This window comes from Pelodiscus sinensis, chromosome 20, assembly GCF_049634645.1.
Source record: "Pelodiscus sinensis isolate JC-2024 chromosome 20, ASM4963464v1, whole genome shotgun sequence".
Lineage (NCBI taxonomy): Eukaryota > Metazoa > Chordata > Testudines > Trionychidae > Pelodiscus > Pelodiscus sinensis.
This window is the reverse complement of record NC_134730.1, coordinates 29,434,741-29,500,561: the sequence shown is the minus strand read 5'-3', so window position 1 is coordinate 29,500,561 and position 65,821 is coordinate 29,434,741. Positions and strand designations below refer to the sequence as shown.

Sequence of the window (65,821 nt, the reverse complement as noted above, 5' to 3'; positions counted from 1 at the left end):
GCAGGGTGCCGGGAGGGCAGAGGGCAGGGTTCTGCGGCGGGGGCAGGGTGAGGGAGCAGGGTGCTGGGAGGGCAGAGGAAAGGGTTCTGCGGCGGGGGGCAGGGTGAGGGAGCAGGGTGCCGGGAGGGCAGAGGGCAGGGTTCTGCAGCGGGGGCAGGGTGAGGGAGCAGGGTGCCGGGAGGGCAGAGGGCAGGGTTCTGCGGCGGGGGCAGGGTGAGGGAGCAGGGTGCTGGGAGGGCAGAGGACGGTTCTGCAGCGGGGGCAGGGTGAGGGAGCAGGGTGCTGGGAGGGCAGAGGACGGTTCTGCAGTGGGGGCAGGATGAGGGAGCAGGGTGCTGGGAGGGCAGAGGGCAGGGTTCTGCGGCGGGGGGCAGGGTGAGGGAGCAGGGTGCTGGGAAGGCAGAGGGCAGGGTTCTGCAGCGGGGGCAGGGTGAGGGAGCAGGGTGCTGGGAGGGCAGAGGGCAGGGTTCTGCAGTGGGGGCAGGGTGAGGGAGCAGGGTGCTGGGAGGGCAGAGGGCAGGGTTCTGCAGTGGGGGCAGGGTGAGGGAGCAGGGTGCTGGGAGGGCAGAGGGCAGGGTTCTGCAGTGGGGGCAGGGTGAGGGAGCAGGGTGCCGGGAGGGCAGAGGGCAGGGTTCTGCGGCGGGGGCAGGGTGAGGGAGCAGGGTGCTGGGAGGGCAGAGGGCAGGGTTCTGCGGCGGGGGGCAGGGTGAGGGAGCAGGGTGCTGGGAGGGCAGAGGGCAGGGTTCTGCGGCGGGGGGCAGGGTGAGGGAGCAGGGTGCTGGGAGGGCAGAGGGCAGGGTTCTGCAGTGGGGGCAGGGTGAGGGAGCAGGGTGCTGGGAGGGCAGAGGGCAGGGTTCTGCGGCGGGGGGCAGGGTGAGGGAGCAGGGTGCTGGGAGGGCAGAGGACGGTTCTGCAGCTGGGGACTGGGTGCCAGTGGGGACAGAGTTCGGGGATTGGGAACGGGAATGAGGTCAGAGTTCTGTAGCTGGGGAGTGGGGGGGCTGGGGAGGCAGAGTCCCCTGCATCTGCCTCCTCCCAGGATTCCCCCCCAGAGGGAAACCAGCACATGCCTGCCCCGGGGCCAACCCCCCCCCATGCACGCCTCCCCCGGGGCTGACTCACCCCTCCTGTGCAGTGCAGGGAGCCGATGCTCCCTCCCGCAGTACACCCGGCAGAGCAGCTAGCGCACTTCCGGAATCGCTGGCTGTGGCGCTAAGCTGCGGGACTTCTGCCCATCCCCGGGAAGCCGACACTACCTCCATTTTCACTTGAGGTAGGTAGCGGGGCTTCTCGGGGGTGGGAGGGAAATGGGGGCGGGGCGAACAGGACGCCTCGCGATCGACCAGTTGGTCGAGGCCTCACGATCGACCTGTTGGTGACCATGGATCTAGATCATCCCTGACAGGTGTGTGTCCAACCTGCTCCTACATATCTCCAGAGATGGAGATTCCACAACCTCCCCAGGCAACTTATCCTAAGTGTTGAACCCCCCTGGCAGGCAGGAAGTTTTTCCTAATGTCCAACCCAAACCTCCCTTGCTGCTCGTCCTGTCCTCAAAAACCAAGGAGAATAATTTTTCTCCCTGCTCCTTGTAACTCCCTTTTAAGTGTCTGAAAGTCGCTATCCTGTCCCCTCTCAGTCTTTTCTTTTCCAAACTAAACAAACCTGATTCTTTCCCAGTCTTCTAGATTTTTAATAATTTTTGTTGCTCTTCTCTGGACCTTCTCCAGTTTCTCCAAACCGTTCCTGAAATGCGGTGCCCAGAACTGGACACAATACTCCATCTGAGGCCTAATCAGCACAGAGCAGAGCAAAATAATGACTTCTTGTGTCTTGCTCACCACACTGCTGTGAATGCAGCCCACAATCATGTTGGCTTGTTTTGCAACAGCGTCACACTGCTGACTCATATTTAGCGTGTGGTCCACTGTGTCCCCTGGATCCCTTTCTGCAGGGCGCCTTCCTAGACAGTCATTTCCCATTTTGCGTGTGTGAAAAATGTTTGTTCCTCCCTAAGTGGAGCACTTTGCATTTGCTCGTATTGAATTTCACCCTGTTTTCCTCAGCCCATTTCTCCAGTTTGTCCAGATCATTTTGAATTATGAACTCGCCCTCCAAAGCACTTGCAACTTGGTTGGCTAGATATCTATCGGGGTGCTCTAGATATCTATTGGGGTGATCTAGATATCTATTGGGGTGCTCTAGATATCTATCGGGGTGCTCTAGATATCTATCGGGGTGCTCTAGAACAGGGCTACTCAACTTTGGAAGCTCTGGGGACCACACTGATACTCACAGGACATACCGAAGGCCGCAACTGAAGTGTGGTTGCATAGATACAAACAGCTTCCTTCACACTGATGGGCATGAATACAAAGATTAAGGCCAGACGACACAATACGCAGGCCCCATTGAAGTCAGTTCTGCTGATGTTAATAAAATGCGACTGTGACGTAGTGGGGGTATTGGGCTGCTTCCTATGCTGGCTCTGGGGTAACCCCACTGGCTGCTGCCGGTACCACAGCCCAGAAGGACAGGGATGGGTCATTATGCAAAGAGGGTCTCTCAACCTGTCTGACCAGCTACCCCCCATGGAGAGGAACAAAGGAAGGTGGATGCTGCCCTGGCTGGGGGGCAGGGCTGGAGGAGAGTGTCAGTTTTCTTTCTGGGAGCATGGAGGAAGCAGCCTCAGCAACAGGCTGGGGGGTTTAGAAGCCGAGACCCCCTCCCATATCAAGGGGGGCTGAGGCATCCTAGGCCTGCCCTGTAACCAGATGACATCTGTGCTGGGCTGTATCCTGGAGAGGCAATAAATTCCCTCTGTTCCACCGGCTGGTGCAGTCTGTTTGTGCCATTCCGGGGGGGCAGGAGACGGGGGACCCCAACGCGCCATCACACTGGTGTCAGGGGTGGGATGCACTGCACCCCGTGGATGGAGCTTCCAGCGGTGAGCGACAAGGGGCAGTAGAAGCAAGAGCCGTGGAGCCAGGCGTGCTGGAGACAGAGTGAAGCGGTTCCTGGGAATCGTGGGGCGCTGCAGCACTAGACTGGTGAGTCTGCACCGAGGGGACCAGCGGGCAGATGGCCTACGCCCGACTCTTGAAGGCAGAGCTAGTGAAGCTGTGCAGAGAGAGGGGCTTGCCTGTGCAGAAAGCAACCAAGGCCCAGCTGATTGCCCAGCTGGAAGAGAATGACCAGCCACAGGGCCAGGAATCTGTCCCCAGGGGAAGCAGCCAGACCCCCCCTGAGAGTGTGTCAGGCTCTGAGAGGAGGCAGAGCACTGGAGCCTGCCGGAGAGATGGGACAGCTTCCCCTGGGAGGCCTGCAAGCCATAGGCCGTCTAGGGCAGGAGCCAGCCCAGCAGAGCTGTGGTGGCTAGAGATCCAGCTGCGGATGAAGGAATTGGAAGTAGAGGACCGAGAGAGGCAGCGACAGCATGAGCTGGCCATGGCAGAGCGGAGAACCGGCGGGGCACCGGCTGCGCCAAGTGCGGATGGGCCCCAGGGTCCCAGGACTGCCAGACGCTTGGAGAGGCTCGTGGTGGCTCAATTGAAGGACATGGGCAACATAGACGGGTTCCTCAGCTCCTTTGAGAGGGCCTGTGGACTGCAACGGGTCCCCCCAGCTGACTGGCTGCAGGAGCTCGTCCCCGCACTGAGCCAGGAGGCGGCCGGAGTGCTCAGTCAGCTGGAGGACCTACAGCCAGGGGATTACAGCCGAGTCAAGGAGGCCCTGCTGCACAAGTTCGGGCTGACCCCCGAGATGTACAGGAAGAAGTTCCGGGGGGTACAGAAAGGGCCACGGGAGACCTATGTGGACCTGGCCTCCCGCCTGGCGCAATACTGCCGCAAGTGGGTGTCTGGAGTCGGAGCCCAGACCGCAGAGGAGCTGCTCAAGCTGGTCATGATGGAGCAGTTCTATGAAGCGTGCCCACCCAAACTGAGGCTGTGGCTCAAGGACCGGAGACCAGAGAACCCCCAGGAGGCCGGAAGGCTGGCGGATGAGTTCACAGAGAGCCGGTCCGGGTGTGAACGGGAGTCCCGGAGAGAAAGGGAACCGCGCAGAGACCGGATCTCGGCTGAGCGACGGAGGGAGTCAGCTATGAGGCGAGACCAAGGAACAGGTCGTCTGTGCCCCAGAGAACCAGCCAGGGCCTGGACAGAGACAGCCCAAAGCCTAACTTGCCATCGCTGTGGGCAAAAAGGCCACAAGAGGGCTCAGTGCACCAGGTCCCCTGACCTGGGACTTTCCGGGGTTAACTGGCTGGGGCGGGAGGAAGGGCAGGCTGCCCCAGAGGCAGGGGCTGGCAGGCAACCCTCAGGTCAGAGAGGGGAAGGATACTCAGTGCACCTCCCCTGGGAGACCTGACCCTCGGGAGGCGGATTTCTCCATGTACCGGGTGGAGGCAGGGTGGCCCCTGTGGAGCGAGTGTCTCATACCCCTGGAGGTGGATGGTAGGAAGGTGACATAAGAACATAAGAACGGCCATACTGGGTCAGACCAAAGGTCCATCTAGCCCAGTATCCTGTCTGCCGATAGTGGCCAGCACCAGGTGCCCCAGAGAGGGTGGACCGAAGACAATGACAGTGACGGGCTTCTGGGACACGGGGGCGGAGGTGACTCTGGCCCGATCCGATATAGTGGCCCCAGAGCAGATAGTACCCCACACGCAGCTGACCCTGAAGGGCATAGATGGGTCCCCGTTTAAGGTGCCTGTAGCCCGGGTGCATCTGAAATGGGGGGCCAAGGAAGGTCTCAAGGAAGTGGGGGTGCACCCGCACTTGCCCACCGAGGTGCTGATGGGGAATGACCTAGAGGAGTGGCCCCATGAATCCCAGCGGGCTCTAGTCACCACCCGGAGCCAGAGCCAACGAGGGGCTGGCAACCTGGATCTAGGGGAGGCCTCCCGACAGGGTCCTCAAGGTACCATCCCAGTGGACACGGGGTCCAGCCAGGCTGGGACTCCGGACCTAGGCTAAGGTGGGGAACAGGTCCTGATCCCTGCCTCAGCAGCTGAATTCCAGGCTGAGGTGCAGGCAAAACCCTCCTTGCAGAGGCTGAGGGACCAGGCTGGCCTCCGGGCGGCTCAGCCCCTGGGGGAGGTGGCCAGGAGAGATTCCTGCGGGAGCGTGGACTTCTGTTCCGTGAATGGTGTGACGTAGTGGGGGTACTTGCTGGGCTGTGGTGACCCCTGCTGTCTGGAGCAAGACCAAGCAGGGAAAACCTCACTAGGCCAAGGTAATGCCAAACTTGTTGAACCAGTGGCCAGACACCCCCCATGGAGAGGAACAAAGGAAGGTGGAATGCGGCCCTGACTGGGGGGCAGGGCTGGAAGAGGGTTAGTTAGTTCCTGGCTGGAAGGCAGGGAATAAGGAGCTGGGGAGGGGGCTGGGACTCCCCTATCTCAAGGGGGGCACTGAGGCCTCTTAGCCCCAGTTCCTGTAACCAGATTACATCTGTGCTGCGCTGTGCTGGAGGAGCAATAAATCACCCTCAACTCCACTGGCTGGTGCAGTCTGTTTGTGCCATTTCGGGGTGCAGGAGACAGGGAACCCCCAATGCGCCGTCACAAATGGCTTCCCCCCAGGAAGGTGGGGGCATGGAGGGTCCAGCAGTAGCTGGTCGTCCCCCAAAAGCATTGCCTCAAGCTGCTGTATTTGGTCCACGACGTCCCCGTTGGGGGCCACCGGGGGATCCGGAGCACCCGGCTGAGGCTGCTCCAACACGTCTACTGGCCGGGGATGTTTGCAGCCGTGCAGCGGTACTGCCGGTCCTGTGACTCCTGCCAGAGGGGTGGGAAGGCCCAAGATAGGAGGAAAGCTGCTAGGGGGTCTCTACCCCAGATAGAGGACCCTCTGGGCTCGCTGAGAGAGTTATGGGAGGGGAAGACCCCCCTGGATGGAGTGTCGGGTGTGGAAGCTGCCCTGGCTGTCCAGAGAAGGCTCGCTGGGCTCATGGCCCCGGCCCGAGAGACCCTGGCCAGAGATCAAGGCCAGCGGAAGGGTGGGTGTGACCCCCGAGGACAGGCCTGTGCCAGTCGCCCTGGAGCGGTGCGGCGAGTGGACAGAGGGAAGCCAATTCACGTGCCGGCCCGAGTCAAGGGGAGCACCCATGTCCCCAGGGCGGGTTCCCACGCAGAGGACCCGAACTTCCCTAGGTCACGAGCGGAGTGACCCTGCTCAGTTCGCTCTCGGAGGGGGGAGAACTGTGACGTAGTGGGGGTACCTGGCTGGTTTCTATGCTGCTGGCTCTGGGGTAACCCCACTGGCTGCTGCCGGTACCACGACCCAGAAAGACAGGGGATTATGTCATTATGCAAAGGGTCTCTCAACCTGTCTGACCAGCCACCCCCCATGGAGAGGGGCAAAGGAAGGTGGATGCTGCCCTGGCTGGGGGGCAGGGCTGGAAGGGAGTGTCAGTTTTCTGTCTGGGAGGATGGAGGAAGCAGCCTCAGCAACAGGCTGGGGGGTTTAGAAGCCGAGACCCCCTCCCCCATCTCAAGGGGGGCTGAGGCATCCTAGGCCTGCCCTGGAACCAGATGACATCTGTGCTGGGCTGTATAAACCACCTCTGTTCTACCGGCTGGTGGAGTCTGTTCATGCCATTTCGGGGTGCAGGAGGTGGGGGACCCCAACGCGCCGTCACAGCGACATTTCCCCGATTTCCACCTGTAGCACGGACCTTTCAATGAGCAATGGCAGGCCAGGAATGGAACTACTAAAACGCATCGCGCCAGCAGACCATTCTACTGAACACCTTTTGTTTTGACTCCTATCCACGGGCCGCGTGTTGAGCCCCACGTAAACCCAAATTGCACAGCGGGCTGCAAACAAACAGGCCACGGGCCGCATGCCACCCAAGGGCCACATGCTGAATAGCCTTGATCTAGAAGATGGTTCTTGGTCCTGCCACAAGAGCAGGGGACTGGACTTGATGACCTCCCGAGGTCCCTGCCAGTGCTAGTGTCTGTGATTATGTTTTTTAACCCCCCCCAGCTTGGTGTCACCCATAAACTTTGTGTTCTCTCTATGCCGATATCTAAATTGCTGATGAAGATACTGAACAGAACCGGTCCCAAAACAGACCCCTGCGAAACCCCCCTTGTTCTGCCCTTCCAGCATGACTGTGAACCACTGACAACGACTCTCTGAGAACGGCTCTGTGACGGCACGTTGGGGGTTCCCCGTCTCCTGCACCCCGAAATGGCACAAACAGACTGCACCAGCCAGTGGAATAGAGGGAGTTTATTGCCTCTCCAGGATACAGCACAGCACAGATGGAATCTGGTCACAGAGCTGGGCTAGGATGCCTCAGGCCCCCTTGAGACGGGGGAGACTGGGCCCCTAAACTCCAGCTCCTCTCCCTAGGCTGTCTCCTCCATGCTCACAGACAGCCAGCAACCAACTAACTAACTTCCAGCCCTGCCCCCCAGCCAGGGCAGCATTCCACCTTCCTTTGTTCCTCTCCATGGGGGGTGGCTGGCCACTGGTTTGCATAGTGACTCATCCTGTTTTGCTGGGACGTGGTCCCCACGGCAGCCAGTGGCGGTTACCCCAGAGCCAGCAGCATAGAAACCAGCCAGGTACCCCCACTACGTCACAGGCTCTCCAGCCAGTTATGCACCCACCTTGTAATAGCCCCATCTACATTGTATTTCCCTGGTTTATTGATATGGGCCATGCTAGACTGAGGGTACGTCTAGACTACATGCTCTGTCGCCAGAGGCATGGAGATTAGGCTACCAGGCATAGGAAAATGAAGCAGCGATTTAAATAATCGCCGCTTCATTTAAATTTACATGACTGCCGCGCTGAGCCAACACACAGCTGATCAGCTGTGTGTCGGCTCAGCGCGGCAGCCATGTAAATTTATATGAAGCAGCGATTATTTAAATCGCTGCTTCATTTTCCTATGTCTGGTAGCCTAATCTCCATGCCTCTGGCGCCAGAGCATGTAGTCTAGACGTACCCCAGATCAAACGCCTTTCTAAAGCCTAGGTATACCCCATCCACCGCTTTCCCCTTATCCACAAGGCTCGTTACGCTATCAAAGAAAGCTATCCGATTGGTCAGAGTGATCTGTCCTTTACAAAGCCATGCTGGCTGTTCCCTGTCACCTTATTATCTTCCAGATATTTGCAGATGATTGCCTTAATTACTTGCTCCATTATCTTCCCTGGCACAGAAGTTAAACTGGCTGGTCTGTACTTTCCTGGGTTGCTCTTATTTCCCTTTTTATAGATGGGCACTAGATTTGCCCTTTTCCAGTCTTCTGGAATCTCCCCTGTCTCCCATGATTTTCCAAAGATGATAGCTAGAGGCTCAGATACCTCCTCTGTCAGCTCCCTGAGTATTCTAGGTGCATTTCATCAGGCCCTGGTGACTTGAAGGCATCTAACTCTTCTAAGTAATTTTTAACTTGTTCTTTTCCTGTTTTTACCTCTCAATCTACCTCCTTCCCACCAGCATTTGCTATTGCAGGCATGCCGTCATCACCAACCTCCTTGCTGAAAACCGAAACAAAGAAGTCATTAACCACCTCTGCCACTTCGACATTTTCTGCTATTGTCTTCCTCTCTTCATTGAGCAATGCGCCTATCCCAGCCTTGGTCTTCCTCTTGCTTCTAATATATTTGCAGAACGTTTTGTCATTAACCTGTACGTCTCTAGCTAGACTGAGCTCCTTTTGTGCCTTCGCCTTTCTCATTTTACCCACGGACTTGTTTTGTTTACATCCATATTCATCCTTTGCACTTTGACCTAGGTTCTACTTTTTACAGGACTCCTTTTGATTTTTAGATCATCCAAGATCTCCTGGTTAAGCCAGGGCGGTGTCTTGCCAGACTTGCTGTCTCTCCTGCCAGTGGAAGGGTGTTCTCTTGTGCCTTTAATAACGTCCCTTTGAAAATCTGCCAGTTGTCTTCAATGGCTTTTCCTCTTAGTTTTGCTTCCCACGAGTTTGCTAATGTCTGTCTGATGAGCGTGAGGGAGGGTGGGCAGGAGAGGGAGGCCAGGCCTCAGAGGAGGGGAGGGACGGAGGCGGGACAAGGGGATTTATATTGGGCAGAGCTTGGATTTCACCTCCATTCAAAGCGACCTCGTGCTCGGAAAGGTCGGAGACCCCTGAGCTAGTCTCCTGCTTCCTGGCTTGTCACCGCTCACCGCTCAGCAGCGGGCCCTGCCTCTTCTCCCGCGGCGGCTTCCTTCGCTTCAGGGCCTCCGGGGAGGGGCCCGGCAAGGGCTTTCAGGAAGCCCAGGGGGCGATCCAGGCGCAGTCCCGCAGCAGCCTGAGCTTGGCGGCACGTCCCACCGAGGCGCGGGCTGCGGCCGGGAAAGCTGAGGGTGCTGGGACCGCTTGGTCCCTAGGGAGCCGCGGGCCTGCTCCTTGTCTGTAAGGCCCCGTCGGGGCGCTGCTCGCCCCTCGCTCGCCCCGCTCTACCGAGGGCCGAGACGCGGCCCGTTCCGCGGGTGCCCGTGCCACGGGCTCTACACTGCAGCCCCGGTGCAGAGAGGCGCCCCGGCCCGGCCGCGCTGGGCTCCCGCGGACCCCCGCGTCCAGCCCCTCGGCCACGCACGGGGGCGCTGGCGAGCCCGGGAAGCCCTGAGCGCCCCAGGCCGCGGGAGGCGGGATCTGCCCGGGCAGGGCGGCCCCGGACGCGGAGCCAGCCCAGGCGCGGGCCCCTCCCCCGGGGCGGGGCGCGGGGCTCAAGCGGGCGGGGCGCGCAGGCTGGGCGGCTGCAGCATGGAGAGCGGCGGGGCCTACGGAGCGGCCAGGGCCGGCGGCACCTTCGACCTGCTGCGCTTCCTGCAGCGGCCGCAGGTCCTGACGCGGCTGCTGAGCGCGGTGAGCGGCGCGGGGCGCGGGGGGGCTCCCGGGGCGCGGGCCCCTGGGGCGGGGCGCGAGGCTTCCTGCTGCGCGTCGGCCCGCTGGCCCCGCTCCAGCCCGAGCTCGGGCGCTGCCGGGTGCGGGAGGAGCCGCCCGTGTCCGCCCCCTCGGGGCGCGGCAGCAGCCCATCAGCTGACTGCTCCGGCCGCCGGGTGCCAGGCACGTGAGCGCGGGGCCTGCCGGGCGTCTCGCCAGCGCTGCCTGGACCGGGGCGCCCCCGCGTTCAGCTGCTGCGGGACCCTCCGGGGCCAGGCGGCTGCTGGGGAGTTTCTGGCTGGTGCCGCCTTGCACTGCTGCGGGGGGCAGTGCCAAGCCGTGTCCCCCCCTTACCCAGGGGTGCAGTTCAGTCCCCTGCTCCCGTTAATATGCAAATCCGGAGTCGCAGCCCGGCCCCTAATGACAGTGCCCACCCCGTGCACTGCCCCAGTGCAGCCTTTTCCCTGCTTCCTGGGCATCCTCCCCACCCAGAGGTGGGTGGGTGGCCCTGGGGCCAGCCTGGCCAAAGTGCCCCTTAGCCCTCTCTGCACGGCACGAACACCCGCCTGGCGTGGCAGCCAGGTGCAGCTGGACATGCGGGGTCCTCCGAGTGGCTCCGCTTCTGCCCGCTGACGCCAGGCTGCCCCCAGGTGTTCGCCCTCATCGTGTTCTCCTGCATCTTCGGTGAGGGCTACATCAACCCGCACGACTCGGCTCAGCTCCACTGCATCTTCAACCACAACGAGGACGCCTGCCGCTACGGCATCGCCATCGGCGTCCTGGCCTTCCTGGCCTGCATCTTCTTCTTCTGCATCGACATCTACTTCCCTCAGCTCAGCAGCGCTGCGGACCGCAAGTACCTGGTCCTGGCCGACTTGGGCTTTTCAGGTAAGGGCCGCTGGGGCAGCGGGGGCCGGGCCTGGCTGATTCGGAGGCTTCCTGAGACGGGGCCGTGATGATCCTTGTGTGACATGAGCCAGAGCACTGCCCAGAGCAGTGAGAAACGCCCCCCACCTTAGGGCTTCTGCACTAGTGGCTGCCCTTGTCCATCTCCTTGGCTGGCTGGTTCTTTCAGCGCCATGCCCAGCTGAGCTCGGTTCTGCTTCTGCCTGGCAGAAAGTGCCTCAGCCGCGTGCCCAGTGGTGACCCTTCCTGCCCCCTTGCCAGAGCATGGGGCCAGGGGGCTCCGCACCTAGCCCAGGAGGCTGCCAGCCAAGTGCTGGGTGATGCTCGGGGAGTGGAAGCCCACAGGGCTGCTTAGGCCCTGCCCGCCCCATGGGCGCTGGGTGACCTTAAGCCCTCCATGTGGGGTAGGGGATGGGCTTGCCCCCTGGCAAGGCTGCAGGACCCATCCATTGTGCTCTCTCTCCCCCTCCCCCCAAGCTCTCTGGACCTTCCTGTGGTTCATCGGCTTTTGCTTCCTGACCAGCCAGTGGTCTGTGACGCAGCTGGACAATGTGAGTGTGGGGGCCGACTCGGCCCGAGCGGCCATTGCCTTCAGCTTCTTCTCCATCTTCTCCTGGGTGAGTGGCGCTTTCCTCGCCCACAGGGCTCGGGCCTCGGTCCCGTGGGGAGGAGGCTGGAGCACCCCATCAGCCTGGATCGGGCAGCGTCGCTGTGACCTGCCCTGCATCCCCGGGGTGAACAGGCCCTGGAACCTGCAGGGCTTGGCTTTGCTGACAGCTGCTCTCTTTCTAGGGGCTCCTGATCACCTTTGCTCTCCAGAGGTACAGGATGGGCGTGGAGGATTTTACCAACAGCTACGTCGACCCCAGCCCAGCCCCCTCCACCCCCTACTCCGTGTACCCTGATGTCAGTCATGACAACTACCAGCAGCCGCCCTTCACCCAGACCGGAGAGACCACGGAGGGCTACCAGCCCCCACCCACCTACTGAGCCCTGGGCCACCAGGGAGCACTGCACAAGTGCAGTTCTTGTGGGGCAGGGGGTACCTTGACTAGGGGTGGGGGCAGGTGAGTGGTGGCTGCTTAACAGGGCGTTGGTGTGAGAAGGCCCAAGGAGAGGCTGGAAGCTCCCTGGCTGAGCCCTGGGGCGCGCAGGGGGAGGAGGCAGGACGTGCGACTTGCCCCTTCCGCACGGAGAGCCGCTGGCTGTGCCTGCAGGAGGCAGGTATCTGCATGGGGGTGGGGCTTCCCTCAGCTCAGGTGGCTGAGGGCTGTGCAGGGGCCTGCATCCAGGCAGGCCACCTCTTCCTGTTTGGACAGGGCTGGCCGCTGCAGCCTGGCCCCCTCCCAGCTGTGCCAACACTGGGATTTTCACTCATTTTCTCTTGTTCCACACACGGGTGAACTTTACACCCCCACTCCTGTCCTGGCTGCCGCTGCACCAGCCCTTGCAGGTTGGCCTCCCTAAGTGCCACCTTGCCTGCGGGATGTCTGGATCCCCAGCTGCTACCTTGCTCTGCCGGTCTGTGCCTGGCCCAGCAGTTCCCGACTGGCTCCTCCCCTCCACTGCTGGGTGAGCTTGGTGCCGCAGGGCAGGACTAACCCTCTTGCAAACCCTGATCTGTATATAGAGCTTTTTGAGTTTTGCTGCCTCGTTAGGGGCTGTGCCTTACCTCGCCCCCAGCAACGGGGGCTGCTCTGTGGGTCCCACATGGGGTGAGATGCCCCAGGCAGAGGGCACCTGCTGCAGCCTTCCTGCACTGATGGGGGCCTGTGCACAGGGGTGGGGTGCTGAGCTGCACTGTTTTCTCCTGCTCTCCCTGAGCAGGTTGGGTAGCTTTGGGCTGAGGGAGACGCTCCTCTGTGTTCAGAGCACAACTCTGCCTCCTCCAACCCCAGCAACTGCTCCTCGCAGGGGCCTGGGGCGTCACCCGTCTCCTGCCTCTGAAGCAGCAAAGCAGGGACAAGGACAGCTGTTCTGCCTTGTGTACTCTCCCTGCTCAGTTTTCCTGGTGGGTAAAGTCTCAGGTTGCTACTTCCCAAGTGCCCCTGTTCTGGGAAGCAATGTGGGAGCCGTAAGCCTAAGCTGACTGGTTTCAATACTTGTTTCCCTGTGGGGAGCTGGAATAAAGCCTTTTTCCACTTGTGGCTGCTGCCTGTCTGGGGCTGGGGCGCTCTGAGGGCAGGGGGGATGTGGACTTTCCCTCCCTCGGTGCGGCCGAATGCCTGTTTAGCCCTCTGCACTATTTCTGCTTAGGAAAGGGTGGGCTTCCTGCCTTGAGGGTAGGTTAGGAAATGCAGCATTCTGCCTAGAGCAAGCTGATCTGAGCCAAGCACTGTGTAATCATTGCACATGCCTATTTTTAGCACAGCACCACTGACCCCATGGCTGCAAGGGCGGTGGAGTTGGAGAGCCTGCAGGCAGCTCCCCTAACTAAGCTGTATGACATGACACTTCCAGCACAGGCCCTGGGTCAGTACAGGACCAGGACCAGGAGCACCACCCCGGCCTCAGCAAGAACACCGTGCCCATGGGCATTGATGCATGGCACACTGAGTTTCATTACATTTCATTTCATTGTAAAGGTTCCCCCTGCAGTTAGACCCAGCACTAAGCAATGAACCCCCTCTGCTAATGGTGCAGCCTGGAGCACGGTAAGCCTCCCTGAGTCAGGGCTCAGTCCCTCCCAAAGCAGCAAGCCGGGCATGGTGAGCGTAAGCCCAGGTGACAAGGCAGGGTGGTGCCAGTTGCTTTCTCCAGGGAAGGGAAGGTCTGTGCTCATGGCCAGGGACTACAAAATGCTTGCTACTTAGTGGCCAGGGGCTTCAGCCAGCCAGCTGCCATGGGCATGAGGCACCAGTGGGAGAGACCAAGCCCTAGAGAGAAAGGGGAGAGAGCTTTGCTAAGGACACCGGAAGAAATGCAGATAAGAGTGGAAGCAGACAGGCGCGCTCAGGTCCATGTTGGAGGGAGGCCCTCACTTACGCAGCCAGTTCTTGGGACAGCAGCGCCATAGGGCAAGTCATAGATTCACTCGACAAGGGTGGGACATGCAATGCTCCTCAGAGCCCCGCCTGCACGCCCTTCTGGTGAGGCCCCAGGGCCTTGGACAGCTGTCTGCCCCAAGGAGAGTTTGCAGGGAGCAGCTGTGCATAGTGACAGATCTGGGCTCCACTGACGCAGCTACTGCCCTTTAACAGCAGCCCCAGCTGCACCTCACCTCAGGCGAGCCTCTTAAAAGCTTGATCACCCTCCAGTCACGGTGGCGTCCATTCTGTTCCCTCATGGGGGGTGCTCAGGGAGGAGCAGAGCCTCACAGCTGTAGCACAAACTAAAAACAGAACCTCCACCTCACCCTCAAAACGCAACACACCAAGGCCCCCTTCACTGCTGGGAACAGGGGGGGCAGAAGGGGACCCTTGGAATAGGAAAGCCTTGATTTAGGCCAACTCTGCATTGTCACTGAGCAAATTTAAATGAGAGAAAAGGCCTCAAATTGGGCAGTCACTGAAGTGGAACGGGCAAGGGAAATTCATGAGCTGCATAAGTATCGTGGGGGAAAATGGGGACTCAGGAGGGAGGCTAAGGGCTGGCATGCACTGATAGGAGGACTAAGGCCCTTCACCTTACATGGAGTACAAGGCAGTAAAATGAAGAGGCTAAAGCAATTGGGTCCTCTGGACCCACAGGCACCTAGAGACGGGGCATCCAGATCCATAAGCTCGTTAGGAACAGGGTCTATAACATTGCAAGTCTGGCTGCCTCCAGTTTCTTGCCCAGGTTCCTTGGCAAAGGACTTGCCCGATTCCTGTTTGTCATTGTTCTCCCCTCATCCCTTTTCCAGGGAGGCTTGCCTGGTTCTTTGTAGCTCAGCGTGCACAAGCAAAGCCCCGAGACAGCTCTGGGCTGAACACAGGGGAAGCGAGCCCTAAGGAAGGGCCACAGCTGCAGTCTCTAGCTGCCCCTGCTCAGTTTGTGGAGCTAAACTGCATCTGTAAAGAAGCCAGGACCTTCCGGGAGGCTCTGACATCCAGCTGTTTGGGCCCCACAGGCAGGTTCTCCTTCGTGTCCAGTCCAGCCTGCTGAGGTCGCTTCCTGAAGTAGCAGACGCGACAGACAGAGTGATACTTGTCTGACCCTCCAATGACTTCAACCTGGCAGGAGAGAGAAGGGTAGAAGGGGATGCTCCTTCCTCCTGAGCGTACATACGATGGGCAGATCATTTTGCCTAGATTCTTACCTCCCTCTCAGCTCCCAGCCTCTTGGTGTATGAAGCTTCCCGGTAACACTCCATGCACACAGCGTTCAGCTTCACCACGCTCTCCGCCAAGGGGACCAGGTTGAGGATGCTCCCAAACGCCTGCAGCAAAAAGACAGGCAGCTTGGTACAGCAACAGAGCACTAAGGAGGAGCCAGTTATTCTGTTACGAGAAGTTACCTTCCTCTGGAAGGTCCCATCAAGGGCAGCAACGATTACGGTTTTCCCTGCATTGGCCATCGCTTCGCAAAACTCCACAATGTCTGGGAACTAGACCAGCACAAAAAGGAGTTTCAGGACACAGAGCACAGCTCAGAAGAAGTGCTGCCGGCAGCCTTGAATTCAGAAGCTCCCCCACCACAGCAGGACAGGGCCCCAGCTAGCAAGCAACATTACCTGAGCAAAGGGGAGTCTTCCCAATTCAGACCAGGGGTGCAGTGGGAGGTAACCCTGAGTGGGCCATGGCCCACTTACGTGGCATCTAGGCTCACCTCTCTGCCCTGCCAGACACTCTAGTCAGGGCTTAACCCCCACCCCCATCATTGCCCAGCAACCTGGGGTCGGGGCCCACCCAAGTGGGCCCTTCTGGCTACACCATGGGTTCAGACTAAGCATGGCCCCATAGCAAGTGCTGTAAGGGATGACACTAGGTCACACAGATATGGTGGGACGACAAGAGCTCCACACAAGACTATTTGACCCCTTAACATGTAGCGTCTAAGATTTTTCTTTGCATTTCCCATCCTATGAGCATCAACCCCTCCAAGGTTATTGAACAGGAAACAATAGCAGACAGGGATATGGAGAACTTACAAACTGCCCCTCATCAATACCAATTACAGCTGACCCAAGCGCCTCCTGGTGCACATCTTTGAGGCAGCAGGCTGACAGAGCCTCCATGGTATTCCTGCAAAGAGGAATGGGCAGCTGGCAAGAGTGGTTCTACATAGGAAGGAGCTATGAAAAAACAAGGGTGTGACGGCGCGATGGGGTTCCCCTGTCTCCTGCACCCCGAAATGGCACAAACAGACTGCACCAGCCGGTGGAATAGAGGAAGTTTATTGCCTCTCCAGGATACAGCACAGCACAGATGGAATCTGGTCACAGAGCTGGGCTAGGATGCCTCAGGCCCCCTTGAGATGGGGGAGACTGGGCCCCTAAACTCCAGCCCCTTTCCCTAGGCTGTCTCCTCCATGCTTCCAGCCAACAACTCACTAACCCTCTTCCAGCCCTGCCCCCCAGCCAGGGCAGCATCCCCCTTCCTTTGTTCCTCTCCATGGGGGGGGGTGGTTCAACAAGTTTGGCATTACCTTTGCAGAGTGAGGCTTTCCCTGCTGGGTCTTGCTCCAGACAGCAGGGGTCACCACAGCCCAGCAAGTACCCCCACTACGTCACAGAGGGTTCAAGCTGTTCTGAGGGGCCTAACCCTGTGCCACTTACACTTGCTGCGGCTGCGGGTCAGCTAGCTGTAAAGAACACCCCTCCTGAAAGCAGCATGTGGAGGGCCGAAGGGCTGCCAAGTGCCTAGACAAGCACCACTGAAGGCAGGCCTGGTGAACTGTAAGCAGAGTTCTCTATAGTTACCCGCCCCGATACTGGGATGAGCTCACCTGTCGTGTGTGGAGACCCCATTGGTGCCGTAGCGCGTGTCCTTGGCATACTTTATCAAAAGGCATTTGTACTGTGCAATCTGGAATCTGCGGACCCGGCGCAGGAGCTCCGTGCTACAAGACAATCAGCCCCAGCATGAGGCTAGCACAGGGGCAGGAATGGCTATTACCGCCAAGGATTCCCCCAATGCAAAGCAGCATCCCAGCAGGAGGCAGCGCAGCGGGGGCAGGCCTACCAAGGACACAGAGGCCAGCTGGCAGCCCTGTGATGGGAGCAGGGACCTGGGGAGGCAGGTGGGCAGCACGAAGGGCCCTTTGTGGCTCCGCTAGCAGCTGATCTAGGCACGGACGCCCAGCAAAGCAGCTTAAGCGCCAGCCCCTGCCCCGGGGCCCCAGCCCAGCCTCGGGCAGCGCGACCCACCCCCGGAGACTCGACGAGGGACCCCCCAGCGAGAACCCCGCAGCCCCTACCTCTTCCCGGAGAACATGGGCCCGAAAATCACCTGGGGAGACAGGAAACGACCTGAGACCGGGGCTGAGTGAGCCCCCCCCGAACCCCAGCATCCGAACGCCACCCCCGGGCCTGCGCCCCCCCGAACCCCGGCATCCCGAACCCCCCCCGGGCCTGCGCCCCCCCGAACCCCGGCATCCCGAACCCCCCCGGGCCTGCGCCCCCCCGAACCCCGGCATCCCGAACCCCCCCCCGGGCCTTCACCCCCCCCGAACCCCGGCATCCCGAACCCCCCCGGACCTGCGCCCCCCCGAACCCCGGCATCCGAACGCCACCCCCGGGCCTGCGCCCCCCCGAACCCCGGCATCCCGAACCCCCCCCGGGCCTGCGCCCCCCCGAACCCCGGCATCCCGAACCCCCCCGGGCCTGCGCCCCCCCGAACCCCGGCATCCCGAACCCCCCCCGGGCCTTCACCCCCCCCGAACCCCGGCATCCCGAACCCCCCCGGGCCTGCGCCCCCCCGAACCGCGGCATCCGAACGCCACCCCCGGGCCTGCGCCCCCCCGAACCCCGGCATCCCGAACCCCCCCCGGGCCTGCGCCCCCCCGAACCCCCCCCGGGCCTGCGCCCCCCCGAACCCCGGCATCCCGAACCCCCCCCCGGGCCTGCGCCCCCCCGAACCCCGGCATCCCGAACCCCCCCGGGCCCGCCCCCCCCGAACCCGGCATCCCGAACCCCCCCCCCGGGCCTGCCCCCGCCCCCCGAACCCCGGCATCCCGAACCCCCCCGGGCCCGCCCCCCCCGAACCCCGGCATCCCGAACCCCCCCTGGCCTGCGCCCCCCCAAACCCCGGCATCCCGAACCCCCCCGGGCCTGCGCCCCCCCGAACCCCGGCATCCAGAACCCCCCCCGGGCTTGCGCCCCCCCCGAACCCCGGCATCCCGAACCCCCCCCCGGGCCTGCATCCCCCCCGAACCCTGGCATCCCGAACCCCCCCGGGCCTGCGCCCCCCCGAACCCCGGCATCCCGAACCCCCCCGGGCCTGCACCCCCCCCGAACCCCGGCATCCCGAACCCCCCCGGGCCCGCCCCCCGAACCCCGGCATCCAGAACCCCCCCCGGGCCTGCGCCCCCCCGAACCCCGGCATCCAGAACCCCCCCCGGGCCCGCCCCCCGAACCCCGGCATCCAGAACCCCCCCGGGCCTGCGCCCCCCCGAACCCCGGCATCCAGAACCCCCCCCGGGCCTGCACCCCCCCCGAACCCCGGCATCCAGAACCCCCCCCGGGCCTGCACCCCCCCCCCGAACCCCGGCATCCAGAACCCCCCCCGGGCCTGCACCCCCCCCCCGAACCCCGGCATCCCGAACCCCCCCCCGGGCCTGCGCCCCCCCGAACCCCGGCATCCCGAACCCCCCCCCGGGCCTGCGCCCCCCCGAACCCGGCATCCCGAACCCCCCCGGGCCCGCCCCCCCCGAACCCCGGCATCCCGAACCCCCCCCCGGGCCTGCGCCCCCCCCGAACCCGGCATCCCGAACCCCCCCCCGGGCCTGCGCCCCCCCCGAACCCGGCATCCCGAACCCCCCCCCGGGCCTGCGCCCCCCCGAACCCCGGCATCCCGAACCCCCCCCCGGGCCTGCGCCCCCCCGAACCCGGCATCCCGAACCCCCCCGGGCCCGCCCCCCCCGAACCCCGGCATCCCGAACCCCCCCGGGCCTGCGCCCCCCCCGAACCCGGCATCCCGAACCCCCCCCCCGGGCCTGCGCCCCCCCGAACCCGGCATCCCGAACCCCCCCGGGCCTGCACCCCCCCCCGAACCCGGCATCCCGAACCCCCCCGGGCCCGCCCCCCCCGAACCCCGGCATCCCGAACCCCCCCGGGCCTGCGCCCCCCCCGAACCCGGCATCCCGAACCCCCCCCCCGGGCCTGCGCCCCCCCGAACCCCGGCATCCCGAACCCCCCCCCGGGCCTGCGCCCCCCCCCGAACCCGGCATCCCGAACCCCCCCGGGCCCGCCCCCCCCGAACCCGGCATCCCGAACCCCCCCCCCGGGCCTGCGCCCCCCCCCCGAACCCGGCATCCCGAACCCCCCCCCGGGCCTGCGCCCCCCCCGAACCCGGCATCCCGAACCCCCCCCCCGGGCCTGCGCCCCCCCCCGAACCCGGCATCCCGAACCCCCCCGGGCCCGCCCCCCCCGAACCCGGCATCCCGAACCCCCCCCCGGGCCTGCGCCCCCCCCCGAACCCCGCATCCCGAACCCCCCCCCGGGCCTGCGCCCCCCCCCGAACCCGGCATCCCGAACCCCCCCCCGGGCCTGCGCCCCCCCCGAACCCGGCATCCCGAACCCCCCCGCCCCCCCGCACCTGGATCTGCCCACGCGCCTTGGCGGGGGAGCCGGGCCCGGGCGCGCTCAGGTGGCTCATCCCGCTGCTGCTGCGCAGGGGCCCGCGCGCCTCGGCTCCTCCAGCGGCGCCGGCCAATCAGCAGCGGGCCAGTCCCGCGCGCGCCCCGGGCCACCAATCAGCGGCCTGGCGGGAAACGTCCTCGGATGCGGGGCGGGGCGGTCACGGGGTCACTGCCCCCCCCCATCGCCCAGGGCCCCCCCGGCCCGCAGCGCGTTCGCCCCGCCCCGCCCCGAGCCGCGCAGCCCCGGGGCGGGTGCAGAGGGGCGAGACCGTGGCGGGATTCCGGGGGGGGGGTTGGTCCAAGCCAAATGAAAGCGGGGGGGGGAGCGGGGATTGCAGGGGGGGCTGATCCAAGCCAAGTGGAAGCGGGGGGGGAGCGGGGATTGCAGGGGGGGTTGGTCCAAGCCAAATGAAAGCGGGGGGGGGGGGGGGGGAGCGGGGATTGCAGGGGGGCTGATCCAAGCCAAGTGGAAGCGGGGGGGGAGGAGCGGGGATTGCAGGGGGGGTTGGTCCAAGCCAAATGAAAGCGGGGGGGGGGGGGGGGAGCGGGGATTGCAGGGGGGCTGATCCAAGCCAAGTGGAAGCGGGGGGGGGGAGGGAACGGAGATTGCAGGGGGGGGGCTGATCCAAGCCAAGTGGAAGCGGGGGGGGGGGAGCGGGGATTGCAGGGGGGGCTGATCCAAGCCAAGTGGAAGCGGGGGGGGGGGAGCGGGGATTGCAGGGGGGGCTGATCCAAGCCAAGTGGAAGCGGGGGGGGGGAGGGAACGGAGATTGCAGGGGGGGGGCTGATCCAAGCCAAGTGGAAGCGGGGGGGGGGGGGAGCGGGGATTGCAGGGGGGGCTGATCCAAGCCAAGTGGAAGCGGGGGGGGGGGAGCGGGGATTGCAGGGGGGGCTGATCCAAGCCAAGTGGAAGCGGGGGGGGGGGGGGAGCGGGGATTGCAGGGGGGGCTGATCCAAGCCAAGTGGAAGCGGGGGGGGGGGAATTGCAGGGGGGGCTGATCCAAGCCAAGTGGAAGCGGGGGGGGGGGGGAGCGGGGATTGCAGGGGGGGCTGATCCAAGCCAAGTGGAAGCGGGGGGGGGGAGCGGGGATTGCAGGGGGGGCTGATCCAAGCCAAATGAAAGCGGGGGGGGAGCGGGGATTGCAGGGGGGGTTGGTCCAAGCCAAATGAAAGCGGGGGGGGGGGAGCGGGGATTCCGGGGGGGGGTTGGTCCAAGCCAAATGAAAGCGGGGGGGGGAGCGGGGATTGCAGGGGGGGGTTGGTCCAAGCCAAATGAAAGCGGGGGGGGGGAGCGGGGATTGCAGGGGGGGCTGATCCAAGCCAAGTGGAAGCGGGGGGGGGGGGGAACGGAGATTGCAGGGGGGGCTGATCCAAGCCAAGTGGAAGCGGGGGGGGGGGGGGGAGCGGGGATTGCAGGGGGGGCTGATCCAAGCCAAGTGGAAGGGGGGGGAGCGGGGATTGCAGGGGGGCTGATCCAAGCCAAGTGGAAGCGGGGGGGGGCGGGGATTGCAGAGGGGGCTGATCCAAGCCAAGTGGAAGCGGGGGGGGGGGGGAACGGAGATTGCAGGGGGGGCTGATCCAAGCCAAGTGGAAGCGGGGGGGGGGGGAACGGAGATTGCAGGGGGGGCTGATCCAAGCCAAGTGGAAGCGGGGGGGGGGGGGGGAGCGGGGATTGCAGGGGGGGCTGATCCAAGCCAAGTGGAAGGGGGGGGAGCGGGGATTGCAGGGGGGCTGATCCAAGCCAAGTGGAAGCGGGGGGGGGGCGGGGATTGCAGAGGGGGCTGATTCAAGCCAAGTGGAAGCGGGGGGGGGGGAACGGGGATTGCAGGGGGGGCTGATGCAAGCCAAGTGGAAGCGGGGGGGGGGAGCGGGGATTGCAGGGGGGCTAATCCAAGCCAAGTGGAAGGGGGGGGGAGCGGGGATTGCAGGGGGGGCTGATCCAAGCCAAGTGGAAGCGGGGGGGGGGGAGCGGGGATTGCAGGGGGGGTTGATCCAAGCCAAGTGGAAGCGGGGGGGGGGGGAGCGGGGATTGCAGGGGGGGTTGATCCAAGCCAAGTGGAAGGGGGGGGAGCGGGGATTGCAGGGGGGGCTGATCCAAGCCAAGTGGAAGGGGGGGGAGCGGGAATTGCAGGGGGGGTTGATCCAAGCCAAGTGGAAGCGGGGGGGGGGAGCGGGGATTGCAGGGGGGGCTGATCCAAGCCAAGTGGAAGCGGGGGGGGGGGAGCGGGGATTGCACGGGGGGCTGATCCAAGCCAAGTGGAAGCGGGGGGGGGGGAGCGGGGATTGCAGGGGGGGCTGATCCAAGCCAAGTGGAAGCGGGGGGGGGAGCGGGGATTGCACGGGGGGCTGATCCAAGCCAAGTGGAAGCGGGGGGGGGGGGGAGCGGGGATTGCAGGGGGGGCTGATCCAAGCCAAGTGGAAGCGGGGGGGGGGAGCGGGGATTGCACGGGGGGCTGATCCAAGCCAAGTGGAAGCGGGGGGGGGAGCGGGGATTGCAGGGGGGGCTGATCCAAGCCAAGTGGAAGCGGGGGGGGGAGCGGGGATTGCAGGAGCTTGGGGTGACCACGCTCTTTGTTATTTTGGCGCTTAGCCACTCCGGGGCAGGGGTCTCCCCTCTTGTCTACACGGCAGCTGTTGGGGGGGGTCAGGCCTGGTCAGGCGGGGGCGGGGGGAGCTTCTGCACCAGGTGCTGTAGTGGGGACGCGGACGGGACGATGCGACCCCTCCCCTGGCTGGGGGCGCTGCCTGGCCGAGGGACCCAGCTGTGCGCCCTGCTGCTGGGGAGCCCGCGGCGCTTCCTGCGCTTTGCTGGAGGGTGCCCCCCGGGTGCCCCCCCCCCCGCCTCCGCCCCCCCAGAGTAGCCAATGGGGCCGGGCCGGGCCGGCCCCACCCCGCGCGCGGGCGGCCGCAGGGGGTTGCTTTGCGCTGGCCACGCAGCGAGCCGAGCGCAGCCGGTGCGGGCGGGCGGGGGCAGCGACATGGGGCGGTGGCAAGACATGACAGACGAGGTAGGGGCTGCCCGCTCGGGTACTCCTGGGGGGCGGGGTAAGGAGGGAGCTGGGTCCTTGTCCAGCTGCTCTCAGGACCTCGCTTAGGCTGGGTCTACACGGGCCGATCCTGCGCCAGAAGTATGCAAATGAGACTAAGGTGGAATATCTCCGGAGCCTCATTTGCATACCTAATTAGCCACCATTTTGCGGAAGAGGCTCTTGTCCCAAGGAGCTGTCTACAGGGCCCCTCCTTGCAGGAGAAAAAGCCTCTTGGGCAATGCTGTGAAACTGATTCATTCCAGGGTTATTTTCTTCGGGGCTGACACCACTGGGGTTTATAACCAGCTGTTCCAGGACCCTTCCTGCCATGCTGGAGGGCAGATCAAGAAGAGTTCCGCAGGGATCAGTGGCGGGTCCGGTTCTGCTCAGTATCTTCCTCAATGATTTAGAAAGTGGCAGAGAGCGGGATTATTAAGTTTGCAGATGATCCCAGGCTGGGAGGGGTTGTGAGTGCTTTGGAGGATGGGTCAGAATTCAAAATGATCTGGACAAACTGGAGAAATGGGCTGAGGGGAACAGGGTGAAGTTCAATAAGGACACATGCAAAGTGCTCCACTTAGGGAGGAACAATCCGTGTCACACACACGATGGGCAGCGACCGTCTAGGAGGGAGCCCTGCTGAAAGGCGTCCAGGGGTCATAGTGGACCACAAGCTAAATATGAGTCAACAGTGTGACACTGTTGCAAAAAAAGCAAACATGATTCTGGGCTGAGTCAACAGGGCTACGTCTACACTGGCAGGATTTTCCAAAAATGTTTTTAAGGGAAAAGTTTTCCGTTAAAAGCATTTTCGGAAAAGCACATCTTGGTTGGCAGGATGCACTTTCTGCGGAAAAGCGTCCGTGGCCAATCTAGACGCGGTTTTCTGCAAAAAAGCCCCAATCGCCATTTTCGCAATCGGGGCTTTTTTGCGGAAAACAGTTCTGTGCTGTTTACACTGGCCCTCTTGCACAAATGATTTGCACAAGAGGGCTTTTGCCCGAACGGGAGCAGCACAGTATTTCTGCAAGAACACTGACGATCTTACATGAGATCTTACATGAGATCGTCAGTGTTCTTGCGGAAATTCAAGCGACCAGTGTAGACAGCTGGCAAGTTTTTCCGCAAAATCATCTGATTTTGTGGAAAAACTTGCCAGTCTAGAAACAGCCCCTGAGTGTTGTGAGCAAGACACGAGGAGTCGTTCTTCCGCTCTACTCTGCCCTGATTAGGCGACAACTGGAGTATTGTGTCCAGCTCTGGGCACCGCATTTCAGGAAAGATGTGGAGAAATTGGAGAAGGTCCAGAGAAGAGCAAGAATGATGAAAGGTCTGGAGAACATGAGCTAGGAGGGAAGGCTGAAAGAACTGGGCTTGTTTAGTTTGGAAAGGAGAAGACCGAGAGGGGACGTGACAGCAGTTTTCAAGTATCTAAAAGGGTGTTACAAGGAGGAGGGAGAAAAATTGTTCCCCTTGGTCTCTGAGGACAGGACAAGCAGCAATAGACTTAAACTGCAGCAAGGGAGGCTGAGGTTGGCCATTAGGAAATGCTTCCTGCCTGCCAGGGGGGTTAAACACTGGGGTAAGTGGCTCGGGGGCTTGTGGATATTTCAGAGCAGGTTGGACACACCTGCCAGGGATGGTCTAGGCTCTAGACTGTGCTTGGGGATGACGTGAAGACACCTCGAGGCCCCTTTCTGATTGAGTCCCAGCCTGCAGCTCCCTGCCGTCCCAGCCCTGGGCTGTCTACCCGTGCGCCTCTCCCCCACCCAGTCCCCTGCTGTTCCAGCCTGAGTACTGGTGCACAGGCTCACATCACACAGCACTGGTGGCTGGAGATCTGTAATGCCGGGACACGCTCTTGGCCTTTTCTCTGCCTGGTCCTGTCCCTCCCTCGCGGCAGCTTTGTGGAGCCAGACACCGTTGGAGGCAAGAGGTGAAACGAGCTGGCTGGGGTGTGTTCCCTGCAGGAGCTGGACAGGCAGTATTCCCCGAGCCGCTGGTCCCACCGCATGGAGAAGGACGCTGTGATAGAGGCCCACGTCAGGGAGCTGGCGGAAGGTAAAGGGCTGGCAGGCAGACCGTTCTGCCAAGGGACTAGCTCCCCGGGGTGAGAAATGGAGGCAGATGGGACATTGCTGCACAGAGCTGGGGATGCTGCACTGGCCGATGCTAGTGAGTATCTGGTCCCAGCCGTGGCCCCGCGCTGCCTGCTGACGCGGGAAACACAGATCCAAACAGCCCCAAGCCCAAGGAGCTACCGGTCAGCGACCCCCCGGCAGGACCCACCAGGCCACCCGAACAGGGGGGCTGGGGGTTCTCTGTAAATTGCTAACTCCCTTGTGGTCCCCCGGAAGCGGGGGGGTTTGCAGGGCTTGGGCGCGGAGGGACGTGGTGCCAGGGAGCTGCCCAGGGACAGGCCGAGAGACAGAGTCTGGGAGCCAGGCAGGGGCGAGGGGGTTGCTCTCCTGCTGCACCCCAGAGAGGCCAGTGGACGTGGCTTGTCCGTTCCCTCACAGGCACCAGGAGGGCCCAGGACACTCTGCAGACCCGGCTGCACGTCCCTTACGGGGACAGTGATGGGGAGAAACTGGACATGTACTTACCCACGGAACCCTCCGGAGGTAAATGGGCGGCGGGGGGGGAGCAAGGGAGGGGCAGTGTAGGGAGCCAGGTCACCCTGGCCTACCAGGTCACCCTGTGTTGTTCCTTGCAGCCTTCCCGCTCCTCCTGTACATCCACGGGGGCTACTGGCAGTTTTTAAGGTGAGGCAAGTCCCGTTCTGGGAGCTGTGGATGGGGCTAGGAGGGTAGCTCTGCCTGGGCTGGGTGCTGCAGGGCCTCCAGGCAGACCACCCCTGCCCTGGGAGCCCCCCCGTGGCTGGCGGGCCCTGGGGCTGCTCGGCCGCCTGGTGGGAGCTGAGGTGACTGAGGGCTGTTTCCCTCCCCAGTAAGGAGGTGTCGGGCTTTGCAGCGCCCCCGCTGGTGACACGGGGCGTCGCCGTGGCGGCAGTCGGCTATGACGTGGCTCCGAAAGGTAAGGGGGGGGGCCGGCCGTGGGAGCAGCCTCTCCTCCGCTCAGATCTGCGGCCCCTCACTCTGCTCTCTGCCCAGGCTGCATGGATGCGATGGTGGCGCAAGTGCGGCGCAGTGTGGCCTTCCTGGTGCAGCAGTATCCAGCGATCAGGTGGGGAGTGCGTCTGCAGCCCACCTTCGCCTGCCCCGCCCCGTCGCCAGCAGCTCGCAACACGGGCCGCGGGATGGACCGGGGCGCAGCGGGGTCCTCTGGGCGCGGGATGGACCGGGGTCCTCTGGGCGCGGGATGGACCGGGGCGCAGCGGGGTCCTCTGGGCGCGGGATGGACCGGGGTGCAGCGGGGTCCTCTGGGCGCGGGATGGACCGGGGTGCAGCGGGGTCCTCTGGGTGCGGGATGGACCGGGGTCCTCTGGGTGCGGGATGGACCGGGGCGCAGCGGGGTCCTCTGGGTGCGGGATGGACCGGGGCGCAGCGGGGTCCTCTGGGTGCGGGATGGACCGGGGTCCTCTGGGTGCGGGATGGACCCGGGCGCAGTGGGATGGATCCTGGGTGTGGCAGGATGGACTCGGGCGCGGCGGGGTCCTGTGGGCGCGGGATGGACCCGGGCGAGGTGGGATGGACCCGCGCGTGGCGGGATGGATCCTGGGCGTGGCAGGATGGACTCGGGTGTGGCGGGGTCCTGTGGACGTGGGATGGACCCGGGCGTGGCGGGATGGATCCTGGGTGTGGCAGGATGGACTCGGGCGTGGCGGGGTCCTGTGGGCGCGGGATGGACCCGGGCGTGGCGGGATGGATCCTGGGCGTGGCAGGATGGACTCGGGCGTGGCGGGGTCCTGTGGATGCGGGATGGACCCGGGCGAGGTTGGATGGACCCGCGCGTGGCGGGATGGATCCTGGGCGTGGCAGGATGGACTCGGGCGTGGCGGAGTCCTGTGGGCGCGGGATGGATCCTGGGTGTGGCAGGATGGACTCGGGCGTGGCGGGGTCCTGTGGGCGCGGGATGGATCCTGGGCGTGGCAGGATGGACTCGGGCGTGGCGGGGTCCTGTGGGCGCGGGATGGATCCTGGGCGTGGCAGGATGGACTCGGGCGTGGCGGAGTCCTGTGGGCGCGGGATGGATCCTGGGTGTGGCAGGATGGACTCGGGCGTGGCGGGGTCCTGTGGGCGCGGGATGGGCCCGGGCGCGGCGGGGTCCTACGGGCGTGTGGGGCTGTCATGCGTGACTGACCCACTGCTGGGAGTGCTGCCGCCTTCGTGCTGGGCAGAATTCCTCAGTTCCAGTGCGGAGCCCCCGGCCCCTCCCCGCCTGCTCACCGCTCGTCTCCTCTGCTCCCGTCCAGCGGAGTTTTCCTGTGCGGTCACTCAGCCGGGGCGCACCTGGCGGCCATGGTGCTCTCGACCGACTGGGGGGAGTATGGAGTCTCCCCGGACATAAGAGGTAGCCCCTGGTTCCCCCGCTCCCCTGGCCTGCCTGCCCAGAAAGCAGGGTTGGCGTATTTGCTCGGCTCGCTGAGCCAGGGCCTCCCGCTCCCCTTCCCACTCCAGCCACGTGGCTCAGGCTGCCGAGACGCGAGAGTGCAGAGGGTCCGGTCCCGAAGGCTCCGTTGCCCGGGCTCTTCGTTACTGTTCCTTGTGGGGCCGTAGCTCCGAGCAGCCGGGGCCCCGCTGAGCCAGGCTCTGTCGCGCCAGCGTGTACTAGAGTCACTGCCTGCCCCCAGCAGCTTCCTGGGTGTGTGAGCCTGCAGCCACCCGGGAGCCGACACCGGTCACAGGAAAGGGTCTGAGTGCGGGGAGGTGTCTGGCCTGCGCTGAGCCGTGGCTGGGCCCGTGGCAAGGGACCGGGCGGGGAGCAGGGCAGGGCTGCTCTGAGCCAGGGGCCCTCACACAGGTGGGGGGGTGATTTTCTAGGAGCTTTTCTGGTGAGTGGAGTGTACGACCTGGAGCCCATCACGCACACCTACGTGAACAGCCCGCTCCGGATGAGCCGGTGAGCGCGTGGGACCCAGAACACGCCCCTTGGCCCTGTGCCCCCTGCCCCACTCCCTTCTCCCCCCTGCAGGGCGCCTGCAGTCCATGGACACGCACCTGGGCACGTGTGGGACGGGCTCCTGCCCCTGCCCCTGGTGTGCGTCCCCCCCATTCAGTACAGGCCTGTGGGGTGCAGTGTGCACATGACATGGGCTCCCCCGGCCCCCGCATGCATGGCGGAGTGACAGGCTCTGCGTGCTGCCCCCGGCTCTGACTGCTCTGCCGTGGCTCCGTGTCCTCCCCAGGGAGGCTGCCTGGACTCACAGCCCCATCCTGCGCGTGACGGCGCCGCCTGCCGGGACGGCCTGCGAGGTGCTGGTCGCGGTGGCTCAGCACGACTCGCCAGAGTTCCACCGGCAGTCCCGCGAGTACTTCCAGGTGCGGCCCCCTCTGGGGCAACGGTCCAGACCCACGGCCCGGCCCGGGCGCCCCATCCAAGGGAGGGCTCATCCTAGCGACCTGGGGGTGCAGGCGTCTAGCGAGAGCACCTCCCCCGTAGCCAGGGATCTGGCACGGAGCGCTCCCGGGGGCGATGGCGGGAGGGGACGTGGGCTGATGGGCCGGCTGGTGGCATGTGCTCCAGTGGGGAGCTGCGGCAGGGCCGCTGTTCCCTCCCATCTCGTCCCTGAGGTACCCGGCCTCTCTCCTGACCTGGGCGCTGCTCTCCCTTCCCGCCAGGCCTTGCGCTCCGCTGGCTGGACAGTCTCCTTGCTGGACATCGCCGACACGGATCACTTTGACGTCATTGAGAAGCTGTCCCAGGGGAGCTACATCCTGACTCAGGTAGGGGCTAGGTGGGCTCCCCGTGGGCCCTGGCGAGCAGAGCTCTTGCAGGCTTGGCTCGGGGTGGGGTCCGGCGTGGCGGGGGAGGCTGCCTCCTCGAGCAGGTGCCACCTGGCTGTGCCACTAGGCAAAGCTGGCCAAGGGGCAAAGGCCAGGCGAGGTGGGCGACCTGCCTCCCCTCTCGTGGGCACCGCGTGGCCGCAAGCAAAGCCCAGCCCAGGAGGCCTGGTTCTTACCGTTTCAGGTGATTTTGAACGTGATTACAAGAGCCTGAATTTCGACATGCTGGGAGCAGGACGGAAGCTGCAGCCCACAATCCCGCGGGCGGTCGGTCTCTACGGGCTCCGGTCTGGCGGGCGGTCGGTCTCTACGGGCTCCGGTCCATCTCTGCGGGCTCCGGTCTGGCGGGCGGTCCATCTCTACGGGCTCCGGTCCATCTCTGCGGGCCCCGGTCCGGCGGGCGGTCCGTCTCTACGGGCTTCGGTCCGGCGGGCGGTCCGTGTCTACGGGCTCCGGTCCGGCGGGCGGTCCGTCTCTACGGGCTCCGGTCCGGCGGGCGGTCCGTCTCTACGGGCTCCGGTCCGGCGGGCGGTCCGTCTCTACGGGCTCCGGTCCGGCGGGCGGTCCGTCTCTACGGGCTCCGGTCCGGCGGGCGGTCCGTCTCTACGGGCTCCGGTCCGGCGGGCGGTCCGTCTCTACGGGCTCCGGTCCGGCGGGCGGTCCGTCTCTACGGGCTCCGGTCCGGCGGGCGGTCCGTCTCTACGGGCTCCGGTCCGGCGGGCGGTCCGTCTCTACGGGCTCTGGTCCATCTCTGCGGGCTCCGGTCTGGCGGGCGGTCCATCTCTACGGGCCCCGGTCCGGCGGGCGGTCCGTCTCTACGGGCTTCGGTCCGGCGGGCGGTCCGTCTCTACGGGCTCTGGTCCGGCGGGCGGTCCGTCTCTACGGGCTCCGGTCCGGCGGGCGGTCCGTCTCTACGGGCCCCGGTCCGGCGGGCGGTCCGTCTCTACGGGCCCCGGTCCGGCGGGCGGTCCGTCTCTACGGGCCCCGGTCCGGCGGGCGGTCCGTCTCTACGGGCTCCGGTCCGGCGGGCGGTCCGTCTCTACGGGCTCTGGTCCATCTCTGCGGGCTCTGGTCTGGCGGGCGGTCCGTCTCTACGGGCTCTGGTCCATCTCTACGGGCCCCGGTCCGGCGGGCGGTCCATCTCTACGGGCTTCGGTCCGGCGGGCGGTCCGTCTCTACGGGCTCTGGTCCGGCGGGCGGTCCGTCTCTACGGGCTCCGATCCTGGCGGGCGGTCCGTCTCTACGGGCTCCGATCTGGCGGGCGGTCTGTCTCTACGGGCCCCGGTCCGTCTCTGCGGGCCCCGGTCCGGCGGGCGGTCCGTCTCTACGGGCTCCGGTCCGGCGGGCGGTCCGTCTCTACGGGCTCCGGTCCGGCGGGCGGTCCGTCTCTACGGGCTCCGGTCTGGCGGGCGGTCTGTCTCTACGGGCCCCGGTCCGTCTCTGCGGGCCCCGGTCCGGCGGGCAGTCCGTCTCTGCGGGCCCCGGTCCGGCGGGCGGTCCGTCTCTGCGGGGTCCCGGTCCGGCGGGCGGTCCGTCTCTGCGGGGTCCCGGTCCGGCGGGCGGTCCGTCTCTGCGGGGTCCCGGTCCGGCGGGCGGTCCGTCTCTGCGGGGTCCCGGTCCGGCGGGCGGTCCGTCTCTGCGGGGTCCCGGTCCGGCGGGCGGTCCGTCTCTGCGGGGTCCCGGTCCGGCGGGCGGTCCGTCTCTGCGGGATCCCGGTCCGGCGGGCGGTCCGTCTCTACGGGCCCCGGTCCGTCTCTGCGGGGTCCCAGTCCGGCGGGCGGTCCGTCTCTGCGGGGTCCCAGTCCGGCGGGCGGTCCGTCTCTGCGGGGTCCCAGTCCGGCGGGCGGTCTGTCTCTACGGGCCCCGGTCCATCTCTGCGGGGTCCCAGTCCGGCGGGCGGTCCGTCTCTACGGGCCCCGGTCCGTCTCTGCGGGGTCCCAGTCCGGCGGGCGGTCCGTCTCTACGGGCCCCGGTCCGGCGGGCGGTCCGTCTCTGCGGGCTCCGGTCCGGCGGGCGGTCCGTCTCTGCGGGCTCCGGTCCGGCGGGCGGTCCGTCTCTACGGGCTCCGGTCCGGCGGGTGGTCCGTCTCTACGGGCCCCGGTCCGTCTCTGCGGGGTCCCAGTCCGGCGGGCGGTCCGTCTCTACGGGCCCCGGTCCGGCGGGCGGTCCGTCTCTACGGGCTTCGGTCCGGCGGGCGGTCCGTCTCTGCGGGCCCCGGTCCGGCGGGCGGTCCGTCTCTGCGGGCCCCGGTCCGGCGGGCGGTCCGTCTCTGCGGGCCCCGGTCCGGCGGGCGGTCCGTCTCTGCGGGCTCCGGTCCGGCGGGCGGTCCGTCTCTGCGGGCTCCGGTCCGGCGGGCGGTCCGTCTCTGCGGGCCCCGGTCCAGCAGGGCCCAGTGGCCGGGACTGCCGCCCCTTTTCTGCCTCCCTGGGCCCCAATCAGGTCCGTCCAGCCAGTGGGAACGGAGCGGGGCCGCCGAGCGGGGCCGCCGAGCGGGGCCGCTAGGGATGGTCTCGGGGATGCTGCTTGTGTCCGTCAGGCACATCGCCCTGGTCACCGGGCAGATCCCTGGCTCAGCACAGTGGCCAGACAGCCCAGTGGGGCTCCACCTGCCTGTCTGGCTCCACCGGACGACTGCCCCTCGCCAGCTCCTGTGAATATGAAATAAAAGCCGGAGATAAATCACAGCCGCTGCCTTGGCGCGAGCGTCTCTCTGGGGCCCGGCCGGCGATAAATCCAGGCGTGGAGGCGAGACGCTATTACTGCGTAAATCAAGGGCTGCTTCCCCTGCGAGCCCGGCGCTCGGCCAGCTGAGCTAGAAGAGCTCGGTCGGAGCAGAGCCCTCAGCCTGCCGGGGCAGCACAGCAAGAGGGACTCCGGCTGCACGAACGTGGCCACTGGGGATCCCCTTACATACGGCCCTGGCCAGGCTGGGATCACAGACTGTCCCCCCATGGGATGTGGGTGGGGGGTGGCTGCCACGTGCCATGACCTGGCCAGAGGGGATTATTGCACCTGCTATAGGTGACCACGGGGCTGTTCACACCTGCTCCAGCTCCTGGTGCTTCCTGTTGAGAAGCTAAACGTTCCATCAGCCTGGCTCTTCTCTGGGGAGCCAAGTGCAGCCTGGTGCACGTCGGACTCGTTCCCAGGACGCTGGAGCCTGCTCCGGGCAGCGTGGGCAGCGGGTGCCTGCAGAGCCGGCTGTTGGTTTGGTTCATGTCCCACCTACAGCTTCTGGTGCCCCCACTTTCTTGACAGTCACCGGCAGTTTGGCCCTGGGGGTTGATTCCCTGATGCTGAAGGGCCGTGGCAGGATCAGGGAGGTTGTGTGGCGAGGCCCCTGCCATGGGCACAGTGCACTTTGTGCTTCCTGCAGCACCACGTCAGCACTGGCCACGTCCATCGCTCCCCTGGATTAGCGGCGCCCACGCCAGCACTGGCCACGTCCATCGCTCCCCTGGATTAGCGGCGCCCACGCCAGCACTGGCCACGTCCATCGCTCCCTTGGATTAGCAGGGCCCACGCCAGCACTGGCCACGTCCATCACTCCCCTGGATTAGCGGTGCCCACGCCTGCACTGGCCACGTCCATCGCTCCCTTGGATTAGCAGGGCCCACGCCAGCACTGGCCACGTCCATCGCTCCCCTGGATTAGCGGTGCCCACGCCAGCACTGGCCACGTCCATCGCTCCCCTGGATTAGCGGCGCCCACGCCAGCACTGGCCACGTCCATCGCTCCCCTGGATTAGCGGCGCCCACGCCAGCACTGGCCACGTCCATCGCTCCCCTGGATTAGCGGCGCCCACGCCAGCACTGGCCACGTCCATCGCTCCCCTGGATTAGCGGCGCCCACGCCAGCACTGGCCACGTCCATCGCTCCCCTGGATTAGCGGCGCCCACGCCAGCACTGGCCACGTCCATCACTCCCCTGGATTAGCGGCGCCCACGCCAGCACTGGCCACGTCCATCGCTCCCTTGGATTAGCAGGGCCCACGCCAGCACTGGCCACGTCCATCGCTCCCCTGGATTAGCGGTGCCCACGCCAGCACTGGCCACGTCCATCGCTCCCCTGGATTAGCGGCGCCCACGCCAGCACTGGCCACGTCCATCGCTCCCCTGGATTAGCGGCGCCCACGCCAGCACTGGCCACGTCCATCGCTCCCCTGGATTAGCGGCGCCCACGCCAGCACTGGCCACGTCCATCGCTCCCCTGGATTAGCGGCGCCCACGCCAGCACTGGCCACGTCCGTCGCTCCCTTGGATTAGCAGGGCCCACGCCAGCACTGGCCACGTCCATCGCTCCCCTGGATTAGCGGCGCCCACGCCAGCACTGGCCACGTCCATCGCTCCCCTGGATTAGCGGCGCCCACGCCAGCACTGGCCACGTCCATCGCTCCCCTGGATTAGCGGCGCCCACGCCAGCACTGGCCACGTCCATCGCTCCCCTGGATTAGCGGCGCCCACGCCAGCACTGGCCACGTCCATCGCTCCCCTGGATTAGCGGCGCCCACGCCAGCACTGGCCACGTCCATCGCTCCCCTGGATTAGCGGCGCCCACGCCAGCACTGGCCACGTCCATCGCTCCCCTGGATTAGCGGCGCCCACGCCAGCACTGGCCACGTCCATCGCTCCCCTGGATTAGCGGCGCCCACGCCAGCACTGGCCACGTCCATCGCTCCCCTGGATTAGCGGCGCCCACGCCAGCACTGGCCACGTCCATCGCTCCCCTGGATTAGCGGCGCCCACGCCAGCACTGGCCACGTCCATCGTTCCCCTGGATTAGCGGCGCCCACGCCAGCACTGGCCACGTCCATCGCTCCCCTGGATTAGCGGCGCCCACGCCAGCACTGGCCACGTCCATCGCTCCCCTGGATTAGCGGCGCCCACGCCAGAATGTGCCAGCCCCTCCTCTCTGGGATTATTGCCTCATTGCACCACTGCTCCCTCAGCACCGAGCCCTCAACTGCACCCCCAGGAACCCAGCAGCCCAGGGTTAGTCTCTCTAGAATGTCTGCAGCACCTGTAACAGCCCCAGTGGAGATGAGGAATGTGCCCCTAACCAGAGAGAACGCAGCCCAGGCTATGGACGCAGCCCCAGGGAGCGCCCTGTGTCTCCTGCTGCCGTGGCGGCCCCTGCCCCGTAGCCCTGCCCCGTAGCCCCTCTTCTCCTGTCCCTTGTGGGGACTCCTCGCCCCTCAGGACTATTCACTACCCTGGCGCCCCGAAGCAAGTGATACCAGGGATCCCCACCCTAGCCTGGAGCCGCACCCCGGGTGCCCCTAGGCAGCTGAGACATGGCTGCAGGGGGTCGTACCCGCCAGGCCCCTGTGCTGCCATCGGCTCCAGAGACCCCTCCCCCCCCGCTCCTGGAGTCCTGGGCCTGGCTGAGTCTCAGCTTCCCTTAGAACAGTAAGTTGCCATCTCGGGGGCGGGGGGGGGGGCAGAAAAGCTCTAAATCGTGGCCCTCAAGTGTCCTGTGAACCGGGAGCTGGAGAACGAGCCGCGCTTGTGGTCTGGGGGCGAGGGGCTTATGCCTGAGCTTTGAACGCTTGGGCTGGCAACTGGCGCCCCCCCCCGGGCACCCAGCCCTGCCCTGCCCCCCCCTCCTGGGCACCCAGCCCTGCCCCTGACCCCCCCCCCCCGGGCACCCAGCCCTGACCCCCCCTCCTGGGCACCCAGCCCTGCCCCTGACCCCCCCTCCTGGGCACCCAGCCCTGCCCCAGGCACCCCCCCCGGGCACCCAGCCCTGCCTCTGACCCCCCTCCTGGGCACCCAGCCCTGCCCCTGGCACCCCCCCCCTCCTGGGCACCCAGCCCTGCCCCTGACCCCCCCCCTGGGCACCCAGCCCTGCCCCTGGCACCCCCCCTCCTGGGCACCCAGCCCTGCCCCTGGCGCCCCCCGGGCACCCAGCCCTGCCCCTGACCCCCCCCCAGGCACCCAGCCCTGCCCCTGGTGCCCCCCGGGCACCCAGCCCTGCCCCTGACCCCCCCTCCTGGGCACCCAGTCCTGCCCTGACCCCCCCTCTCGGGCACCCAGCCCTGCCCCTGACCCCCCCCTCCCGGGCACCCAGCCCTGCCCCTAACCCCCCCCCTCCCGGGCACCCAGTCCTGCCCTGACCCCCCTCCCGGGCACCCAGCCCTGCCCCTGATCCCCCCCCCGGGCACCCAGCCCTGCCCCTGGCACCCCCCCCGGGCACCCAGCCCTGCCCCTGACCCCCCCTCCTGGGCACCCAGCCCTGCCCCTGGCACCCCCCCTCCTGGGCACCCAGCTCTGCCCCTGGCACCCCCCCTCCTGGGCACCCAGCCCTGCCCCTGGCACCCCCCTCTCCTGGGCACCCAGCCCTGCCCCTGGCACCCCCCCTCCTGGGCACCCAGCCCTGCCCCTGACCCCCCCCTCCCGGGCACCCAGCCCTGCCCCTGACCCCCCCCTCCCGGGCACCCAGCCCTGCCCCTGATCCCCCCCTCCCGGGCACCCAGCCCTGCCCCTGGCACCCCCCCTCCCGGGCACCCAGCCCTGCCCCTGACCCCCCCTCCTGGGCACCCAGCCCTGCCCCTGCTCCCCCCCTCCTGGGCACCCAGCCCTGCCCCTGACCCCCCCCCTCCTGGGCACCCAGCCCTGCCCCTGACCCCCCCCCCCCTGGGCACCCAGCCCTGCCCCTGACCCCCCCCCCTCCTGGGCACCCAGCCCTGCCCCTGACCCCCCCCCTCCTGGGCACCCAGCCCTGCCCCTGGCACCCCCCCTCCTGGGCACCCAGCCCTGCCCCTGGCACCCCCCTCCCGGGCACCCAGCCCTGCCCCTGCTCCCCCCCTCCTGGGCACCCAGCCCTGCCCCTGGCGCCCCCTCCTGGGCACCCAGTCCTGCCCCTGACCCCCCCCCCTCCTGGGCACCCAGCCCTGCCGCCCCCCGGGCACCCAGCCCTGCCCCTGACCCCCCCCGGGCACCCAGCCCTGCCCCTGACCCCCCCGGGTACCCAGCCCTGCCCCTGACCCCCCCTCCTGGGCACCCAGTCCTGCCCTGACCCCCCCTCTCGGGCACCCAGCCCTGCCCCTGACCCCCCCCCTCCCGGGCACCCAGCTGTTCCGCTGGGGCGCCGAGGGGCTGGGAGCCGGGTCAGAGCCTCTGCTGTCCCCGCGGCCGGGCTGCGCCCCCCAGGCCGTACCTCGGGGGCCGGCAGCCGGGGGTTCCCATGGGCGGGCACCGGGCGCGGAGCGGCGGCGGGGGGCGAAGTGCCAGGCTCGGGCTGCCCGCCCCGCCCCGCCCCGCCCCCCGCCGCGCACGGCCCGAGACGCCCGGACACCGGCGGGGCGCGCACGGACCCGGCTCCCCAGAGCGCGCGGGGCAGAGGCGGCAGCAGCGACGGGCTCGGCCCGATGGGGCGGGGCGCGGGACCCCTGTGCCTGGGCGCTGCGCTCTGCGGCGCGCTCAGCTTCGCGCTCCTGGCCGTGGCCATCGGCTCGGACCATTGGTACCTGGTGCGGGTGGAGCCGGCGCGGGACCCGGAGTCGCTCAGCTCCCACTCCGGGCTCTGGCGGGTCTGCGAAGGTACCGGCCCTTGGGCACCCCCTCCCCGCGCCAGCCCGGCCGTGAGCTTCCCCGGAGCAGTGCCCTGTGCCCCGCCCAGCCCGTGCGCTCCGGCCACCCCGCGCTGCGCGCAGCGAGCGCCCCTCGCCACGTGCCGGCTGGACCGGCCCCTCGGCTCCACCCGCCCCGGCCCCCTCCCTGCGGCGACCCCAGGCTCAGGGCTCGCCCCGCTGTCCGTACGTCCGGGGGCGGGGGCGGGGGCGGGGGCGGGGCTGAGCGCCACTGAGCCGGGCTGGGTGGGACCCGTGTCAGGCCCGGCTCTCAGCCTGGCAGGGGGTGTGGGGCGGGGCCGTGCCCAAGCAGCGCCCCCGTGAGCTAGGTCCCTGCTAGCTGGGGTGGGGCTGTTAGAAGCCGGCCCTGGGGAGGGGGCTCACCCCCCCCCCCCCGCAGTCTGCTGGTCAGTAGCCCTGCAGGGCCTGTCCCCGGTTGGCCTGGAAGGGGGCTGCCACCTGCAGCCTTTCCCTGCCCCCCAGGCTCGTCAGTCTGCCTGCCCCGCTGCCCCCCAGGCCCTTCGCTCCCATGGGCCTGTGGAGGGGGAGGGGGGACTGGCCCTGGCTGATTGTTAGGTGGCTGGCTGGGGGGGGACGGGGGTTCATCGGCCGGTCCCTGCGGTGCTGCGTTTCCTGCCCCCAGTCGCTCTGTTCGGCAGCGTCCAGGCAGCAGGAGTTTCTGCTTCTCAGCCTGCCACTGGAGCGTGGAGGGAGCCGGACACTCACCCCCCCCCCACTCGCAGGTGCCAGGTTTGCACTGAGCCCCCCTGCAGGAGCCGTGGCTGGCAGGGGGAACCACACTTGCCTTGCTTAGGAGCCGGTGGACCCCCGTCTCCTGGCCGTGCACACAACTCTGCCCAGCCCCAGCCAAGGCCTGTGGCTTCAGGAGCAGAACCCAGGCCATGGGGCAGACAGGGCCCCCTCCCCCTTCCACAGGGAGGGCACTGGGCACCTGCAGGGGGAGAGTCCTGCTTCAGGACATCACCAGCAAACACAGCCCTGCCCTGGGCTGTACCCTGCCCTGCTGGGGCCGTAGCATCCCTGGGCTCCCAGAGAAAAGCAGGACAGAGGGTCAGGAAAGCTCCACAGGCCCTACCGAAGTTGCCATCCATTTTGGTCAATGTCATGGTCATGGGGTTTTTAAAATGGTAAATTTCATAGAACCCCAGGGCCGGCAGAGACCTCAGGAATCCTCAAGTCCAGCCCCTGCCCACAGCAGGACCGACCCCGACTCAGTCGTCCCAGCCAGGGCTTGTCCAGCGGGACTTCAAAACTCCGGGGCTGGAGACTCCACCCCCTGCCCGGTTCATGATTTCGGAGTTTTACAGCGGCGGCGCTGGCGTGTCCTGACCCGCAGAGGACTCAGGGCGGCGCGGGACGGCTTGCAGTGCTGTGTCCATGCTTCTGCACAGCTGGCGGGTGCTGGGAGTCCAGCCGGAAGGCAGAGCTACCAGCAGCAGAGCAGAGGGGAGGGTGGACCAGCACGCTGCGTGGTGGCCTCTCTTTCTGCACAGCTGGCGGGTGCTGGGAGTCCAGCCAGAAGGCAGAGCTACCAGCAGCAGAGCAGAGGGGAGGGTGGACCAGCACGCTGCGTGGTGGCCTCTCTTTCTGCACTGCTGGCGGGTGCTGGGAGTCCAGCTGGAAGGCAGAGCTACCAGCAGCAGAGCAGAGGGGAGGGTGGACCAGCACGCTGCGTGGGGGCCTCTCTTTCTGCACAGCTGGCGGGTGCTGGGAGTCCAGCCGGAAGGCAGAGCTACCAGCAGCAGAGCAGAGGGGAGGGTGGACCAGCACGCTGCGTGGGGGCCTCTCTTTCTGCACTGCTGGCGGGTGCTGGGAGTCCAGCTGGAAGGCAGAGCTACCAGCAGCAGAGCAGAGGGGAGGGTGGACCAGCACGCTGCGTGGGGGCCTCTCTTTCTGCACTGCTGGCGGGTGCTGGGAGTCCAGCCGGAAGGCAGAGCTACCAGCAGCAGAGCAGAGGGGAGGGTGGACCAGCACGCTGCGTGGGGGCCTCTCTTTCTGCACTGCTGGCGGGTGCTGGGAGTCCAGCCGGAAGGCAGAGCTACCAGCAGCAGAGCAGAGGGGAGGGTGGACCAGCACGCTGCGTGGGGGCCTCTCTTTCTGCACAGCTGGCGGGTGCTGGGAGTCCAGCCAGAAGGCAGAGCTACCAGCAGCAGAGCAGAGGGGAGGGTGGACCAGCACGCTGCGTGGGGGCCTCTCTTTCTGCACAGCTGGCGGGTGCTGGGAGTCCGGCTGGAAGGCAGAGCTACCAGCAGCAGAGCAGAGGGGAGGGTGGACCAGCACGCTGCGTGGTGGCCTCTCTTTCTGCACAGCTGGCGGGTGCTGGGAGTCCAGCCGGAAGGCAGAGCTACCAGCAGCAGAGCAGAGGGGAGGGTGGACCAGCACGCTGCGTGGTGGCCTCTCTTTCTGCACAGCTGGCGGGTGCTGGGAGTCCGGCTGGAAGGCAGAGCTACCAGCAGCAGAGCAGAGGGGAGGGTGGACCAGCACGCTGCGTGGTGGCCTCTCTTTCTGCACAGCTGGCGGGTGCTGGGAGTCCAGCCGGAAGGCAGAGCTACCAGCAGCAGAGCAGAGGGGAGGGTGGACCAGCACGCTGCGTGGGGGCCTCTCTTTCTGCACAGCTGGCGGGTGCTGGGAGTCCAGCCGGAAGGCAGAGCTACCAGCAGCAGAGCAGAGGGGAGGGTGGACCAGCACGCTGTGTGGTGGCCTCTCTTTCTGCACTGCTGCCTGCAGAGCTGGGGCCTTAGCAGCGGCTCTCTGGTGCCCAGCTCCGCAGGCAGCAGCACAAGTCAGGGGCGCGTGGGGCGGTCTGGCTCCCCTCCTTGTGCACTGCGGGTGGCGGGTGCTGCCTTCAGCGCTGGGTGCCCAGCCAGCGTTCCGGCTGCTGCTCCCAGGTGCCCAGCGCTGAAGGCAGCACAGACCTATGGGGGAGCAATCGGTGGCCCTTGTAAAATAACCTTGTCACCCCCTGCAAGGAAGGGTTAACAGCCACCAGCAAGGGGGGGGCGGCTCTGGTGGAAGGAGCTGCAGCATCACCCAGACACCCCCAGGCAGCTGGGCTGTTCTCTCCTCTCCTTCCCAGGGGGGAATGGCTGCATCCCATTGATCGACCCGTTTGGGAGTGAGAGCCAGGAGGTGCCCACGGCCCTGCAGCACCTCATCTGTGAGTCTCCCTGGGCCCCGGGGGACCAGTCTGGGGCTTGCTTGTAGCAGGGAGGGGAGCCCACTGTGCCCCTCTGCTCAGGACCCCTGCACTTGGGGGGGTCCCTGCATTGCTGGGGGAGGGGGCTCTGCCGGGGGCCCGCGCCTGCTGCAGGCTCATCTTTCCTGGCGGGCGCGGAGCAGGGCCGGGCCCACGTCCCCGCGGCCGCCTGAGGCCATGTTGCTGTGCCCTGCCAGGCATGCACCGGGCCTTCGTGGTCATGCTGCCCCTCAGCCTCATCCTGCTCGTGCTTGGCTGGATGTGCGGCGTGGTCAGCTCCTTGGCACAGAACTGCCAGCTGCTGCTCCTCACCGGCTGCTACCTGCTGCTGGGAGGTGAGTGCCTGTGGGCGGACGTGGGGTACGGGGCCCGGCTCTCCCTGGGGCCCTGCTGCTGGGAGGTGAGTGCCTGTGGGCGGACGTGGGGTACGGGGCCCGGCTCTCCCTGGGGCCCTGCTGCTGGGAGGTGAGTGCCTGTGGGCGGACGTGGGGTACGGGGCCCGGCTCTCCCTGGGGCCCTGCTGCTGGGAGGTGAGTGCCTGTGGGCGGACGTGGGGTACGGGGCCCGGCTCTCCCTGGGGCCCTGCTGCTGGGAGGTGAGTGCCTGTGGGCGGACGTGGGGTACGGGGCCCGGCTCTCCCTGGGGCCCTGCTGCTGGGAGGTGAGTGCCTGTGGGCGGACGTGGGGTACGGGGCCCGGCTCTCCCTGGGGCCCTGCTGCTGGGAGGTGAGTGCCTGTGGGCGGACGTGGGGTACGGGGCCCCAGCTCTCCCTGGGGCCCTGCTGCTGGGAGGTGAGTGCCTGTGGGCGGACGTGGGGTACGGGGCCCGGCTCTCCCTGGGGCCCTGCTGCTGGGAGGTGAGTGCCTGTGGGAGGACGTGGGGTACGGGGCCCGGCTCTCCCTGGGGCCCTGCTGCTGGGAGGTGAGTGCCTGTGGGCGGACGTGGGGTACGGGGCCCGGCTCTCCCTGGGGCCCTGCTGCTGGGAGGTGAGTGCCTGTGGGCGGACGTGGGGTACGGGGCCCGGCTCTCCCTGGGGCCCTGCTGCTGGGAGGTGAGTGCCTGTGGGCGGACGTGGCGTACGGGGCCCGGCTCTCCCTGGGGCCCTGCTGCTGGGAGGTGAGTGCCTGTGGGTGGACGTGGGGTACGGGGCCCGGCTCTCCCTGGGGCCCTGCTGCTGGGAGGTGAGTGCCTGTGGGCGGACGTGGGGTACGGGGCCCGGCTCTCCCTGGGGCCCTGCTGCTGGGAGGTGAGTGCCTGTGGGCGGACGTGGCGTACGGGGCCCGGCTCTCCCTGGGGCCCTGCTGCTGGGAGGTGAGTGCCTGTGGGCGGACGTGGGGTACGGGGCCCGGCTCTCCCTGGGGCCCTGCTGCTGGGAGGTGAGTGCCTGTGGGTGGACGTGGGGTACGGGGCCCGGCTCTCCCTGGGGCCCTGCTGCTGGGAGGTGAGTGCCTGTGGGCGGACGTGGGGTACGGGGCCCGGCTCTCCCTGGGGCCCTGCTGCTGGGAGGTGAGTGCCTGTGGGCGGACGTGGGGTACGGGGCCCGGCTCTCCCTGGGGCCCTGCTGCTGGGAGGTGAGTGCCTGTGGGCGGACGTGGGGTACGGGGCCCGGCTCTCCCTGGGGCCCTGCTGCTGGGAGGTGAGTGCCTGTGGGAGGACGTGGGGTACGGGGCCCGGCTCTCCCTGGGGCCCTGCTGCTGGGAGGTGAGTGCCTGTGGGCGGACGTGGCGTACGGGGCCCGGCTCTCCCTGGGGCCCTGCTGCTGGGAGGTGAGTGCCTGTGGGCGGACGTGGCGTACGGGGCCCGGCTCTCCCTGGGGCCCTGCTGCTGGGAGGTGAGTGCCTGTGGGCGGACGTGGGGTACGGGGCCCGGCTCTCCCTGGGGCCCTGCTGCTGGGAGGTGAGTGCCTGTGGGCGGACGTGGGGTACGGGGCCCGGCTCTCCCTGGGGCCCTGCTGCTGGGAGGTGAGTGCCTGTGGGTGGACGTGGCGTACGGGGCCCCAGCTCTCCCTGGGGCCCTGCTGCTGGGAGGTGAGTGCCTGTGGGTGGACGTGGCGTACGGGGCCCCAGCTCTCCCTGGGGCCCTGCTGCTGGGAGGTGAGTGCCTGTGGGAGGACGTGGGGTACGGGGCCCCAGCTCTCCCTGGGGCCCTGCTGCTGGGAGGGGAGTGCCTGTGGGCGGACGTGGGGTACGGGGCCCGGCTCTCCCTGGGGCCCTGCTGCTGGGAGGTGAGTGCCTGTGGGCGGACGTGGCGTACGGGGCCCGGCTCTCCCTGGGGCCCTGCTGCTGGGAGGTGAGTGCCTGTGGGTGGACGTGGCGTACGGGGCCCCAGCTCTCCCTGGGGCCCTGCTGCTGAGCCAGCCCTGGGATTCCAGGCCACCTCCCGCTGGGACACGCTATTCATGGGGTGTCACCAGCAGGGCCCAGTCACTGGCTCAGGCTAGGCCGACGGGGGTGGGCAGCACCCTGGACTTCCTGGTGGTTCGGGGCCCTTTCCTTCCAGCTGCTCAGGGTGTCGGGCTGGGGAGGGAAGTGCAGTGCGGGGCTCCCTGAGCCCAGAGCTACGGACCCCTCCCAGTACAGGCCACCAGGGACTGCCACTGACCCAGGGAAAGGGGTGCCAGCTGTTCCCAGCCCACGTGGGGCGAGGGAGGGGGCATGTTGCTGTTGTGGCCGTGCCCCCTTGGCGCTAGGCGCTGCACAAACGGGGCCAGTGCCCGGTGGGAGTTCAGGAGAGCGCAGGCCCCGTGGGGGCAGGGCTGGCTCAGTTTCCCCAAGGTCTACGAGCTGCAGCCCCTCCTGTCTGTGCTCGGGGACGAGCCAGGAGCTGCCCAGCCCTGCCCCCTCTCTGGCCGCCGTCCAGCCTGTAAATTAAGCCCATATTTCTTCCTGTGACTTGAGTTGTCCCTCGGCCACTCCTTGTGTCTGAGTCACAGCGGGTGGGGCAGGGGGCGCTCTGCTGACGGGGGGGAGGAGTTGGGGGCTGGGCCCCCTTTCCCTGCTAGGGGGACAGGCACATGTGGGGGCAGCCGAAGGGGGCCGGCACTACAGGCCGGGGGAGCCTGCTCGCCCCCTTGGCAGGGCTGGACTCTTCACCCTCCCCAGCAGCCTGCTCTCGGCTGGCCAGTCTGCCCCTTGCGGCCGCGCGTGGCCAAGGACAGGATCCAGAGGCCTAGCTTGGAGGGAGCGAAGCGCCAGGCGCCCAACCTGGGCTGCGCAGCGAGTGGTGGCGGGCACCAGACTGCGTGTTTGCGGCTCTCCCTGGGCCTGGCTGCCCCGAGCTCTCCGGGGACCCGACCCGAGCCCAGGGCAGGGAGCCCCGGTAAAGCTGCCAGTCTCTGCTAGGAAACGGCCCCTCGGGGGGCTGGACCCTCCCCCTCCCCTGGTGGGGGGTGACTGAGGAGTCTTCGTGGCCAGAGAAGAGCCACATGAGCGACTGGCTCCCTGGCGCCACGGGAAGGGGGCTCTGTGCTTTGTCCCCCTCCCGGGCCGGAGGAAAGCAGCCACCCGGCCCCGTGCCTGGCCAGCCTCTCTGCAGCACTGGCTCTTTGCCCCCCAGCCGCACGGCGCTTGCTCCATCTCTCACCACCAGGCAACCAACCCTCGGCGGTGGCGTCTGGGCTGCAGCCCCCTTGGCCGGGCCCCATTCTCAGCAGTGCGGAGGCCATGGGCCCTGGGGCTAGAGGGTCTGAGCCTGGCAGCTGTTGCTCTGGATGTGCTGCCAGCAGGGCCCGGGGGCTGGGGGGAACCACGGGCAGCCGGTAGGTCCCCACCCCATGGGAGGCAGCGGGGCTCAGGCCTGGCGAAGGACTCGGAGCCGCCGGCCGCATGCTCAGCCCTGCCCCCTCTGCCCCGCAGGCCTGCTGACGCTGGCGGGGATCTGCACCTACATCCGCTACTCAGGGGCCGCCTTCGCCGAGACCGTCCGCACGTACGACCGGCCGCCCTGGGAGCACGTCCACATCCGCTTTGGCTGGGCCATGGCGCTGGCCTGGCTCTCCTGCAGCACAGAGGTGCTGGCCGGCTCCCTGCTCCTGCTCGCTGCCCGGCGCCTGGGCCCGCAGCCAGCCGCCCGCGCCGTGGCCACGTGAGCCGCAGGGCCGTGGGCAGGGCCCCCCGCATGCCACCCGCCATCCCCGGGGGCTCTCGTGGCGCCACGGCCCCTGCTGCCGGGTACTGGGCAGCCTGGCTTCCTACGCAGGGCTGGGCTGGGCAGCCGGCGCCCCGAGCCAACGGAAATGCCGGGTGCCTGCCCCTTCCCACCCGGAGGCAGCAGGGAGAGGGGGACAAGGAGGAGCCCGGGGCAGCAGCCAGGCACTGGGGCTGGGGCTGGGGCAGGAGCAGAGCAGGGAAGCCCAGCAGGGCCAAGGGGCCGCCAGCCCTGGCCTGAGCCCTTTGTGCCTGCAGCCTCCATGGGCCCAGCCTGCCTCAGCCCCCTGCTGCTGGGGCTGCGAGAGCATCCACTGCCCCCCCCCCCCCCCCCCGCCAGCCCCACTCTGCCCCGCCCCCTCTGCTCTGCCCCCCTGCCCCCCGCAATAAAGGGATTCCACAGCCAGCACTTGTCTGTGGTTGGAGCCACCCGCCCCAGCGGGGCAGCAGCAAGGCCAAAGGCCTGGGGCCCAAGTGGGCGCTTGTCTCCGGCCAGAGGGTGGAAGGGCTGGTTGCAGAGCCCAGGCCTCTCGGGGGAGGGGTTCACAGGCCCCTGCACCCCCTCTGGTCTGGTCCCCTCACGCTTCCCTCCGCCCAGCCACTGGCCCCGAGCCCCGGGCAGCCCCACGGACAGAGCCCCCAGGGAGCCCTGCCTGGCCTCACCCGCGTGCAGAGAGATCTGGGGGGAGCCGAGCTGGGCCCCGCAGGGACCCAGCCAACAGCCCAGGTTCCTCGCTGAGCTGTAGGGACGCGCAGCCTCTCCCAGTGCCCACAGGGAAGGGAGCGTTCAGCCAGGGACTCCATGCCGGCCCCCAGGGGAGCGCTCAGCCGGCCGGCCCCGCCCCACAGGCTCTGCCCACAGCCCAGGGCAGCCCCGGGGCCACAGGTGCCAGGAGGGGGGCAGGGACTCGGTGCCTGGAGGACCCTGAGGGGACTTGGCTGTTGGCTCCAGCACCAAACTGGTGCAAACCTGCTGGGCCAGCAAAGGCTGCGGCGGCCCCTCCAGCCCTGCATCTGGGCAAGACCCCAGAGCCAGCTCCGGGCAGCTGCTCCCCCATCCCCTGGGTGTGGCGGGAGCCCAGAAATCCCAGAGCTGGAGCGCAGCGCTCACCCCACAGCCTGCTGCACCCGGGGCCGGGTCAGCCCGGATTGCCCAGGGGCATTGTGGGAAGAGGGGGGGGGGGGTTGCCAGATTTCAACAAAAATACCGGACACACTTGACATTCCATCACAAGCGACATCCTCTGATTGACAGCACGGGCAGCACCCCCGGCTCCGCTTGTTCCCTGGGCACAGAGCTCCAGTGCCCGACTGGCCGGCTCAAACCGGACACCTGGCAGCCCTGGCAGAGGGGCCACGCGCTGAGCCTCTGGGGGCCGCTGCGTCCCCGGGGCTCTGGAGGCACAGGGAGGAGCTCCAGCTGGGCCGGGTGAGCCGGTGGCTCGGGCAGCCTGGCACAAGTGGGCCGCTGGGCAGGGTAACGCACCGCACAGGCCGTGCGACACCCGCTGCCAGGGGCCCGGCGGCCCCACGCTTCCCAGGTGAGCCCGAGGCTGTGAGGGAGATGCCTGCCCGGCCTCGGCCAGCCAGCACACAAAGGGCCGGGCTCCCCTGTGAGGCTCCCGCCCGCCCCCGGCATCACGCTCCCGCCCGCCCCCAGCATCACGCTCCCGCCCGCCCCCGGCCGGCCCCAGCATCACGCTCCCGCCTGCCCCCAGCCGGCACCAGCACCGCGCTCCCGGCCGCTCCCGCCCGCCCCCAGCCGGCCCCAGCGCCGCGCTCCCGCCCGCCCCCAGCCGGCCCCAGCGCCGCGCTCCCGCCCGCCCCCAGCCGGCCCCAGCGCCGCGCTCCCGCCCACCCCCAGCTGGCCCCAGCGCCGCACTCCCGCCCGCCCCCAGCCGACCCTAGGGCCCGGCGCTGCGCTCCCGCCTGCACTGCTCGGCCACGAACCGCAGCTTGGCGGTGGCCAGCTGGGTGTCCCGTGCGGAGACGTCGCAGTGCCAGACGGCCCGCAGGGAGCGGGCTGCCCAGGGGAAGAGCCGCACGCTGACAGCGCTTCCCGTCGCGGCCACCTCCTCCTCGCTCACGGCCTGCAGGCGCTCACACAGCTCCGCGGGGTGCAGCCAGGGCGCGGCCACCGTCACCAGCACCATATTGGTCTCCACGGCCCGGGGCTCCACGCAGCAGATGGGCGAGTCGAGCTCCCGGACGCCTGGGGAGGACACGGGCCCTTAGGCGCTGGCTGCCCAGCGCCATGGCACAGGGGGCTCCTGGGAACGCGGCTCCCAGGGGGCCAGGCTCTACCCTTGCAGGTGGGAAGGCACCAAGTTTCCCTTCTGACCCCCCGGGAGCTCCAAGCTGGATGGGCCCTGCCCAGGGAGACCAAGGCCGCAGGCCGAGCTCTGGGCACTCGAGGGCCGAGGAGGGGCCAGGACACGGGGCTTATCCCTGAGCTCAGCCCCAGTGCTGCCGCCCAGCGGGGTCCCGCTGCCTCCCGACCCTGCAGCGCTGGCCCCCCACGGGCACAGGGCCCCTGCAGGCACCTTGGGCAAAGCTGCGGGCGTTGTCATGGTCTCTCTGCAGCGTCTCCTCCATGCGCTCCAGGCCCACACGTGCAGCCGCCGCCAGCACCCCCGCCTGGCGCATCCCTCCGCCGAGGAGCTTCCGCACGCGCCATGCCTCCGCCACGAACCCTCGGCTCCCGGCGACCAGCGCCCCGGCCGGCGCACCCAGCCCCTGCGCTGCCAAGAGAGGGAGTCAGAGCCACCGCCACGGGCTGCTGCTGCCCCACAGGAACCGTCTCCGGACACACCTTGGAGAAGCAGAGGGAGACGGAGTCGCAGTGCTGGGCGATCTGAGCCGGGGACACGGCCTGTGCCACAGCCGCGTTCAGCAGCCGCGCCCCGTCCATGTGCACACGCAGCCCGTAGCGCTCGGCCAGCAGGTGCACCTGGGGAGGAGAAAGGTGGGGGGTGGGGCAGCTGGAGGGGAAGCCCCAGAGCTGCCAGAGGCTGGTGTGCTGGACCCCGGGGTCCACGGCAGGCTGCTGTCCAGTCCCACCCAACTCAGCCACTCGGGCTCAGGCAGGGCCCTGCCTGTGGGGCTGCCCCCCCGGCCAGCGAGCCCTGTGATGTGGGGCACCGAGGGCAGCTGGCAGGCAGAGCAGCAGTTGGCTCTTGAACTGCCAGACCAGTAGCCCTGGATGGCGCCTGGGGGCCGGTGACGGGCGGGGCGGAGGCCAGGCGAGAACAGGCCCAGCAGGCAGGCAGTGGGACAGGCATCCCTGGGAACAGCACCCTCGGGTCCCTGTGGCCTGAGACGCACCTCCCTGAGGTAGGCCAGGGGGAGCACCCGGCCTCCTGCGGAGCTGTGGGTGTTCTCCAGGCAGACGAGCGCCGAGCGAGGGTGGTACCGGCTGCCGTGGCCTGCGCGGATTGCAGCCTCCAGCTCGTCGAGGTCCAAGGTGCCATCTGGCAGGTCCTGCAGCACCTGGGAATGGACCCCGGCTACCTGCGCCCGGGACACACGGTGATTGTGGGGAGCCCTGCTCCGGCCTGGGGGCAAACCTCTGACCATGGCTCCCTGCCCAATCCACAAGCCAGGGTCCCTGCCGGCTCTGCCATGGCCTGGTGCCGCCGAGTGTCTCCCCAGGGTGGGGCTGCGCCCGAGCCCCTTTCACAAGCCAAGACAGCCCGAGCCTTGGGGAAGGCCTGCGGCCCAGGGGCCGAGTTCCTGGGCAAAGCCTCCCAGGGAATTTGTCCCCAAGGCTGTGCTGAGCGTGGCCACGGGGGCAGCAGTGACCAGGATTCACCAACCTGCCGTGAGCTGCCGAGAACTCCGGCCCTTGCTGCTCCCCCCCCCCCCCCCAGACACCCCTGCCCCTCCACGGTAGAGCAACGGGCAGCTCCCGAGCTCGGCGCAGGGCAGGGCTGCTGGCCGCGCACCCGCCTGTCCGGGGCAGCAGCCACACGGGGATTCGTTCCTGGGGTTGTGGCCCCACTCCGCCCCTGCTCACGCCAGACACGGCAGCGTGTGGAGCCACCCCCCGCTGGGGAGGCAGGGGCTGCTGCTGGTGCGTTCCCGGCCCCTTCCCGCCGCCCCAGCAGGGTCCGGGCAACTCTCCCCAGTCGGGATCACCACCTGCCCAGCCAACGCTGCCCCGGGGAGGGAGCCAAGCGCCGCGTACCTGCGCAGCCCCTCCCTGCTCGAAGACATGCAGATGGGCCTCCCTCCCGACGAACAGCTGCGCCCCCCGGCGCTGGCAATGGCACATCACTGCACAAGAGAGGGCGGCAGTGAGGCGGGGCAGGCGGGGGAAGGGGAGGCCCTGGACACAGAGCAGCCTGGAGGGGGAGTCGCAAGCTGTGCCATGTGCCTGCCTGTCTCCTGGGAACAGCTGCCACAAAAGCCAGACCCTGACTGAGCCCCCAGAGCCAGGAACTGCCCCCCCCACCGTCACAGAACCGCCTGAAACAGCCCAGCTGCCCCTGAACCACTGGTGTTGCCCTGATCCAGAACACACCCCCCACAGGCTGGGGTGGTATTAGCTGGGATCTCCCCCCCCCACAGTGCCCCTGCTGGGCTAGGCTGGGCTGGAGTAGCCAGAGACGCCCCCATCACTGCTTCCGACCCCCCCGCTCAGCGCCCCCTGCTGTAGCCAGGGACTCCCCATCGCTGCTTCCGACCCCCCCCGCTCAGCGCCCCCTGCTGTAGCCAGGGACTCCCCATCACTGCTTCCGACCCCCCCCGCTCAGCGCCCCCTGCTGTAGCCAGGGACTCCCCATCACTGCTTCCGACCCCCCCGCTCAGCACCCCCTGCTGTAGCCAGGGACTCCCCATCACTGCTTCCGACCCCCCCGCTCAGCGCCCCCTGCTGTAGCCAGGGACTCCCCATCACTGCTTCCAACCCCCTGCTCAGCGCCCCCTGCTGTAGCCAGGGACTCCCCATCACTGCTTCCAACCCCCTGCTCAGCGCCCCCTGCTGTAGCCAGGGACTCCCCATCACAGCTTCCGCCCCCCCCCGCTCAGCGCCCCCTGCTGTAGCCAGGGACTCCCCATCACTGCTTCCGCCCCCCCCGCTCAGCACCCCCTGCTGTAGCCAGGGACTCCCCATCACTGCTTTCGCCCCCCCCCCCCCGCTCAGCACCTCCTGCTGTAGCCAGGGACTCCCCATCACTGCTTCCACCCCCCCCACACCACCCCCTGCTGTAGCCAGGGACTCCCCCATCACTGCTTCCGCCCCCCCCCCGCTCAGCGCCCCCTGCTGTAGCCAGGGACTCCCCATCACTGCTTCCACCCCCCCCCCCACACCACCCCCTGCTGTAGCCAGGGACTCCCCCATCACTGCTTCCGCCCCCCCCGCTCAGCGCCCCCTGCTGTAGCCAGGGACTCCCCATCACTGCTTCCACCCCCCCCCACACACCACCCCCTGCTGTAGCCAGGGACTCCCCCATCACTGCTTCCGCCCCCCCCACTGTAGCCAGGGACTCCCCCATCACTGCTTCCGCCCCCCCGCTCAGCACCCCCTGCTGTAGCCAGGGACTCCCCATCACAGCTTCCGCCCCCCCCGCTCAGCACCCCCTGCTGTAGCCAGGGACTCCCCATCACAGCTTCTGCCCCCCCCCCACCCCCTGCTGTAGCCAGGGACTCCCCATCACTGCTTCCGCCCCCCCCACACCACCCCGTGCTGTAGCCAGGGACTCCCCCATCACTGCTTCCACCCCCCCCACACCACCCCGTGCTGTAGCCAGGGACTCCCCCATCACTGTTTCCATCCCCCCCCACACCACCCCGTGCTGTAGCCAGGGTCTCCCCCATCACTGCTTCCGTCCCCCCCCGCTCAGCACCCCCTGCTGTAGTCAGGGACTCCCCCATCACTGCTTCTGTCCCCCCCCACACCACCCCCTGCTGTAGCCAGGGACTCCCCCACCACCACTCCTGCCTCCCCACAGCGCCCCCTGCTGGGCCAAGCTGGAGTAGCCAGGGACTCCCCCATCACTGCTCCTGCACCCCACAGTGCCCCCTGCTGGGCCAGGCTGGGCTGGAGCAGACACACTTCCCTGCCCGCGGCCGTCAGTAGCCACGTGCCTCGCTGCTGTGCTATGGTTCTCCCAGCCAGCCCCTGCCGAGCGGCCTGCCCACCCCCGGCTCACCGGAGATGAGGTTTGCCATGGTCGATGTTGGCACAAACAAAGCCTCCTCCATTCCTAGGAGCTGGGCGGCCACGCGCTGCAGCTCTGCGTGGGAAGAGTCACAGGTCTGCGCGTGAGGGAGAGGCCTTAGCACAAGGGCCAGCCTCCCACCCTACGTGGGGCAGCTCACAGCCTCGCTGTGCTCGGTGGGGGGCGGGAACAGGGCACAGAGCGGGAGGGTCCCTGCTGCCCTGGAGCCCTCCCGCTGGGCCGAGCCCCAGTGCATGGCCCCTGTGCACTTGTGGGCGATTTGCTCCAGGCTCGGGATCCTGCAGAAGGGTGGGGCAGGGGGTTGGTCTGCTCCGGAACAGGCTTTGAAAGTGCCCCAGGAAGCCCCTGCAGAGGCAGCCCCGCCCACTGGAGTGTGGGGGAGGGAAGCCCGAGTTCCCAGACCCATCGGGACCTGTTCCTGGAAGCTGATGCCCCGCCCCTTTGGGCTACACACCTGCCCTCCCCCGGCTCCTCCGCCCCGTGTGGCTTGGGACCCCCACAGCCGCTGCCGCTTTCTTGCCCCGCTTGTGACCCGCACGGGGAGGGCTGGGCTGGAGCAGACACACTTCCCTGCCCGCGGCCGTCAGTAGCCACGTGCCACGCTGCTGTGCTATGGACGAGCCCCGCAGGTTCTCCCAGCCAGCCCCTGCCGAGCGGCCTGCCCACGCCCCGGCTTCGGGGCTGGGCCGGGGTGTCTGCGGGAGAAGGGCCAAGGCTGCAGTGCCGTGGAGCTAGGGCAACCTGCGCTCTCTGGCTCCGAGGGGTGCCCCAGCCCCAGGGCAGCGCGGCCTGTCTGTGACCAGGCGTGGGCAGGTCCCACGGGCTGCCGTGGCTCACACACCACAAGGCTGCTCCCAGGCCTCACCATTGACCGTCGGGTCCTCCCCATAGTCGTCATCCCCCACCTCGGCCTGGGCCATGGCCTGTCTCATCTCCGGGCTGGGCCTGGTCACCGTGTCGCTGCGCAGATCCACCACGTGGGGCTGCGCCCCCCCGGCTGCTTGGTGCCGGCGGCGAGGGGCCGGCGGAGAGCACAGCCAGCTGGGCAAGAAGGGCCGGCAAGGCACGGTGTGAGTCTGGCTAGGCCGGGCCCGTGCTCCCCGCGTCCAGGGCGCCTCCCCCCGTGCCAGGTACCCCCCCCCCCCCCGCATTCCCCTGGGCCTGGGACACCCCCACGCACCCCTCCGGGCCTGGGACACCCCCCCTGGGCCAGGGACACCCCCACACACCCCTCCGGGCCTGGGACACCCCCCCTGGGCCAGGGACACCCCTCCACACCCCTCCGGGCCAGGGACACCCCTCCGGGCCAGGGACACCCCCCCTGGGCCAGGGACACCCCTCCGGGCCAGGGACACCCCCCCGGGCCAGGGACACCCCCACACACCCCTCCGGGCCTGGGACACCCCCCCGGGCCAGGGACACCCCCACACACCCCTCCGGGCCTGGGACACCCCCCGGGCCAGGGACACCCCCACACACCCCTCCGGGCCAGGGACACCCCTCCGGGCCAGGGACACCCCCCCTGGGCCAGGGACACCCCCCCGGGCCAGGGACACCCCCACACACCCCTCCGGGCCTGGGACACCCCCCCGGGCCAGGGACACCCCCACACACCCCTCCGGGCCTGGGACACCCCCCCGGGCCAGGGACACCCCCACACACCCCTCCGGGCCAGGGACACCCCCCCTGGGCCAGGGACACCCCTCCGGGCCAGGGACACCCCCCCGGGCCAGGGACACCCCCACACACCCCTCCGGGCCTGGGACACCCCCCCGGGCCAGGGACACCCCTCCACACCCCTCCGGGCCAGGGACACCCCCCCTGGGCCAGGGACACCCCCCCGGGCCAGGGACACCCCTCCGGGCCAGGGACACCCCCACACACCCCTCCGGGCCTGGGACACCCCCCCGGGCCAGGGACACCCCCACACACCCCTCCGGGCCTGGGACACCCCCCCGGGCCAGGGACACCCCTCCACACCCCTCCGGGCCAGGGACACCCCCCCGGGCCAGGGACACCCCTCCACACCCCTCCGGGCCAGGGACACCCCCCCTGGGCCAGGGACACCCCTCCACACCCCTCCGGGCCAGGGACACCCCCCCGGGCCAGGGACACCCCCCCGGGCCAGGGACACCCCTCCACACCCCTCCGGGCCAGGGACACCCCCACACACCCCCCCGGGCCAGGGACACCCCCCCGGGCCAGGGACACCCCTCCACACCCCTCCGGGCCAGGGACACCCCCCCGGGCCAGGGACACCCCCCCACACACCCCCCCGGGCCAGGGACACCCCCCCGGGCCAGGGACACCCCCACACACCCCCCCGGGCCAGGGACACCCCCCCGGGCCAGGGACACCCCTCCACACCCCCCCGGGCCAGGGACACCCCCCCGGGCCAGGGACACCCCCCCGGGCCAGGGACACCCCTCCACACCCCTCCGGGCCAGGGACACCCCCCCGGGCCAGGGACACCCCCCCACACACCCCCCTGGGCCAGGGACACCCCCCCGGGCCAGGGACACCCCCCCGGGCCAGGGACACCCCCCCACACCGCTCTGGGCCAGGGACACCCCCCCCCACGCACCCGTCGGCCGGGCCGGGGCCTGCCCGCGTGCAGGGGGGCGGGGCCGCGGGGCGCAGGGGGGCGGGGGGCCGCGGGCAGAGCGAGCGGCCCACGCGAGCCAGCCCCAGCCGCAGCATCGCCCTCCACGTACTCGGGACTACAGCGCCCAGCATGCATTGCGGCACCAGGCCGTTCCGCGCGAGGCATGCCGGGAACTGCGGTGCCCTGCCTAGCCGGGGATGGAACCCGCCCCAGAGGGCGTGGCCAGGCGGTGCCCCGCCCCCAAAGTTGACTTTTTCCCGCTCTCCCCCCCCCTCCCCCTCCCCCGCCCAGTTCACAGCTGGGCTGGGCCCACGTGGGGCTCGTCCCGTCCCAGGCCGGCCCAGGTTTGTTAGGGGGCTGGTTTCTTGCAGCCGTGGGGCGCCAGGCCGGGGTCTGAGCGGTGCTAGCTCGGCCCTCGCGGGCCACAGCCCCCTGCTTGGCCATGTTTGTCCTGGGGAGGTTTGCCCATGGCAGGGGTCGGGTGGGCGCGCTGCCAGTTCCTGGTCCCGGGGACGCGTTGCATGCCCCTTGCGGTGCTCTGCCCAGCTGTGACCCCCGCCTTTTACCAGCATCACGCCCAGCGGGGAGGGGAACGTCTCTGCCCCAGACCGTGTGTCCAGCCCCATCCAGCAGGTGTGCTTGGCGCCGGGGGCCGTGTGCAGGGCTGTGTCTGTGCACACACAGGTGTGCTTGGCGCCGGGGGACCGGGTGCAGGGCTGTGTCTGTGCACACACAGGTGTGCTTGGCGCCGGGGGACCGGGTGCAGGGCTGTGTCTGTGCACACACAGGTGTGCTTGGTGCCGGGGGACCGGGTGCAGGGCTGTGTCTGTGCACACACAGGTGTGCTTGGTGCCGGGGGACCGGGTGCAGCGCTGTGTCTGTGCACACACAGGTGTGCTTGGTGCCGGGGGACCGGGTGCAGGGCTGTGTCTGTGCACACACAGGTGTGCTTGGTGCCAGGGGACCGGGTGCAGGGCTGTGTCTGTGCACACACAGGTGTGCTTGGTGCCGGGGGACCGGGTGCAGGGCTGTGTCTGTGCACACACAGGTGTGCTTGGTGCCAGAGGACCGGGTGCAGGGCTGTGGCTGTGCACGCACAGGTGTGCTTGGTGCCGGGGGACAGGGTGCAGGGCTGTGTCTGGGCACACACAGGTGTGCTTGGTGCTGGGGGACCGGGTGCAGGGCTGTGTCTGTGCACACACAGGTGTGCTTGGTGCCGGGGGACCGGGTGCAGGGCTGTGTCTGTGCACACACAGGTGTGCTTGGTGCCGGGGGACCGGGTGCAGGGCTGTGTCTGTGCACACACGGGTGTGCTTGGTGCTGGGGGACCGGGTGCAGGGCTGTGTCTGTGCACACACAGGTGTGCTTGGTGCCGGGGGACCGGGAGCAGGGCTGTGTCTGTGCACACACGGGTGTGCTTGGTGCTGGGGGACCGGGTGCAGGGCTGTGTCTGTGCGCACACGGGTGTGCTTGGTGCCGGGGGACCGGGTGCAGGGCTGTGTCTGTGCACACACAGGTGTGCTTGGTGCCGGGGGACCGGGTGCAGGGCTGTGTCTGTGCACACACAGGTGTGCTTGGCGCCGGGGGACCGGGTGCAGGGCTGTGTCTGTGCACACACAGGTGTGCTTGGTGCCGGGGGACCGGGTGCAGGGCTGTGTCTGTGCACACACAGGTGTGCTTGGGGCCGGGGGACCGGGTGCAGGGCTGTGTCTGTGCACACACAGGTGTGCTTGGCGCCGGGGGACCGGGTGCAGGGCTGTGTCTGTGCACACACGGGTGTGCTTGGTGCCGGGGGACCGGGTGCAGGGCTGTGTCTGTGCGCACACGGGTGTGCTTGGAGCCGGGGGACCGGGTGCAGGGCTGTGTCTGTGCACACACAGGTGTGCTTGGTGCCGGGGGACCGGGTGCAGGGCTGTGTCTGTGCACACACAGGTGTGCTTGGTGCCGGGGGACCGGGTGCAGGGCTGTGTCTGTGCACACACAGGTGTGCTTGGTGCCGGGGGACCGGGTGCAGGGCTGTGTCTGTGCACACACAGGTGTGCTTGGCGCCGGGGGACCGGGTGCTGGGCTGTGTCTGTGCACACACAGGTGTGCTTGGCGCCGGGGGACCGGGTGCAGGGCTGTGTCTGTGCACACACAGGTGTGCTTGGCGCCGGGGGACCGGGTGCAGGGCTGTGTCTGTGCACACACAGGTGTGCTTGGCGCCGGGGGACCGGGTGCAGGGCTGTGTCTGTGCACACACAGGTGTGCTTGGCGCCGGGGGACCGGGAGCAGGGCTGTGTCTGTGCACACACAGGTGTGCTTGGCGCCGGGGGACCGGGAGCAGGGCTGTGTCTGTGCACACACAGGTGTGCTTGGCGCCGGGGGACCGGGTGCAGGGCTGTGTCTGTGCACACACAGGTGTGCTTGGTGCCGGGGGACCGGGTGCAGGGCTGTGTCTGTGCACGCACAGGTGTGCTTGGCGCCGGGGGACCGGGTGCAGGGCTGTGTCTGTGCACGCACAGGTGTGCTTGGCGCCGGGGGACCGGGTGCAGGGCTGTGTCTGTGCACGCACAGGTGTGCTTGGCGCCGGGGGACCGGGAGCAGGGCTGTGTCTGTGCACGCACAGGTGTGCTTGGTGCCGGGGGACCGGGTGCAGGGCTGTGTCTGTGCACACACAGGTGTGCTTGGTGCCGGGGGACCGGGTGCAGGGCTGTGTCTGTGCACACACAGGTGTGCTTGGTGCCGGGGGACCGGGTGCAGGGCTGTGTCTGTGCACACACAGGTGTGCTTGGTGCCGGGGGACCGGGTGCAGGGCTGTGTCTGTGCACACACGGGTGTGCTTGGTGCCGGGGGACCGGGTGCAGGGCTGTGTCTGTGCACGCACGGGTGTGCTTGGTGCCGGGGGACCGGGTGCAGGGCTGTGTCTGTGCACGCACGGGTGTGCTTGGTGCCGGGGGACCGGGTGCAGGGCTGTGTCTGTGCACGCACGGGTGTGCTTGGTGCCGGGGGACCGGGAGCAGGGCTGTGTCTGTGCACGCACGGGTGTGCTTGGTGCCGGGGGACCGGGTGCAGGGCTGTGTCTGCACACACAGGTGTGCTTGGCGCCGGGGGACCGGGTGCAGGGCTGTGTCTGTGCACACACAGGTGTGCTTGGCGCCGGGGGACCGGGTGCAGGGCTGTGTCTGTGCGCACACAGGTGTGCTTGGCGCCGGGGGACCGGGTGCAGGGCTGTGTCTGTGCACACACAGGTGTGCTTGGTGCCGGGGACCGGGTGCAGGGCTGTGTCTGTGCACACACAGGTGTGCTTGGCGCCGGGGGACCGGGTGCAGGGCTGTGTCTGTGCACACACAGGTGTGCTTGGCGCCGGGGGACCGGGTGCAGGGCTGTGTCTGTGCACACACAGGTGTGCTTGGCGCCGGGGGACCGGGTGCAGGGCTGTGTCTGTGCACACACAGGTGTGCTTGGCGCCGGGGGACCGGGTGCAGGGCTGTGTCTGTGCACGCACAGGTGTGCTTGGCGCCGGGGGACCGGGTGCAGGGCTGTGTCTGTGCACACACAGGTGTGCTTGGCGCCGGGGGACCGGGTGCAGGGCTGTGTCTGTGCGCACACAGGTGTGCTTGGCGCCGGGGGACCGGGTGCAGGGCTGTGTCTGTGCGCACACAGGTGTGCTTGGCGCCGGGGGACCGGGTGCAGGGCTGTGTCTGGGCACACACAGGTGTGCTTGGCGCCGGGGGACCGGGTGCAGGGCTGTGTCTGTGCGCACACAGGTGTGCTTGGCGCCGGGGGACCGGGTGCAGGGCTGTGTCTGGGCACACACAGGTGTGCTTGGCGCCGGGGGACCGGGAGCAGGGCTGTGTCTGTGCACACACAGGTGTGCTTGGCGCCGGGGGACCGGGTGCAGGGCTGTGTCTGGGCACACACAGGTGTGCTTGGTGCCGTGGGACCGGGTGCAGGGCTGTGTCTGGGCACACACAGGTGTGCTTGGCGCCGGGGGACCGGGTGCAGGGCTGTGTCTGGGCACACACAGGTGTGCTTGGTGCCGTGGGACCGGGTGCAGGGCTGTGTCTGTGCACACACAGGTGTGCTTGGTGCCGGGGGACCGGGTGCAGGGCTGTGTCTGGGCACACACAGGTGTGCTTGGTGCCGGGGGACCGGGTGCAGGGTGTGACGGCGCGTTGGGGGTTCCCCGTCTCCTGCACCCCGAAATGGCACAAACAGACTGCACCAGCCAGTGGAATTGAGGGTGGTTTATTGCTCCTCCAGCACAGCGCAGCACAGATGTAATCTGGTTACAGGAACTGGGCTAGGATGCCTCAGGCCCCCTTGAGATGGGGGAGACTGGGCCCCTAAACTCCAGCCCCTTCCCCTAGGCTCTCCTCCATGCCCTCCGACAGCCAGCAACCAACTCACTAACTTCCAGCCCTGCCCCCAAGCCAAGGCAGCATCCACCTTCCTTTGTTCCTCTCCATGGGGGGTGTCTGGCCACTGGTTTGCATAGTGACTCATCCTGTTGTGCTGGGTCGTGGTACCCACGGCAGCCAGTGGGGGTTCCCCCAGAGCCAGCAGCATAGAAACCAGCCAGGTACCCCCACTACGTCACACAGGGCTGTGTCTGTGTGCACACACAGGTGTGCTTGGCGCCGGGGGACCGGGTGCAGGGCTGTGTCTGTGCACACACAGGTGTGCTTGGCGCCAGGGGACCGGGAGCAGGGCTGTGTCTGGGCACACACAGGTGTGCTTGGCGCCGGGGGACCGGGTGCAGGGCTGTGTCTGTGCACACACAGGTGTGTTTGGCGCCGGGGGACCGGGTGCAGGGCTGTGTCTGTGCACACACAGGTGTGCTTGGCGCCGGGGGACCGGGTGCAGGGCTGTGTCTGTGCACACACAGGTGTGCTTGGCGCCGGGGGACCGGGTGCAGGGCTGTGTCTGTGCACACACAGGTGTGCTTGGCGCCGGGGGACCGGGTGCAGGGCTGTGTCTGTGCACACACAGGTGTGCTTGGCGCCGGGGGACCGGGTGCAGGGCTGTGTCTGTGCACACACAGGTGTGCTTGGCGCCGGGGGACCGGGTGCAGGGCTGTGTCTGTGCACGCACAGGTGTGCTTGGTGCCGTGGGACCGGGTGCAGGGCTGTGTCTGTGCACGCACAGGTGTGCTTGGTGCCGGGGGACCGGGTGCAGGGCTGTGTCTGTGCACACACAGGTGTGCTTGGCGCCGGGGGACCGGGTGCAGGGCTGTGTCTGTGCACACACAGGTGTGCTTGGCGCCGGGGGCCGGGTGCAGGGCTGTGTCTGTGCACACACAGGTGTGCTTGGCGCCGGGGGACCGGGTGCAGGGCTGTGTCTGTGCACACACAGGTGTGCTTGGCGCCGGGGGACCGGGTGCAGGGCTGTGTCTGTGCACACACAGGTGTGCTTGGCGCCGGGGGACCGGGTGCAGGGCTGTGTCTGTGCACACACAGGTGTGCTTGGCGCCGGGGGACCGGGTGCAGGGCTGTGTCTGTGCACACACAGGTGTGCTTGGCGCCGGGGGACCGGGAGCAGGGCTGTGTCTGTGCACACACAGGTGTGCTTGGCGCCGGGGGACCGGGAGCAGGGCTGTGTCTGTGCACGCACAGGTGTGCTTGGCGCCGGGGGACCGGGTGCAGGGCTGTGTCTGTGCACGCACAGGTGTGCTTGGTGCCGGGGGACCGGGTGCAGGGCTGTGTCTGTGCACGCACAGGTGTGCTTGGTGCCGGGGGACCGGGTGCAGGGCTGTGTCTGTGCACGCACAGGTGTGCTTGGTGCCGGGGGACCGGGTGCAGGGCTGTGTCTGTGCACGCACAGGTGTGCTTGGTGCCCGGGGACCGGGTGCAGGGCTGTGTCTGTGCACACACAGGTGTGCTTGGTGCCGGGGGACCGGGTGCAGGGCTGTGTCTGTGCACACACAGGTGTGCTTGGCGCCGGGGGACCGGGTGCAGGGCTGTGTCTGTGCACACACAGGTGTGCTTGGCGCCAGGGGACCGGGTGCAGGGCTGTGTCTGTGCACACACAGGTGTGCTTGGCGCCGGGGGACCGGGTGCAGGGCTGTGTCTGTGCACACACAGGTGTGCTTGGTGCCGGGGGACCGGGTGCAGGGCTGTGTCTGTGCACACACAGGTGTGCTTGGCGCCGGGGGACCGGGTGCAGGGCTGTGTCTGTGCACACACAGGTGTGCTTGGCGCCGGGGGACCGGGTGCAGGGCTGTGTCTGTGCACACACAGGTGTGCTTGGCGCCGGGGGACCGGGTGCAGGGCTGTGTCTGTGCACACACAGGTGTGCTTGGTGCCGGGGGACCGGGTGCAGGGCTGTGTCTGTGCACACACAGGTGTGCTTGGTGCCGGGGGACCGGGTGCAGGGCTGTGTCTGTGCACACACAGGTGTGCTTGGCGCCGGGGGACCGGGTGCAGGGCTGTGTCTGTGCACACACAGGTGTGCTTGGCGCCGGGGGACCGGGAGCAGGGCTGTGTCTGTGCACACACAGGTGTGCTTGGCGCCAGGGGACCGGGTGCAGGGCTGTGTCTGTGCACACACAGGTGTGCTTGGTGCCGGGGGACCGGGAGCAGGGCTGTGTCTGTGCGCACACACGGGTGTGCTTGGCGCCGGGGGACCGGGTGCAGGGCTGTGTCTGTGCACACACAGGTGTGCTTGGCGCCGGGGGACCGGGTGCAGGGCTGTGTCTGTGCACACACAGGTGTGCTTGGTGCCGGGGGACCGGGTGCAGGGCTGTGTCTGTGCACGCACAGGTGTGCTTGGTGCCGGGGGACCGGGTGCAGGGCTGTGTCTGTGCACACACAGGTGTGCTTGGTGCCCGGGGACCGGGTGCAGGGCTGTGTCTGTGCACGCACAGGTGTGCTTGGTGCCGGGGGACCGGGTGCAGGGCTGTGTCTGTGCACGCACAGGTGTGCTTGGCGCCGGGGGACCGGGTGCAGGGCTGTGTCTGTGCACACACAGGTGTGCTTGGCGCCAGGGGACCGGGTGCAGGGCTGTGTCTGTGCACACACAGGTGTGCTTGGCGCCGGGGGACCGGGTGCAGGGCTGTGTCTGTGCACACACAGGTGTGCTTGGTGCCGGGGGACCGGGTGCAGGGCTGTGTCTGGGCACACACAGGTGTGCTTGGTGCCGGGGGACCGGGTGCAGGGCTGTGTCTGTGCACGCACAGGTGTGCTTGGTGCCGGGGGACCGGGTGCAGGGCTGTGTCTGTGCACGCACAGGTGTGCTTGGTGCCGGGGGACCGGGTGCAGGGCTGTGTCTGTGCACACACAGGTGTGCTTGGCGCCGGGGGACCGGGTGCAGGGCTGTGTCTGTGCACACACGGGTGTGCTTGGTGCCGGGGGACCGGGTGCAGGGCTGTGTCTGTGCACACACGGGTGTGCTTGGTGCCGGGGGACCGGGTGCAGGGCTGTGTCTGTGCACACACGGGTGTGCTTGGTGCCGGGGGACCGGGTGCAGGGCTGTGTCTGTGCACACACAGGTGTGCTTGGTGCCGGGGGACCGGGTGCAGGGCTGTGTCTGTGCACACACGGGTGTGCTTGGTGCCGGGGGACCGGGTGCAGGGCTGTGTCTGTGCACACACGGGTGTGCTTGGTGCCGGGGGACCGGGTGCAGGGCTGTGTCTGTGCACACACAGGTGTGCTTGGTGCCGGGGGACCGGGTGCAGGGCTGTGTCTGTGCACACACGGGTGTGCTTGGTGCCAGGGGACCGGGTGCAGGGCTGTGTCTGTGCACACACAGGTGTGTTTATTCAATTCTAACGATTCCCGTCATGGCAGTAACAGGAAACCGAAGCAGCGACCTTTGTTGCCGGGAACCCTGGCCCAGCCCTGCGTGCAGGAGTCCCGGCCTCGCTACACGGGCGCCTGGGTGGGTAAACTCGCTTTCTGGGCTGGCTGTAAAATCTCCTCCCCTTTGCTCCTCAGCGCTGCAGGGCCCCCGGGCCCCTGACAGCGCCATCATGTGCCATCTGCCTGGCTCAGCAAGGCCGTGTCTGGCGCCACCGTTCTGCCCTGCTCCTGGACATGCCCAGCTCGTGGGGCTGCTGTGCTGAGAGGCGGGTGGCAGTAGGCAGCGGAGGCGCACACACGTGCTTTGCAGATCCAGGCTGGGGGGAGCCCTTTCTCGGGAAGATCCCAGCTAATTCCTGCAGCTGGCTGGGTCAGGGAGGCAGGCTGGGACTTCTGCTGTGCCATGCAGCCTGGGGCCTCCCCCTTGGTCCCTCCGGGGTGAAGGGCCCAGCTGGGAGGACACAGACCAAACGGGGCTTGTGCGGGGGGGGGGGGGGCTCTGTGACTGTTGAGGAGTGGCGGGGAGCAGAACGGGCCTGGGTCTCTCTGCTGGGTCACAGGGACGGGGTCTGGTCCGTGCTGGAGAGAGGTCCCTGCCGTGGCTCAGAGCCCAGCCTGGTGCTGCCGAACTCTGTGCAGGGCCAAGGGCCCGAGCAGGGCTGCACCCCCCACCCCCGTTGGTGCTCTGGTCCATGCCTGGGAGCAGCGTGTGTGTGTGTGGGGGGGGGGGGGGTGAGCCTGGCGCATGGCCCCCAGGGCCCCCCTTCCTCCCGCCAAGGGGATCCCTGCGCAGGAGCCCCCGGCCCTGGTATAGACATTGCACGAGGGGGTAGGAGCGGGAGGGGGCTGCACCCCTGCTTGAAGCGGTTTCCATCATCAGTTCAATGGCTCTCAGCACCCCCTGTGCAAATTGTTCCAGCCCCCCTGCACAGCCATACCCCTGCCCCCTGGGGGCCCCAGAACACCCCCATGGGCAGCTACACACACCTGCCTGTCACCGCGCCCGCCCTTCCCCTCCACCCTTCACCCAGCTGCAGCCTGGGCCACGCGGCCCTATAAAGTGAGCGCCTGAGCCATAAACCCCCCTCCTCGCCCATGGACATTTTTCACACCCAGGGGCCATATGTTAACAGTTTCTCTTTATTTACTGCCTCTGTTTCCTCTTTGTTCCAGTAACTTGTCCTCGAGTCCCAGCCGCCTGCGATTAGGCAGAAAGGCCTCTAATCTCTGCGATCTCATTTACCGGCACTGAGAGCAGCCGCTTCCCGCTACTGGTCCTGGACTTGGGAACGTGTTCAGCTCTGCCTGCGGGCTCCCCTCTCCTCGCCCCACTTCCCCATCCCTCCCTCCGCCTTCCCGGCAGCTTCCTCTGCCAGGAAGCACCAGGCCGGTCAGGCAGCGGCAGGTGAGGGGCTTATCCAGGAAAGGCAGAGGGGTGGCTGGGCTGGGGGCAGGGCGGGAGCAGCAGGGGACAGGGCTCCGGCAACGGCCTTTGGCCGGGACTCGCTCGCCATGGCAGGCTCGCCTAGTCCCACAGGCCTGGCTGGTGCCAGGGGCCACTTGGCTCTGCAGAGCCAGTCCAAGCAGCCCCGGGGCAGGGTGGCGCTAAGCCCTGGCGGTTCTCCTCCAGGACGCAAACCAGGGCAGGACGCCAGGCCGTCGGCCCATGGGAGGGAAGCCCCCCCCCATTTGCTGCGGCAGGCCCAGCGCCAGGGCAGGGGGAGGCCTGGCAGCCAGAGCCACGAGCTGCCCCAGCGCAGGGCTGGCCTGTGGCACGGAGGGAGCACGCCGGGCAGGCGGGCCGGCTGGGGGCAGGGGAGTTGCTAAGGCGCTGCGGTCCCTGCCCGGAGGGGAGCTGGCTGGGGGAGGAGGGCCCAGCCTTGGAGACCCCGGCCCTGCCTGGAGGTAACAGCAGAGGGTCCCCAAGCTCCGAGCCTGTGGTGGCTTTGCTGGGCTCCAGGTGGGGGTAGGGCTGCTCTGCCAGCTGCCCGGATCCCCCACCCCTGCTCAGTCAGGGCCCTGCACACCTGGGCCAGTGTGCCTGGGGACGCCCCGTATCGTTTCTCTGTTGCCGTTCTCTAATCCAGGGCACACCCGCAGCTCGCATCCTGCCTGCAGCTGGGGCCGCCTCCTCTGCAAACAGATACATTGGCATTGGCAACGGTTCAGAGAAGGGCAACAAACGCTGCCGGATTTGGAACGGGTCCCAGGGAGGAGAGGTGAAAAAGACCAGGACTTTTCAGCTTAGAGGAGAGGAGACTTGGGAGAGGACAGAGGTCTATAGAATCATGACTGGCGTGGGAAAAGAGAATAAGGAAAAGTGACTGACTTGTTCCCATCACATAAGAACTAGGGGTCACCCCCATGACATTAATAGGAAGCAGGCTTAAAACAAACCAAAGGAAGTTTTTCTTCACTCAGCGTGCTGTTGGCCTGTGGAACTCCTCGCCCCAGGATGTGGTGAAGATCAGGACTTTAGTTCTTTCTTGAACCTGCTTAGATACATTAATGGAGGTTAGGTCCACCAATGGCTATTGGCCAGGAGAGGTAGGGAGAGTGGCCCTAGCCTCTGTCAGGCTGGGAATGGGTGGCAGGGGAGATGGCTTGGCGATTCCTTGTTGTGCTCACTCCCTCTGGGGCACCTGGCATTGGCCACTGTGGGCAGTCAGGACGCCGGGCTGCATGGACTTTGGTCTGACCCCGTCTGGCTGTTCTGCCCTCTCAGGGCAGCTGCAGGGCGAGTGCCTCCCGGAGGGGGGGGACTGAGGGCTGTGCTGGGGTCTGGCAGCCCGCCCGCTCTGCTGCCACCTGGCCAGTGTCACTGCTGCAGGGGCCAGGGCCTCGGGGGGCTGATGGCCGCAGATCAGCTTTTCCCAAAGGGCGGGGCTCTCTGGGCGGACGTGGGCGTCCCTCTTCTCAGCAGAGCGGGCGGCCTGACCCGGTGACTCCATGGAGCTGCTCAGCCACCGCCTCCTGCCTCCTCCCAGGGCAGAGACGCTTCCCGGGTGGGGCTGGGCTGTGGGTGTCAGTGGAGGGCCTTTCTCCTCCTCCCTGGGACTGTGCCTGGGGGAGGTGGGGGCTCACAGCGTCCTGGCCCCGGGCCGTTCTTGGCGTGGCTGGCTGCATAGGCCGGCTGCGTGGCTAGGGGCGAGTGCCGGGCAGCCCGCGGGCTCTGTGGGTTTGCTGGGGCGTGGGGCAGAGCCCGGGCAGGGCCGAGTTCCTAGCGCAGGAGATCGGGCTGTTGTCTCGCCACACACAGAGACCTCGGGAGGGGATGTCCCCGCGCAGACAGAAGGGCGTTCTGAGCAGCTGGGGGGCGGGGCAGGGCGGGGCTGGGCGGTACCGTACGCTTGAACATATGTTTAACCGGTTAGCCCATGAAATGCGAGTTTACATCCCTAAACAGGAATGGCCTCCAAGCCAAAGTGTGACGGCGCGTTGGGGTCCCCCGCCTCCTGCACCCCCGTAATGGCACGAACAGACTCCCCCAGCCGGTAGAACAGAGGGAGTTCAGGATACAGCACAGCACAGATGGAATCTGGTTCCAGGGCAGGCCTAGGATGCCTCAGCCCCCCTTGATATGGGGGGGTCTGGGCTCCTAAACCCCCCAGCCTGTTGCCTAGGCTGCTTCCTCCATGCTCCCAGACAGAGACTAACCAACTCTCCTCCAGCCCTGCCCCCCAGCCCGGGGCAGCATCCCCCTTCCTTTGTTTCTCTCCCTGGGGGTAGCTGGTCAGACAGGTTCTTAGCCCCCTTTGCATAATGACTCATCCCCTGCCCTGCTGGGCCGCGCTGCAGCCAGTGGGGGTCGCTCACAGCCCCAGCAAGTTACCCCCCACTACATCACACAAAGCCAGTGGGGAAGAATCCCAGCCCCCCAGGCTCTCGCATTCCCCAGCCCCAGGGAGAGTCGCCCCCAGCCTGGCCTCAGGGAGGGGCCAAACTCATCACTGGGGGTATGTCTACACTACCCCGCTAGTTCGAACTAGCGGGGTAATGTATGCATACCGCACTTGCTAATGAAGCCCGGGATTTGAATTTCCCGGGCTTCATTAGCATAAGCGGGGAGCCGCCATTTTTAAATCCCCGCTGCTTCGAACCCCGTGTAGCGCGGCTACACGGGGCTCGAACTAGGTAGTTCGGACTAGGGTCCTATTCCGAACTACCGTTACTCCTCGTGAAACGAGGAGTACCGGTAGTTCGGAATAGGCACCCTAGTCCGAACTACCTAGTTCGAGCCCCGTGTAGCCGCGCTACACGGGGTTCGAAGCAGCGGGGATTTAAAAATGGCGGCTCCCCGCTTATGCTAATGAAGCCCGGGAAATTCAAATCCCGGGCTTCATTAGCAAGTGCGGTATGCATACATTACCCTCCTAGTTCGAACTAGGAGGGTAGTGTAGACATACCCAGAGAGACTCTGGGGAACCAACCCCGGCGCCTGGAGCGCCCGCATGGCACTGCTGTTAGGCCGGGGGATGCTTGGAGCCGGATTCCCAGCCGCCTCTCCGACTTAACACGCTTCCCTGGCTGTAAATACATCCCCTGCAGCACCTGGCTCCACGCGCCGACCTGCTCCCTCCTGTGTCCGTAACACGGCTCGGGCGCTCGAATCTCACCAGCCAGGAGCATTTTCCCACGTTTGAGAACTTCCTCCTTAGCCTCCTCTAACGTTACGTATTGGACTTGCCTGGGCCAGGGGAACCAGTGTTTGAAACCAAACAGGAAATCAAAGCGCAACGGCCCTTTGCTCCACCCGCCCATGGCGAGTCTCCACAGCCGCATCTGCACAGACAATAAAACCAGCTGCTTTGCAGCTATACAGCGCGTCTCCTGGTGCTAAGCAACATGTACGTTCAGAGTCGGATCTTGTCACTCACATCCAGGGGTAGAGAGGTATTTGTCGTCAGCTTCCAGTTCTCCTGGGCAAGGTCCAGACTCCAGATGCCATAATTAATAATAAACCCTCATGATGATAATTACATCAGCACGTCTCGGGGTCCACTCGAAAGCATCTGCTGGGCTGGGTTTGGCCTGCAAGCAGCTTGTCAACTGCCTCAGCTTGACTGGGCCCAAATGGATGATTCGTGGCAAGTAGCTTACAGAAGCTGAAGTAAATACACAGTTGTTGCTCCCCAGCGCTCCATGCCGGCATGAAAGGGGAGACCTAAACTAGTTTCCATTGTGACTGTCATGCAATATTTCTACCTCTTGCCAGTTCCTAATGTTGCCTGGAGCTCACTTATCAAACCAGGCATCGACGCTAGGAACTACATCGCCCTGCCCTGCAGAACTGCCACATGGCAACACAGATGCTGTTTGCTCCTTCTAGGAGCCGATGTCGACTTGAACGTGTTCTTCCAGCCATTGAAACCTGTTACCCAGCTTGATTTTCCAGGTTTCTGTGTCCCTGACCAACCAACAGATGTGGCAGGAGGCACAATCGGAGGAGCCAGCCACTTGACCTGCAGTCATGCAATGTGTTTTTAAGTCTGTAGACTGTTTGGCACATCGCTCCCAGTGGGCTGGCAGGGCCGGGCTGGCTAAGCACGCGCCGTCCATCGCTCAGGTGACAGAACGGAATCGCGAAAGAGCCTTGTGTCAGACGCAACTTTGAACTCAGGTCAGCAGGACGACAACTTTGACCTGCTCATCTACAGGGCCGTTGGGTTTGGTTCTTTCCACTTGAGCCACAGAGTCTTGGCGCTGTTTTGGCTTTGAGATCATCTGTAAGATCCTGGGCTCTGTTGGTCTGTAGCTCATCTACTGTGTCTTCAGTTGTGTTGGTTTCAAGCAAAGCGCCGACTGCAATTGCCAGCCAGTGGGATGGCTCAACTCGTTTGCCTGATTTAGACTTGCCAAGCGCACAGATTGGGCCCAGAATGGAGATGCACTGATTGT

The 65,821-nt window shown here is 67.2% G+C and overlaps 5 protein-coding genes across 10 annotated transcripts; 3 read left to right on the top strand and 2 right to left on the bottom strand.

The window, feature by feature from the left end:
* Window positions 1–9,685: 9,685 nt before the first annotated feature.
* SYNGR2 (synaptogyrin 2) lies at window positions 9,686–12,912 on the top strand. Its single transcript, XM_075904169.1, has 4 exons — window positions 9,686–9,843; window positions 10,512–10,749; window positions 11,245–11,384; window positions 11,560–12,912. The coding sequence occupies exons 1-4, from the start codon at window positions 9,742–9,744 to the stop codon at window positions 11,755–11,757; spliced, it is 678 nt and encodes a 225-aa protein (XP_075760284.1). The 5' UTR covers window positions 9,686–9,741; the 3' UTR covers window positions 11,758–12,912.
* A 408-nt stretch (window positions 12,913–13,320) lies between these two features.
* On the bottom strand, window positions 13,321–19,592 carry TK1 (thymidine kinase 1). Its single transcript, XM_075904168.1, has 7 exons — window positions 19,446–19,592; window positions 17,107–17,138; window positions 16,636–16,749; window positions 15,839–15,932; window positions 15,206–15,295; window positions 15,008–15,127; window positions 13,321–14,921 (listed from the first exon to the last, which is right to left on the bottom strand). Exons 1-7 carry the CDS (start codon window positions 19,503–19,505, stop codon window positions 14,736–14,738), a joined length of 696 nt encoding a protein of 231 aa, XP_075760283.1. The 5' UTR covers window positions 19,506–19,592; the 3' UTR covers window positions 13,321–14,735.
* Window positions 19,593–22,349: 2,757 nt separating this feature from the next.
* Window positions 22,350–31,107, top strand: LOC106731355 (kynurenine formamidase). 6 transcript variants are annotated; one of them, XM_075904158.1, is made up of 11 exons: window positions 22,354–22,496; window positions 24,488–24,578; window positions 25,037–25,141; window positions 25,234–25,282; window positions 25,468–25,553; window positions 25,631–25,703; window positions 26,893–26,990; window positions 27,461–27,539; window positions 27,826–27,958; window positions 28,259–28,363; window positions 28,608–28,784. In XM_075904158.1, exons 1-11 carry the CDS (start codon window positions 22,467–22,469, stop codon window positions 28,635–28,637), a joined length of 879 nt encoding a protein of 292 aa, XP_075760273.1. In that variant the 5' UTR covers window positions 22,354–22,466; the 3' UTR covers window positions 28,638–28,784. The 6 variants fall into 6 exon arrangements, with proteins under 6 accessions (XP_075760275.1, XP_075760274.1, XP_075760277.1 ...); XM_075904159.1 differs by lacking the exon at window positions 25,037–25,141 and having other exon boundaries at window positions 22,351–22,496; XM_075904161.1 differs by lacking the exon at window positions 27,826–27,958 and having other exon boundaries at window positions 22,352–22,496; window positions 28,608–28,744.
* Window positions 31,108–35,509: 4,402 nt separating this feature from the next.
* TMEM235 (transmembrane protein 235) lies at window positions 35,510–43,709 on the top strand. The gene is made up of 4 exons (XM_075904170.1): window positions 35,510–35,964; window positions 39,091–39,171; window positions 39,408–39,545; window positions 43,065–43,709. Exons 1-4 carry the CDS (start codon window positions 35,793–35,795, stop codon window positions 43,295–43,297), a joined length of 624 nt encoding a protein of 207 aa, XP_075760285.1. The 5' UTR covers window positions 35,510–35,792; the 3' UTR covers window positions 43,298–43,709.
* A 1,481-nt stretch (window positions 43,710–45,190) lies between these two features.
* LOC142819149 (uncharacterized) lies at window positions 45,191–52,276 on the bottom strand. The gene is made up of 8 exons (XM_075904165.1): window positions 52,122–52,276; window positions 50,403–50,578; window positions 49,508–49,591; window positions 47,542–47,630; window positions 46,680–46,865; window positions 46,168–46,305; window positions 45,899–46,091; window positions 45,191–45,567 (listed from the first exon to the last, which is right to left on the bottom strand). Exons 1-8 carry the CDS (start codon window positions 52,271–52,273, stop codon window positions 45,260–45,262), a joined length of 1,326 nt encoding a protein of 441 aa, XP_075760280.1. The 5' UTR covers window positions 52,274–52,276; the 3' UTR covers window positions 45,191–45,259.
* Between the last annotated feature and the right edge of the window lie 13,545 nt (window positions 52,277–65,821).

Excerpts from the sequence above, each read along its gene's own strand:
- TMEM235 (XM_075904170.1), top strand. The coding sequence starts at position 35,793 with ATGGGGCGGGGCGCGGGACCCCTGTGCCTGGGCGCTGCGCTCTGCGGC. Across the intron at positions 39,172-39,407 it reads GGCCCTGCAGCACCTCATCT|GCATGCACCGGGCCTTCGTG; the intron begins GTGAGTCTCCCT and ends GTGCCCTGCCAG. Across the intron at positions 39,546-43,064 it reads CTGCTACCTGCTGCTGGGAG|GCCTGCTGACGCTGGCGGGG; the intron begins GTGAGTGCCTGT and ends TCTGCCCCGCAG.
- LOC106731355 (XM_075904157.1), top strand. The coding sequence starts at position 28,646 with ATGCTGGGAGCAGGACGGAAGCTGCAGCCCACAATCCCGCGGGCGGTC.
- TK1 (XM_075904168.1), bottom strand. The coding sequence starts at position 19,505 with ATGAGCCACCTGAGCGCGCCCGGGCCCGGCTCCCCCGCCAAGGCGCGT. Across the intron at positions 17,139-19,445 it reads AGGCGCGTGGGCAGATCCAG|GTGATTTTCGGGCCCATGTT; the intron begins GTGCGGGGGGGC and ends CTGTCTCCCCAG. Across the intron at positions 15,128-15,205 it reads ATGGGACCTTCCAGAGGAAG|GCGTTTGGGAGCATCCTCAA; the intron begins GTAACTTCTCGT and ends TTTTTGCTGCAG.
- SYNGR2 (XM_075904169.1), top strand. The coding sequence starts at position 9,742 with ATGGAGAGCGGCGGGGCCTACGGAGCGGCCAGGGCCGGCGGCACCTTC. Across the intron at positions 10,750-11,244 it reads GGCCGACTTGGGCTTTTCAG|CTCTCTGGACCTTCCTGTGG; the intron begins GTAAGGGCCGCT and ends CCTCCCCCCAAG. Across the intron at positions 11,385-11,559 it reads TCTTCTCCATCTTCTCCTGG|GGGCTCCTGATCACCTTTGC; the intron begins GTGAGTGGCGCT and ends CTCTCTTTCTAG.
- LOC142819149 (XM_075904165.1), bottom strand. The coding sequence starts at position 52,273 with ATGCTGGGCGCTGTAGTCCCGAGTACGTGGAGGGCGATGCTGCGGCTG. Across the intron at positions 49,592-50,402 it reads GGAGGACCCGACGGTCAATG|AGCTGCAGCGCGTGGCCGCC; the intron begins GTGAGGCCTGGG and ends CTTCCCACGCAG. Across the intron at positions 46,306-46,679 it reads CCCTGGCCTACCTCAGGGAG|GTGCACCTGCTGGCCGAGCG; the intron begins GTGCGTCTCAGG and ends TCTCCTCCCCAG.